The 72,089-nt window shown below is 48.7% G+C and overlaps 1 protein-coding gene and 1 long non-coding RNA gene across 9 annotated transcripts; both read left to right on the plus strand.

Annotated features, from left to right (window-relative positions):
- Nucleotides 1-353: 353 nt before the first annotated feature.
- OTUD3 (OTU deubiquitinase 3) lies at nt 354-27,655 on the plus strand. Of its 8 annotated transcripts, XM_078780217.1 has the most exons (9): nt 539-847; nt 3,407-3,514; nt 5,311-5,459; nt 5,585-5,697; nt 7,977-8,099; nt 9,587-9,698; nt 13,592-13,755; nt 21,679-21,708; nt 26,609-27,655. In XM_078780217.1, exons 1-9 carry the CDS (start codon nt 666-668, stop codon nt 26,780-26,782), a joined length of 1,155 nt encoding a protein of 384 aa, XP_078636343.1. In that variant the 5' UTR covers nt 539-665; the 3' UTR covers nt 26,783-27,655. The 8 variants fall into 8 exon arrangements, with proteins under 8 accessions (XP_078636348.1, XP_078636347.1, XP_067957783.2 ...); XM_078780222.1 differs by lacking the exons at nt 539-847; nt 3,407-3,514; nt 26,609-27,655 and adding exons at nt 354-454; nt 22,261-22,578; XM_078780221.1 differs by lacking the exons at nt 3,407-3,514; nt 26,609-27,655 and adding an exon at nt 22,261-22,578 and having other exon boundaries at nt 513-899.
- A 12,448-nt stretch (nt 27,656-40,103) lies between these two features.
- On the plus strand, nt 40,104-48,268 carry LOC137412561 (uncharacterized). Its single transcript, XR_010981508.2, has 3 exons — nt 40,104-40,410; nt 40,486-40,558; nt 47,769-48,268. It is a non-coding gene; the product is annotated as an uncharacterized LOC137412561 (long non-coding RNA).
- The last annotated feature ends 23,821 nt before the right edge of the window (nt 48,269-72,089 follow it).

Here is a 72,089-nt window from a genome sequence, read left to right on the forward strand (position 1 = left end):
AAAACTATACAAAGCAGGATATCTCAAAAAGTTGTGGACGGATGATTTTGATTAAATGTGATTCTGTATTGTGATTTTCTGGTCCACCCTGGGATACAAAACGAAAACTGTTCACCTGGCGGGGGTGAGGTCTCTGCTGAGTGCCGTTCTAGTTTAATTAATTATTTTAAAAGCTTTCTTCCAACATTTGCCTTCATTCCCACTACGGTGTGCTTTACTGGACCTTCGACAGCGAATGTAAATACATGTAATAATTAAAAAATCAGGGAGACAGAGTTACAAGAACTCGTGGATTCGAGCAAAGACTGCACAGAGTTTTGACGTGAAAACGCGTCCGGGCACATCCGGGTTCTCGAAGCTCGGTTTCCCGGAATGTTTCATGCGCGTCACCTTTCTAATGTGACAATCCGATTTGTACGCGCTGAATGAGGAGCGCACAGTCGTATTGGTGGATGTAAGTCTATGGTATTGGCGTATCTACAAAATAATAAATTAAATGAAAATAATAAATTAATGAGGGCGTCTTGGGTTTCCGGTTGGATCCGCGCGTGCAGGCCGGCTCGGCTCGGCTCGGCTTGGCTCGGCTCGGCTTGGCTCGGCTCGGCTTGGCTCGGCTTTAGCGGCGATCCAAATCGAGTCCTTCCTTTAAATTACTTATTACTCGTATGCCGCGACACAAATTTGGACGTTCCGCGAGACCTGAAAACGTGAGTCTTCGGGCAGTGCGGAAGCGCGGAGGTAGTCGTGATCGTCAGCAACAACAGAAGCAACAGCAGGAGGCGAATGATGCTTTGAAGCTCCAACTGAAGCGGCTGGGATTGACTTTACGGGAAGTTGCGGGCGATGGGTAAGGCCTGGCCTCAAAAGGAAATAAGTCCAGAGGTGCAACAATGGAGGAAGTGAGCGACCCTCCCTTCCCAGGAAGTACCTCCCGACCCCACTCCCATCTGATCGCAGGGAGCGACCACCTCCCCTACCCCTCCCCATCGCATGGAGCGCCCTCCCCTACCCCTCCCCATCGTTGGAAGCGCCACATCCTCTCCCAAGGGAGCATCCCCGACCCCCCATCGCAAAGAACATCCCTTTCTCCCCCCCCTGCCCCCAATCTCAGGGAACACCCCTCTCTCGCCTCCCCCATTACAGGGAGCACCCCTCTCTCCTCCCCCATCGTAGGGAGCGCCCCTCTCTCCTCCCACATCGCAGGGAGCACCCCTCTCTCCTCCCCCATCGCAGGGAGCACCCCTCTCTCCTCCCCCATTACAGGGAGCACCCCTCTCTCCCCCATCGCAGGGAGCACTCCTCTCTCCTCCCCCATCGCAGGGAGCACTCCTCTCTCCTCCCCCATCGCAGGGAGCGCCCCTCTCTCCTCCCCCATCGCAGGGAGCGCCCCTCTCTCCTCCCCCATCGCAGGGAGCGCCCCTCTCTCCTCCCCCATCGCAGGGAGCGCTCCTCTCTCTTCCCCCATCGCATGGAGCACTCCTCTCTCTTCCCCCATCGCAGGGAGCACCCCTCTCTCCTCCCCCATCGCAGGGAGCACCCCTCTCTCCTCCCCCATCGCAGGGAGCGCCCCTCTCTCCTCCCCAATCGCAGGGAGCGCCCCTCTCCTCCCCCATCGCAGGGAGCGCCCCTCTCTCCTCCCCCATCGCAGGGAGCAGCCCTCTCCTCCCCCATCGCAGGGAGCGCCCCTCTCTCCTCCCCCATCGCAGGGAGCGCTCCTCTCTCCTCCCCCATCGCAGGGACCGCCCTCTCTCCTCCCCCATCGCAGGGACCGCTCCTCTCGCCTCCCCCATCGCAGGGAGTGCCTCTCTCTCCTCCCCCATCGCCATCGCAGGGAGCGCCCCTCTCTCCTCCCCCATCGCAGGGAGCACCCCTCTCTCCTCCCCCATCGCAGGGAGCGCCCCTCTCTCCTTCCCCATCGCAGGGAGCGCCCCTCTCTCCTCCCCCATCGCAGGGAGCGCTCCTCTCTACTCCCCCATCGAAGGGAGCGCTCCTCTTTTCTCCCCCATTGCAAGGAGCGCTCCTCTTTCTTCCCCCATCGCAGGGAGCGCCCTCTCTTCTCCTCCATTGCAAGGAGCGCTCCTCTCTCTACTCCCCCATCGAAGGGGGCGCCCCTCTCTTCTCCCCCATCGCAGGGAGCGCCCCTCTCTCCTCCCCCATCGCAGGGAGCGCCCCTCTCTCCTCCCCCATCGCAGGGAGCGTTCCTCTCTCTTCCTCCATCGCAGGGAGCGTTCCTCTCTCTTCCTCCATCGCAGGGAGCGCTCCTCTCTCTTCCTCCATCGCAGAGAGCGCTCCTCTCTTCCTCCATCGCAGGGAGCGCCCCTCTCTCTACTCCCCAATCGAAGGGAGCGCCCCCTCTCTTCTCCCCCTTTGCAAGGAGCGCCCGCTCTCTCCTCCTCCATCGCAGGGGGCAATATTATGACAAGTTTGTGTTTGAAATCGTGATTTGAGAAAGCTTGGCATTGATTTTAATTGACTCGTACTTTTGCACCCCTCTGTAAGTGTTTGAATGGAGCTTAAAATTAAATATGGACGAAAATAGGTAATGAATGAGGAACGTGATCATGTTCAATCAAGTGCTATGACTTCCATAAATAATGTTGTATGCCACAAATTTAACAGTTATGTTGGGCAATCAGTACATCATTGTTCATGATCTTACAGCAGTGTAATATTATTCGAAGTGTGGAAACCATGATACATTAGATAACCATGATAAATAAAGTTAGTGCAAAGGGATTCCAAAATATTTGCTTTTTTATGGGAAGGCACTTGAGATGGGAAGTGTTGAACTGTTTCCCCTATAATTCAGATATGTCATCCTATAATTAACATTTTTTTCAGATGCTTTGGGTGGCCTTGAAAGTCAAAATAATAACGACTTTAAAGTAAACATTGTTCAAGATTATGTATTCAAGAGCTCTGGGGCTTTCCGTCTGATCTGTCCAATCGACCCGCTCATCGTGGTCGAGCGGCACGAACAGCCAAGTGCTTTTTCTTTATTTGTTGCTCAGTCACCAGCTCTGCCCAGTGGGACCTGCACACCGATTGGCAAGTCAGCCTTATTATGGAGACATGCACAAGCAAAGGAATAAACAAACGCCATGCACAATTTGCACATTATTCTGCCTTAACCACTTACAATGTAACTAACTGAAATTTTAAAAGGTAAAGAAATTGACAGGAAAATAAAGAAAATGGCAGAGAATATTGCAAGTTCAGGAAATGTGGATTCACTCTAGAATATGATGATTCATTTGCTGAAGGTGCAATGAGGCTGATAATGAGACGGACCAGCACTGGGGATCAACCTGAAAACCAGATGATGCACCTGTTGATCCGTAAATGATGCGATATGCTGGATCAACGCTAACAACATCTCCACTGCCCACCCCATTCTGCCTTAAAGTGATGAAAGCCAGCCAGTGCCAATATTGTCACAAGGATGGTGGTTTCATTGTGGTCGGAGGACGTCGCTCATGAAACAACATCCCCTTGAGAATATGAAAGTCATAAGGTCGATAATGATCATGAGTAATTCTAAGTTTTTGAAACTTCATCAGTACCCTCACTTTAACCTATGGTCGGAGACACTCCCGTATAGTTTGAATTAAGTGAAGTTGGGAGCACTTCAAGTTGTGCACATCATCTCTTACAGGGGGAAGAATGTTATTTTAAGTAGCAATTTTGGCAATAACTTGCTATGTTAATGAATTTTGTCCTTCAGTGAAGAAGGTTCATATTAAATGCTTTATATGCTTTTTGTTTAGTCTGCAGTTTGTTTTTTGGACAACTAGAGTAATCTCATAGCTATAAATACTATTCTCCAGCCATATTTTTGTTCATGATCTCTTCCTATTTGGTATTTGCTTAAAGTCTGTTTATAGTACTAGGTGAATTGATAATAAACTAACATTCACTTTTATTCAGACCACAAATGCATTTTTGCTAAATTGTCCTAAGACAATGTAATATGGCAGACGCTTCCCATGCTGCATTTGAAAAGCTCAACATTCACGTTTGAAATGATGGGAGAACAGGCATGAGTAATGTGGATGGCAAATTTTATTTTGAAAGCAGGATATTTTGCCCTCTTTTTTTTGTTTGTTTAGACAAATCCAACCTCCGCCACCCTATGTTGCACCACCATTTCACGCTGCATGGTACAAATAGCTCAGAGCTCTGGCTCTGAGTGAAACCAGGAGTGCAACACAATTAACCTTTACAAACTCCATGAAATCATTTAATAATAATAATAATAATTCATTTATTTTGTATAGCGCTTTTCCAGAAGCCCAAAGGCGCTTTGACAGAGTGGAAAACATAATGCATAACAATACATGAAAACAACAATTGCAAAAAGACAAGAATCAAGAAAACAAACAGCAGCGATATACGGCATATATATAAGACAAGAATCAAAAAGACAAGACAAGAATCAATAGGGAAATATTTAAAGCAAAAGGAGGGAGAAGGAGAAGAGATAGTCAGGGGTTAAATGCTGTGGGTTGAATGTTGAATGCAGCGTTGAACAGGTGGGTCTTTAGTGATGTTTTGAATGTGGTGAGTGAGGAGGAGTCTCTGATGGTGTGAGGTAGTGAGTTCCAGAGGGTGGGAGCAGCGATGGAGAAGGCCCTGTCCCCCCAGGATCTGAATTTGGTCCGGATGGAGGGGGTCAGGAGGTTGGTACCAGCAGAGCGGAGGTTGCGGGTGGGAGTGTGTCTGGAGAGGAGGTCAGCCAGGTAGGATGGGGCCAGGTTATGGAGGGCTTTGTATGTCAAGAGGAGGATTTTGTACTGGATTCTCTGGGGGATGGGGAGCCAGTGAAGCTTGTAAAGGACGGGGGTGATGTGGTCACGGGTCCGGGAATGAGTGAGTAGACGGGCAGCGGAGTTCTGAATGTATTGGAGTTTATTGGTGATTTTTGAGGGTGAACCATAGAGGAGGCTATTGCAGTAGTCCAGACGGGAGGTGATGAAGGCGTGGATTAACTTAAACTTTTCCCATCACTTGAGACGGGTACTTTTGCTAGTGGCTCACTTAATAAATCATATCGCAAGGTTATGAAAATTATTTCCATTCATCCAAATTTTGCAAAAATAAATCCACAAAATGAAATAGCAAAAAATAATTTTCATAAATAACACATCTCAAAATTCAAATGTGAAAAATCTTTAATGAAAAACACTCCTCTAGCTAACATGGAGGAAGTAGTGTATGGTAAGGTGGATGATTAGTAAAGACAGCCTACGCTGCTTGCAGCGAAGGAGAAGAAGTCCATAGCAACATGATGACCCCAAAACTGTTCCGTAGGAATTGCTTGTTTCGAGCACTTGGTGATCAGCTTGAAGGACATGAAGATGATCACCTTCTTCACCGATCCCAGACAATCAAATACATCCTTACACACCGCTTGGATTTTGAGCCCTTTGTGGAGGATGACATGCCTTTTGAGCGCCATGGTAATTTGATGCCGTTGTTTTGGAAATTTACACTGCTAGACAGAGTGCTTTGAAATATTGCCATTACAACTTCAGTGTGCATTAACTTCTCTTGTTTTCTCCATCTCTATGCCATCGTGAATTAGTAGGCAATCTTTCCAAGAATGGTACATTTGCCGGGAATGATGCTATTGTGGCATTTGCACGAAACCACCAGCTGACTGTGGTAATTCACCAGTTGGATTCTCCAATCTGGGAGGTAGGAAATTGATAATTCTCAACTTACCTGTCTTTATATGCAATTTGGTCGTTTATCAATGTTGGTTGCCTTGTCCTATACATTAGGATTTGTTTGCAGAAACTAGAACGGTACTCAATAGAGCATATACCTCTGCCAGGCTGAACGGTTTACGTTTTGTATCATACTGACAGGCCAGATGTACATGTACATATCACACTGATAGACCTCATCCAAAATCGAATCTATTTGTTTTTGTCAACTTCCCAACTCATCCACCAGGTTTTGTCGTAACCTGTCGCATAACGTTTTGAAATACCGTGCTATTTATTGCTTTTGGTTCCATCTCTCAATTATGAAGAATCATTTAAAGAACCACCTTTAGAGGCCATTGTTCCCTGCAGAGCAGGGGTTGGCCTTTTTCGGGCACTGTGGACCCCTTTTTGAAAAATGTTTTAGGGCCAGATGCCCTTCCTGCCGCCAACCCCGTTAGTCGCCTCTTACGACACACAGGGAATTACCAGTGAACTGGTACTCAATTTGCTGACCTCGGAAAGATGACAGGCTGAGTCAATCCCCCCTGGCGTTAATTCAGCAATCTTCCGGGATTCAAACCCAGGATCCTAGGATCCCAAGCCGGCACCCTAACCGCTAAGCCAACACCAGGCTATATGAAGAATCATTTAAAGGATGAAAAATTTATCGTATCTGGAACTGGATCCGGATCTTTACCAAAATCTAATGAATTCATCCTTGTCACACACCCAACCTGTCCACGAAATTTCTTCCAAATCTGTCCATAACTTTTTGAGATAACCCGCTCGCAGACAGACAGACAAACATGGGTGAAAACATAACCTCTTTCCACCTTCTGTGACAGAGGTAATTAAAGACTCCAAAATACCTTTATCAAAAAGTTGGCCGGTGTTTTGTGGTATCATAATATTTCAAATTTCTGCCTAATTTACTACACAAGCAATATCACCAAGTCTCAGTAGATATATATCCCATCAGATCGATTCATAAATTATATATCTTATGGAAAATATGCATGCACTTGAGAGATTGATTATCCTTTCAACAGCAATATCTCCAAGCTGGAATTTGAGGTTGTTATTTTGCCCAAATGCGAGGTTGACCTCAACGTTCCCATCTAAGTATAGCTCGTGATGCTGGAAACCCAACTGTTTCAAATCCTGTTAACTATGTATATAATGTTCATTGCCTGTTAATGTCGTTGTCATGAATAAATATGTACAAGCTCTTCCATTAAACCAGCTACACTCTGAAGGATTCATCTTTGAATCCCAGGTGATTTTTCAAGATTGGTTAACACATTCACATGATCATTGTGACACTGGGCTGACATTGGTGGAAATTCCAGATTTTTTTTTTTTTTTTTTTGTATACAGAATCGAGGCTCGTAAAAGAGCTGACATTTATTTCACAAACAAATCAAACAGACAAACAAAATATATAAAAAGAGGGAGCGGTAGACAAGATGGGGAGAGAAGGGGAAGCACACAAACACAACATTTGAGAGCAGGGAATGTTTGAGAGCAGGGATGTTTTCCAGGTGAATTTTAAAAGCATTGCCATGATATCCCTGAGTTTTGGAGTATTTTGTTTAAATCTGCTGTTAAAAATAAACTAGACTTCCTAAATTTTGGTAAAGATCTGGATCAGGATACTAGAATGTTTGAGTGATTCTTCATTGAGAGATAGGGCCAAAAATTATATATAGCATGATATCTCAAAATGTTATGGACTGAATATGACAAAACTTGATGGATGAGTTGGTTAGGTGATGAGAACAAGCTGATTACATTTTAAGGTCTGGATGCAGATCCAGCCTATCAGTGGAATGCAAAATGTAAACTGTTCAGCCTGGCGGAGGTATGCGCTCTGCCGAGTATCGTTCTGGTTTGTCATTTGACTTTTGGAAAATCCTTGTTGTATCCAACTGTGGCCCCACTGTCAGCACATTACAATTCTGCCATTTGTCCCCTTGCTTTTTTGTATTTAAAATTGTATTTTGATTTTGTATTTAAGAAAATTGCCAGGGAATCACTCGGGGAGTGGATACTTTCCTACTCAGCAATGAATATGTCGTGATATTTGGGTGAAATAAGCTATTTGCGGGTAAATCACATATTATTGTGAAGCAAACCCAAGGCGACTCTTATGTGAAGCACAATCAATATTGATCTGAATTGTCTGCGATTCTCTGGTGTTAATCATTTCTGTATGTGGTTAGAATAATCCCTGTATCATTGTAAAAATGAAAATAAACTGTCCAGGTGAAGGGCTTGGAGAAGGTTGGAGTAAGACAGCTGCATATTGCATACCAACATGGTGATCACTACGACAGTGTTCGACTTCTCAACGATGTGACTTGCCAGCCAACTCGTATCTGCCTGCAGGTAAGAGCGGTTACGGATGTGTGTGTATTCATGTGAAGGAAAGATGAGAGTCTCAGTTTAAATTCCAGATACGTTGACCCTTGACAATTTTTTCAATAAGTTGTATATGTCATGTGTGGCAAACAATGCTTTTGATCACAAATCATGCAACATGGCTGTAATTGGACACTATTTGTCATGTTCTTGCAATACAGAGTTAGGGGGTTTCACTATTTATAAACAACATTTATTTATATTTATATATACCATTATTTTACCGTTGGAGGAACTTCCTCCTGTTGATGGGTGGAGCTTGCTGCCCGAAACATTGATGCCTACTTTTCTTATTTTTATTTTGTTTTGGAGTTATTTTTAAAGTACTGTATAAAAAAAAAAGAAAAGAATGGCTCTTTTAAGAGCCAACACATGGTGCAAACCGCAAACCTTTTATTCTGTAAATACGCTTAGTTACAAGAATCACTAATTTCTTAAAATTTTCTGATTTCACTCCAGATGTGCTCCAAAGACAGATGTTATTATATACTTTAAAATAATCCTTAAATACAAAGACAGGTTTCGATTATATGTTTTAATTAATCCGTGAGGAGTGGAAAATTGCATCACATAATGCATGAAATAGCTCCAAGCTCTTAATTTTAAAACTATAGGATCTACAAAAGCAATGTATTCAGTAATCTGTAGGTATGAAGATCAGGCATTCGATGATGTGTGAGGAAACTGAAGGAAAAAATTTGAGCATTTTTATTGAACAGAAACTATTGCGGCCTGTTCCAAGTCTAGGCATTGTTGAGCAGACCAAAACAAAATGGTGGCTCAAGACCCCTGAAGGTAGCAGCGTGCTGACAAAAATGGTGCACCACCATCTTGGTAAGGCTTTTTAAAATGATGAGCACCCAGTTAATCTTCAATAGGGGTGTTTACATTTACCCAAATATCCAGTTTTCATTCATGCACCCCCTTGGAGTTCCCTTCGTATACATGCAAAGTTTCAGGCTGCTAGGTTTCATGGTTTTGGAGTTTTTTGTATACAAAGTCGAGGCTTGTGTTAAGAGCTAACACGTAAAACGCATAAAAACAAACAGAAACACACATGAAACATGTAATAAAGGGAGTGTGAAACAAGAGGTTTAGGATGAGGATGAGTTGCATTACCTAAAATGGAGGGGACTGAACATTAAAAAGTGCTATTGTTCTACAACGGTAAAACATATATGCATAGAAATACCCAGAAATAAAAGCTGACCTTCTGTATTCTTCCCTCAAATTAATATTTTAATCTCAAATACAAATTTATTGAGTATATAGCAAAAATAACCAATTTGACTTCACTGTTGCATTACTTATGGAGGGCACTGTATGCACTATATATATAAATTTAGAGGAAGCAATTTCCTCGTCCTTGAGTGATCCCTACATTAAATTCCAGAATTTCATGATATTTACAAGAAGATGAATGTCTAACCCTGGTTCAATGTTGTGTGAGGCAGGACATTGAGATGGTTGCCAAAGAATTTCGGAAGCACAATGGAGATACTGACTCTGGAATCTCTTCAATCCTGCAAATGATGGAAGTTATTGATTCATCTCTGATAACGCATGGTAAACCATGTCTTTTAATTGAGAACGTGTGGTTTTTCTGTAGTTGTGTGTTTGGCAAAACGGAGCTAAGATTTTGTTGGAGGACACTCATGATCCTTACAGTGCCGATAGAAAGTCTACACCCCCTTTCAAAATTTTGACCTTTTGTTGCCTTATAGCCTGGAATTAAATTGCATTAAATCAGACTTTTCCACCTTTGTTTACACATCGTAACCCACAACTTCCAAGTGAAAAACAAATTCTACAAATTTCAGAAAATTAATTTAAAATACACTGCATGGACAAAAGTATGTGGACACTCGAACATCACAACCATATGTGCTCGTCGAACATTTCATTCCAATATCATGGGAATTAACATGGAGTTGACCCCCTCTCCCCCCTTTGCTGCTACAACAGCCTCCACTCTTCTGGGAAGGCTTTCCACTCGATGTTGGAACATTGCTGTGGGGATTTGTTTCCATTCAGCCACAAGAGCATCAGTGAAGTCTGGCACTGATGTTGGGCGATTAGGCCTGGCTCACAGTCGGTGTTCCAATTAATCCCAAAGTTATTTGATGGGGTTGAGGTCAGGGCTCTGTGCAGGCCAGTCAAGTTCTTCCACACCGATCTCGACAAACCATTTCTCTATGGACCTCACTTTGTGCACGGGGGCATTGTCATGCTGAAACAGGAAAGGGCCTTCTCCAAACTGTTTCCACAATGTTGGAAGCACACAATCGTCTAGAACAGGGGTCGGCAACCGTAGGCACGCGTGCCGCCATTGGCAAGCGGCAGCGTAATCATTGGCACACTGGCGAAAGCAGTGCCCTCTCAGTTGCATGACAAATCAATCACTTCTTGAACAGCCATTGGCTGTTGCGCGGCCTGTCTTATTTAGTTTGATTGACGGTACGGCCTCCCGCTCACATTTCCCACAGGAATTGCAGTGAAGCGGTTCAGTTTCGGTAGATGATGGCAACCCCGCTAGCTAAGAAAGCTGAGGTAAAGGTTCGGGGATTCCAGCCCTCATGGACAGAGGAGTGGGGTTTTGTTTTTCAGAAGGACCATGCTGTGTTGTGTACTTTATGTTTTTAAAATGTTGTTTGTCGAACGTTGAGTGTTAAGCGCCATTTTGAGACAAAGCAAGAGAAAACTTGCCGTGTCCAGCAGACAAGGCAGACAAGGCAGAATCCATCAAACGTGCCGTGTCCAGCATGGGAAGCAAGCCAACACCCTCAAAATCTTTGCCACTGCTAAAAACCATGCGACTGAAGCAAACTATCGCATTGCTCATTGCATTGCGAAACGCGGAAAGCCATTCACTGATGGCGAATATATTAAGGAGGCTTTTCTATGTAGCTCAGAGGTTCTGCTTGAAGCCTTACCATCAGAGACAATCAAATCAAGAATAAAAGATATTCCCATGTCAGCTAGAAGTTGTTGAGCGACGCATCGAAGAAATGGCCTCCCGCAGTCGTTTGACAACCGACCACTCCGAAGCATGTTTGCAACTTAAAGTGACTAACTACAACCCCCAGATAATGGAGCTCAGCAAAGGAAAGCAGGGCCAGGGATCACACTGACTGGTAGGCATCTGTTTATTTGTAGTACACATGGGTTTGCATATCTAGCTGTTTGTCCATCTTTTTTTTCCAACTCAGATGTGGATGTTTTCATGAGGATGGCAGCATTCTTGTATAGTACTGGTATTTCTGTTTGATACACTTTATTCTCCCTTTTTGACATTTGTTCCCAATGCAATACTTTGTAAATGAGTTACTGAAAGCAGTGTTTTGAAATGGGGTATAATTTGTGCATATAATTTGCATATAATTTGTAACCTCATGGGGGACAAATTTTACAATGATAAAATGATCAATACAATGTCCTGATTATGAGAGATAAATGTTTCTTTAAAATGTTGTTTTCTATGCATGTAGCCTATGTGGATGGAATAAAATTCCATGTCTGTTGGAAGTATTTTTTTGATGTGGTGTCATAATTAAACTTAATGTTAAACTCAATGTTGATATGGCACACTAATTAACAAGAACATTTCAAACTGGCACTTAATGTCAAAAAGGTTGCCCACCCCTGGTCTAGAATGTCTTTATATGCTGTAGCATTAAGATTTCCCTCACTGGAACTAAGGGGCCGAGCCCGAACCATGAAAAACAGCCCCAGGCCATTATTCCTCCTGCACCAAACTTTGCAGTTTGCACTATGCATTCGGGCAGGTAGCGTTCTCCTGTCATCCACCAAACCCAGATTTGTCCGTTGGACTGCCAGATGGTGAAGCGTGATTCATCACTTCAGAGAACGCATTTCCACTGCTCCAGAGTCCAATGGCAACGAGCTTTACACCACTCCAGCCGACCCTTGGCATTGCGCATGGTGATCTTAGGCTTGCTTGTGTGCGGCTGCTCGGCCATGGAACCCCATTTCATGAAGCTCCCAACAAACAGTTGTTGTGCTGCCATTGCTTCTAGAGGCAGTCTGGAACTCGGTAGTGAGTGTTGCAACTGAGGACAGACGATTTTTACGCGCTATGCGCTTCACCCCTCGGCGGTCCCATTCTGTGAGCTTGTGTGGCCTACCACTTCGCGGCTGCGCTGTTGTTGCTCCTAGACGTTTCCACTTCACAATAACAGCACTTGCAGTTGACCGGGGCAGCTCTAGCAGGGCAGAAATTTGACGAACTGACTTGTTGGAAAGGTGGCATCCTATGACTGTGCCACGTTGAAAGTCACTGAGCTCTTCAGTACGGTCCATTCTACTGACAATGTTTGTCTCTGGAGATTGCATGTCCGTGTGCTTGATTATATATGCCCGCCAGCAATGGGTGTGGCTGAAACAGCCGAACCCACTAATTATGAAGGGATGTCCATACTTTTGGCCATGTCGTGTACAAAACTCGAATATCTTGGTTGGATAAGTGTACACCCCCCTGAGTTAATACTTGGTGGAAGTGCCTTTGACAACAATTACAGCTGTGAGTCTGTTGGGATAGGTCTCAACCAACTTTGCACACCTTGATTGGGCAATATTTGCCCATTCTTCTGAACATAACTCTTCAAGCTCAAGTCAAGTTGCGTGGGGAGCGTTGATGGACAGCAGTCTTCAAGTCATGCCACAGATTTTCAATTAGATTCAGAGCGGGGCTCTGACTGGACCACTCAAGGACATTTATCTTTTTGTTCCTTAGCCACTCCAGTGCAGCTTTGGCTGTGTGCTTCAGGTCATTGTGCTGCACAGTGAGAAGGGATGGTGTTCTTTGGGTGACATGCTGTGTTAGGTTTGTACCAAACGTAATGTTTTGCATTTAGGCCAAAAAGTTCCATCTTGGTTTCGTCAGACCACAAAACGTTTTGCCACATGGCTTCAGAATTTCCAGAGTAGTTTTTTTGCATACCTTAAATGGGACTCAAGGTCAGCTTTTTTGAGTAATGGCTTCCTACTTGCCACCCTACCATACATGCCAGACTTGTGGAGTGCTTGGGATAGTGCTGTCACATGCACACAGTGACCAGTCTTTGCTATAAATGCCTGTTGCTCTTTCAAAGTTGCCATTGGCCTCTTGGTGGCCTTTCTGATGAGTCTTCTCCTTGCTTGGTCATCCAGTTTGGATGGATGGCCTGATCTAGGCAGAGTCTTGTTGTTCCCATACGTGGTATGCCTTCCACTTAAGGATTGTCTTGGCTGTGCTCCAAGGGATATTCAAGGCCTTTGAAATATTTTTATACCCATCCCCTGATCTGTGCCTTTCCACAACTTTAAACCTTCTCATTTGAGAACTACATGTTATTATTAACTATTAACTTTACCAGACAGCTCTTACACCAGGTGTAACTTGGTGTTAAAAGTGTACATTTACTGATTAATTTACGAAACATTTAACCCCTTATCTCCAGGTGGATCATTATTGAAGGATACGGCAGAATCCTTGTCCAATGAACCGAATGAGAAAGATGGAATTGTCATGCATGATCAGAAAAGCTGTTCTTCCTGTGGAAGCAAGCCCAACCATACGACAACTGATAATGCTGCAGAAAAGATTGGCAGCACCAAAAACAAGGTACATCTGTTTTCTCTCTCCATAGTAAATGTGCATTGGTGTTGGGCACTCACACTTAGATCCCTTAAGCTCCTTTCTCATTGCCAAGGGCAGAGTCACCTCTGCGTTGTTGATCCCCAAGCACGGATGGATAGTCACCGTGTAAGGAATGATAATTTTGGTCTCAGAAACATTGTCAGGTTGAACAGGTTAATGTCACTGCAACACATTAATCGTTGAGCAGTGAGACCAGGGATCTAGGAGAATATCCCACGCCTGGGGTAAGGGTGGCTGGAGTGAGGGAGGCTATGGGGAGTATAAATGCGATGTGGTGTGCATAGAAAAAAAGGAGAATTAATGGAAAGAAAAGAATATGTGCTGATGTCTTGGCTGAAGAATAAATATTGTTGCGGTTCTCTCACCGGCCTTCTTCCCTTTGTAAGGGGGGGATTAATCCCCTTGTCTTTACTGGCCTGGCGCGAACCGAGACCTATTACGTCCCTTCCGGACAGCGCCAAATAGGGTTTCGGGACCAAATTCTCGCTCGTACCTAAGTACTCGCGCTGCCCTGGAAGCGAGGAAACGAGCCTCGCACGAACCACGTGAGGTTGGAATACGCCGAGCGGTTTGCGTACACGTGATCCGCGCAGTTATAATTAATGGCCCCGATTTAAGCGATCTTATTCGTGCCACGCTTGGTCAATTGGAGAAATCACAGGAACGATCGAATTCAGAAGAAAGGAAGAATAGAGTGGTTTAATGATTATCACACGTATATACAGTTCAGGACGAAGAGACACAGAGAAATCCTTGTACTAAAGTGCGGCGTTACGTGTGCTGCTTGCGAGCAAGGAGGAAGCGGACAAGCGGTAACTTACAAGCGTCTTTATTTCAGGAGCTCACTGTAACACTGGCGCGCTCCGGGCTGCGCGCCCGGTGTATATCATGAGGCCACGCCTACCCCTCGGGCGTGGCCACCGCCCACTTGGTGCGCGGAATGATGTCACCACGCCAGTGGGCTTTTGTGTCCGCCACACGCGCCCCCCCAGAATTCCCGCGCACCTGGAGGGCCAGTTTGCGGGGCAGACGAATGACCCGGCCAAAGCGCCCCCTGGCGATCGGCGGCGTCCGGGGTGCAGGGATGCCAGGTGGGATGCCCCTGGCTGCCCCTGGGATGGGTGCAGGACCGGGGGGCGGCGTGGCGGCGGGGCTGGGCGGTGCCGGGGGTCCGCCCGCAGGGGGGCGGCCCCGACGTGGGGGTCGGGCCACTGGCGGTGGATGGTCCATGTCGAGGTGGGCCGGCTTGAGGCGGTCTACCGAAACGCGGTCAGGAGTACCGCCGATGTCCAGGGTTAAGTGCTTCGCCCCGGTCTCCAGCACGCGGAAAGGCCCGTCGTACGGGGGCCGCAGTGGTGTCCGGTGGGCATCGTGGCGGACGAAGACGTACTCCGCAGTGCGAAGCTCCGGGGCGACGTGCGTCGGTGGGTGCCCGTGGCATGCCGTTGGCACCGGGGCGAACCTCTGGGCGGTCTCTTGCAGAGCAGAGCGCTGCTGTGCCGCGGACCATGGTGCTCGCCCGGCACCCGCAGCGGTTGCCCAAAGACCAACTCCGCCGCGGATGCGCGCAGGTCCTCCTTGGGCGCCGTCCGGAGGCCCAGCAGGACCCAGGGGAGCCTGTCGACCCAGCCGCCGTCGCGGAGGGTGGCCCGGAGCGCGGCCTTCAATGAGCGGTGAAATCGCTCACACAGGCCGTTAGCCTGGGGGTGGTAGGCCGTGGTTCGGTGCAGCCAGACCCCGAGCCCCTGCGCGACCACCCCCCAGAGCTGAACTGGGGGCCGCGGTCGGACGAGATGTCTGAGGGGGCGCCGAACCGGGCGACCCAGGTGGCGATGAAAGCCTGCGCGACATCGGCCGCCGTTGTCGACGCCAAGGGCACGGCCTCCGGCCACCGGGTGGTGCGGTCCACCATGGTGAGGACGTAGGTGAAACCCCGCGAGGGGGGCAGAGGTCCCACCAGGTCCACGTGGACGTGGTCAAACCGGCGTTCCGGCACCGTGAACGGGGCCAACGGGGCCTGGGTGTGCCGGTGCACCTTGGCGCGCTGGCACGCGAGACACGTCCTGGCCCAGCCGCGGACAGCCTTCCGGAGGCCATGCGACATGAACTTGTCGGCGATCAGCCTTTGGGAGGCCCTTGCGCCCGGGTGGGACAGGCCGTGGATGGCGTCAAACACCTGGCGCTGCCAGCCCGCGGGCACGATGGGGCGAGGACGCCCGAGGGAGACGTCGCACAAGAGGGCCGCGCCCGTGACGGCGGTCCGCAAGGCCTGGACGTCGGGGTCAGCGGCCTGGTCCGCTGCCATCTGGGCATAGTCGATGCTGAGGTGGACTGCGTGGGCGACGGCCCGGGAAAGGCAATCCGCCACCGGGTTGTCCTTCCCCGCGACGTGCTGGATGTCCGTCGTGTACTCGGACACGGCCGAGAGGTGACGCTGCTGCCGGGCCGACCACGGCTCGGTGACCTTGCCCATAGCGAAGATCAGCGGCTTGTGGTCGACGCAGGCAGTGAACGCACGGCCCTCGAGCAGATGGCGGAAGTGCCTGACCGCCAAGTGAAGCCCGAGCAACTCGCGGTCGAAGGTACTGTAACGGCGTTCGGGCGGGCGAAGCTGCCGGCTAAAGAACGCCAGCGGTTGCCAAGCTCCACGCACCCATTGCTCGTGCACTGTGCCCACCGCGTATTCCGAGGCATCGGTGGTGAGGGCGATCGGTGCATCGGGCGCCGGGTGCGCAAGCATGGTGGCGTTAGCCAAGGCGAGCTTCGCGCCCGTGAACGCCGTGTCCATCTGCTCGGTCCAGGTAACGTCGCCTTTGCCCGGCTTACCTCGGAGAGCTTCGTGCAGGGGGCGCAGGAGCTGGGCGATACGGGGCAGGAACCGATGGTAAAAGTTCACCATGCCCAGGAACTCCTGCAGCCCTCTGATCGTGCGGGGGCGCGGAAACCCCTTCACCGCCTCCACCTTGGCCGGCAGGGGGACGGCTCCGTGCCTGGTGACACGGTGCCCCAGAAAATCGATTATGGCGGCGCCGAACCGGCACTTTGCGGGGTTCACAATCAGGCCATGCTGGCCCAGGCATTCGAAGAGCGTGCGGAGGTGGCGTAGGTGCTCTTCGCGGGACGCGCTGGCGACGAGGATATCGTCCAGGTAGACGTAGACAAAATCCAAGTCACGCAGGACGCTGTCCATCAGTCGCTGGAACGCCTGAGCCACATTCTTCAGACCGAAGGGCATGCGCAGGAACTCGAAGAGTCCGAATGGCGTGATGACCGCCGTCTTCGGGACGTCCTCCGGCCTGACGGGGACCTGATGGTAGCCGCGTATGAGGTCCACCTTCAAGAAGAAGGACCTGCCCGCCAAACGGGCGGAAAAGTCCTGAATGTGGGGGACGGGGTAGCGGTCGGGAGTCGTGGCGTCATTGAGACGGCGATAGTCCCCGCACGGTCGCCATCCCCCGCCGGGCTTCGGCACGATGTGCAGCGGCGACGCCCGAGCGCTCTCTGAGCGCCGAACGATGCCGAGTCGCTCCAGGGTAGCGAACGCCGCTTTTACCACCGCCAGCTTCGTCGGCTCGAGGCGGCGTGCCCGGGCGTAGACCGGTGGCCCGACGGTGGGGATGTGATGGGCCACCCCGTGCTTGACGGCCCCCACCGAGAAGGTGGGCCGTGTGAGGGCCGGGAAGCCGGCGAGGAGGCGGGTGAATGCGTCCGCTGCCGGAAGCGTACAGACCAACGTGGCCGGAACCGAACCGTTCGGCAAGCCGCTTGGCAAGCCGCTCGTTGAGCTGGGCAACGCACAAGCGAGCAAGCTGAACGTCTCGGCCTGGACAAGACGTCTGCGCTTGACGTCGACCAGGAGCCCATTAGCGCACAGGAAGTCCGCGCCAAGCAGTGCCATGGGCACGTCGGCGGTGACGAACGTCCATCGGAAAACCTGCCCTCCGAACCGCAGAGAGAGGCAGCGTTTTCCATACGTACGGATAGGCGTCCCGTTCGCGGCAAGCAGCGCGGGGCCCCCACCCGCGGCGTGCTTGTCTGACGTGCCGGCGGGAACGACACTCACCTGCGCTCCCGTGTCGCACAGGTAACCCCGCCCGGAGAAGGTGTCCGTTATGAACAGCAGGCTGCTCGAACGGCCGGCGCTCATCGCCACTATTGAGCGCCGGCCCGGGCGTTTCCCGACCTGTTGAAGGAGCATGGCGGATGACACTGCCGAGCTTCGTGGCCGAACTTGGCGTGGAACCAACACCAGGTGGTGGAGCTGGAGGAGCGCGGCTGGCTCCGCCAGGCCGGTGGAATTGTCGGGTTTCCCCGCGGTGGCGGTTTTCGCCGCGGCGGTGGGCGGGGCGTGGCGGCGGTCATGAGGTGCGTATCAGCATGCTGCGTATGCTGTATAAGCTGATGCTGTGGAACAGCAGCATCAGCAGCATCAGCAGTATCAGCCTCGAGGGCCGTGACGGCCACGCCGACTCTCGCCCGCGTGTCCGAAGCGGCGAAGTACCTGTCCGCCTCGGCTGCCAATGCTCGGGGTTCCGTTAGCCCGGTCCCGGCCAACGCGAGGCGAACCTGCGCTGGAAGTTGGCGACGGAAAAGCGCCCGGAATAGAGAACCGGGGGCTTCGTCGCCCAACAGTGACAGCATATGGTCCATTCGGACCGACGGGCGCGTGTCACCGAGCTCGGGGAGATCCAGGAGGCGGTCGGCCCGTGCGTCGTCCGTGAGGCCGAACGTGGCTAGGAGTAGCCGCTTGAGTGCCTCGTACTTGTGGCCGTCCGGTGCGTGGCGAAGGACGGACACAACTTGAGCGGCCGTGCCGGGCCCGAGGGAGGCGACGACGTGGCAATAGCGCATGTCATCGCCGGTGAGGCGCCGAAGCTGAAATTGGGCTTCGGCCTGGACGAACCAGACTTCGGCCTGAGCCTCCCAAAATTCGGGAAGTTTGATGAAGTTGGCCATGGCAATGGCGTCGCGTGTGGAAGGATCGCTCCGGCAGATCCAACGTCGAGGGGGTCACCAGTAAAGCACGGCGTTACGCGCGCTGCTTGCGAGCAAGGAGGAAGCGGACAAGCGGTAACTTACAAGCGTCTTTATTTCAGGAGCTCACTGTAACACTGGCGCGCTCCGGGCTGCGCGCCCGGTGTATATCATGAGGCCACGCCTACCCCTCGGGCGTGGCCACCGCCCACTTGGTGCGCGGAATGATGTCACCACGCCAGTGGGCTTTTGTGTCCGCCACAATACAGTCTTAATTATCCAAGAGACAACGGGCCCGTCTCACACTCACACGGGGTATTGCAGATGGGCAGGTGTTCCCCAGCGCGTCCAAGGGTGGTCCTCGTCCAGCCCTCCATGGTCCCCGGCACGTCCGCGAAGATGGAGATCTGCGAAGGCAGGGCCACGTAGCGTGTCTCTCGAGCAACGGCGATATATCGGGGCGAACGGTAGGAGAGGGCTTTTATGGCAAAGGCGGGACGGTTTTTACGGCAAAGGGGCGGTTACGCAGCCTCGTTCACTTGCTTGGCTGAAATGCGCAAGTTTGTTATAACCGCGCGGCGCGCCTGTCTGCGCCCACGTATATCTAGCAACCAACTCTTCTTCCTCGAGGCTTTGGTGTTGGTTAGCGCACGCGTTCTTATGCAATAGTCAAGTTCATCAAGCGGTACAGTGCGAGTGATGCAAGTCCTCTCACGCAGCCAGTCCTCTCTCTCTCCTCTGCAAGTCCTCTTCCCCCGGCAAGTCCTGTTGAGGGCTTTGTACATCGGGTTATGTAGGCCCGCCCCGCGAACCTTCTGGAACTCACCAGACTCTTCTCACCACGCCCTCTGACGCAACCACCTCTGAGCTCTGATTGGTGGCTCATGCTTACCGTCATCGCCTCTGCCGCCCCCGACCTCAACGCCGCCCCCACCTTTTTAGGCCTACCTCATGTTAACTCGACTAGTGAATAAGCAAAGGGCAGCGAAATGGATCGTGCCTGTAGAGGTAGAATGGTTTGCAGAAGTGGGGCCTATTCTCCTGTCTTTACAGAACACAGAATTAACACTGGAAAGGGCCTACTCTCACACGTACTAAGAAATAACTATACTACAAATGAGGCTACATGTTGCTTGTGTGACTATCTATGGGGGGCAACCCTTTAACCTTTATTGAGCTCACTGTACAAACCTCAAAACCGTAGCAATATATTTAAGTAGTTGCAATACATTTTCTCCAAATGGAATGTTTCCAGCAGCAGTTAATGTGATGAAAACTTACAATAATTTTCACAACTGGCAGGCACCTCCGCCTTCCGGGTGGGAACACCCTTCTCAGTTAATCGGAGCTTGGGCTGGAGTACGTGCACTGGAGTAAGGTTAAAGTTCTTGCTCATCTGCTGGCCTTCGGTGGCCACTGTGAACACAAATCTGTGTATAGGCTAAGGAAGAAAAGAAGAAGAACCACTTGTTTCACATCTTCGTATGCATATAGGGCTGCTGAGAGTTTTTCCTTCGTTCGGGGGTCACAATCCTGGATGGGTTGCCACTCTGATGCAGGATATTCGAATGGCTCATTCTTCCCAGTAATATGGTACTCATTTTGCCGACCTCGGAAGGATGGCAGTCTGAGTCGACCCACCTGGTGTTATTTTAATGGCATGGCAGGGGTTCAAGCTCAGGACCCTAATATCTTAAGCCAGCCACCTTAACTGTTAAACCAACACCAGGCTTGGATAGGTGAACAGAACACAAATATTATGTGCAATTATATATTTAAAACTTGTAATTAGCACCAGGTACATACTTTGCATCCTTTGCTGAAGATGTACGTTGTATGCTCGTGACACAGGTGGCATCTAGCAACACAGGTGGCATTTTTTATAAACACAAGGGTACATATTTGCTAAAGATGTACGTATGTTATATGCTAGCAACACAGGTGGCATGTAATGCTGTTTCATTGCATATTGGTAGGTGCCTTATTCAATAAAATGTGATTGTGATGGAAGCAACGATTAACTTCGTATTGTTACGTTTGTGGGGGGTAGGCAATGATTACCGTAGTCCAGGTAGAAGTGTATAGATTACCATACTCCGTATGTAATGAAGAAGAAGAAACCTGTAACTTAAGTCAGCTCCGTGTGTTCGGATTAAGTGTGACGTGTGGCCATACGGAGGGTGGCTCTTGTGCTATGTAGCTTAGGGAATAGGAATAAATCCCCCTGCCCATCCTACCTCTTGTAATCTGACCTTTGTGGTTATATAATAAATCGCCTTGTGATAAGACAAGGGCTGTCAGGAAATGAACTCGGGCACATACAACACCGACAAGCCCGACAGATACCCAGCACATTCGCCGATCGGCAAAAGGAGGCCCTGCCCTGAAGGGAATGATTGGTCATGGTCATGGATTGAAGTGGTGGGGCGTGGGGATTGATTCGAGTGTGACGTTAGCGAAAAGAGGGGAGGGTGCGTCTCTCTCTCTCTCTCTCTCTCTCTCCTCTCTCTCCTCTCTCTCTCCTCTCTCTCCTCTCTCTCCTCTCTCTCCTCCCTCTCCTCTCTCTCCTCTCTCTCCTCTCTCTCCTCTCTGCTTGCCTCATGCCGGCTGGCTACGGGCGCAAATCTGCACCATCTTGTGTGCTTTCCCGCGCAGGGTGGTTATACCGCGGAAACGACCATCAAACTCCTAAAAGCCTCGGAGACTAGAGCTGAGTGCCGGCCGATACAAATACAAAGAACATAATTTTCTTTCTTTATCCTTCCCTTGTGTTGTATACGAGTCTGTGTGGGGGCATTCCATTTAGGTTAATTGCTTTTACCGTGCATTTTCTTGTTTGCTGGCATTTATTTTAATTAAACCTGTTTATTTGTTGCAATTTGAATTCCATGTCTGTTGAATTGATTATCACAGGGTCGAAGATGTCCAGTGGAGTCCGTGAAGGTAAGAGCTTCGTTCCCTTTCGCTGTCCTCATCCCCCACGCGTATTCACATCGACATTGGATTGATCGCCTTGGAGTAAAAGCTCGATCGGCTATCCGTCCCAGGGGTGTTCACCCCGGGAACAGGACAGGATTATTGGACTTTTGTTTTCATGAGAAACCCCAACCATGAACACTCTGCACCACATGCAAAACATCAACCATTGAAGTCTGTTTTTTGCATACAAAGTTGAATCTTGTGAAAGAATGAGAAGACAGAATGGAAAAGCTGGAATGCTTTATGGTTTCCATTGGAGGATTCCTCTTTTCCTGCTCCCTCGAAAGGTAGTGCCAGCAGAGAGTAAATAGTTTTAAATTGGAAATAGACATGCCTTGCTCAGCTTGATGCCATTGAAACCAAGGTCTTCAAGATCATTGGAATCTACCGTGATGAAGCCGAGTCCATGGGCCTCTTACTTTGCTATTATAGACAGGTCAGTGGTCTCTGTCCTCTGCCGTCTCCTTTCTAATCTTGCACCCTCTGCCCTGTCTGTGCTTTGCCCACTCCCTCTAGGTATCTGCAGGATGTACATGGTCCACCAACAACCCCTCATTGGGAAACTCCCAAAATCCAGAATCACTGCTTTCCTCCACTCATTCCTTCCTCTTTTTTCCCATCTGTGGAACCAACTTCCACATTCTCTTCAATCTCATTCTTCCATCCAGTTCTTCAAGACAGCCGTTCACCTTGGATCTTGGATCCCACCACCCCCATCCAAAACCATGATCTTTTCTACCCTTTAACCACCCCCTCCCTCAATTGCCACTTTTTCCTTCCTGAGAGTTTGCTCCTATGTCGTCCATCTTGTCCACCCCTGCATTCTCCCCTACCTCTCATCCTTGACCGCATCCCTTGTTACCCATATCCATATAATTTTTCCTTCGGCCCTGCTGTTGGAATTTCCCCTTTTTCTGCTGTTCCTTTTGTTCCGTTGCGTCCTGATCCCTACTGTGTTCTCGCTCTTCCACGAGCCTTGATTCTTTATACAAAAAAGACAAGTACCTAAATGCATTGGAGATAGAGAGGTACAGGGATAATGACAGGACTTGTATGTAGCTTGTGTGGGGCTGGGTGATGGTTTCTGGGATTGGTGTAGTGCAAGCATGATTGGCCAAATGGTCTGTCCTCCTCCTGCACAGAATTTCCTTGTATATCCTTATATCCTTGCTCTGAGTGACTCGTTTCCAAAGCTTTAGTATTCCTGATTTCTCTCTGTTGCCATATATTGTTTTCCACCTTTGTTCATATTGATTGTTGTCTGCCATGTGCTTACTGCCATGTCATCATGTGTGCCTGTGCAGTTATTTTGATAATGTGCACTCTGCCTCAAATGTTTTAGCTTACTCATTTAACCACTTACACACCTGATCATCGATTGTTCTTTCCATTGTCTTTTGTCTCTTACCATCCCCATTCCCACCCTCATTCTAATACTTCTTCTTGATACTGTCTTAAAAATGAGGGAGCCCTCATGTAATTGTCTGCTGCTTGATCATTTTGGCCACATACAAAATGTAACAATGTAATGTAAATGTTCAACAACTTATGTAACCTCATTGAACTTCTTCGCTACTTCTTTATTTTCTCACCATTCCTTTCCCTTTTCCTATTCATCCTTATTATACTTTTCACCCTCATTCTACTTGTTAAAAGTGAAAAGAAAAATATTTTCTTTGACAATTTTTCTTTCCATCTTTCTGCACCCTGCAGTCTTTCCGCACTACTAGGAACCATTGTAAATCTGTCCTACAAAGAGCCAGAGTCCCTCGCATCAGGAACACTTCCGATCCAAATTCTGCAGCCTCTCTTAATCCTTCAAAACTTGGTGGGAGGTCAGGTCTGTCTCGGGTACACATTTCCCTTTCTGTTGCTCCCTTCCTAAATGATGGAGTAATGTTGGACATTCCTTCAGAAAAAGCAGAGTTCTTGAATTTTGAAGGCATCGACATAGGCCCAATGTTATTCTAGATATATGTTGATGATCTGTCTGATTCTCTTGAAAACCAACCTTACAATTTTGCCGATTATTCAATGTGAAAGGTTGGCCGCTGCTTAATTATTTTCAGACCTGGGCAAGATAAGCGTCTGGGTATTCTCCATAGAGCTAAGGTATTCCTGAGCTACACTGAAGCTGATCATCGTGCACAAAGCTTTCATACAGGGCTCCTTGGAGTATGGCTTCTCACTGTTGGCTGGTGCTTCTGCTTCCTACCTTGCTGCTCTTAAGGCAGTCAAAAAGAAAGGCCTCCCACACCACTCGTATCTAAAGACAGGAGGATTCCCAAGGACTGTCGCTTGCTCTCCCACTGATAGCAAGTTGGTGGGACCTCTATTTTATACAAGTTTACATGTGGCCTTGCTCCTCCTGCCCTCTTCGACCTTTGCCTTTCCTAAGCCACTCCTTGTCTCATGCGTTCCTCAATAAGCCTTTGCCTGCTCACCCTCCCCAAGTTCAGGCAGGTTTCCCACCTGCATTAATTTATCCTCTTATTACTCCCACTAGGGAGTAATGCATTCGATCGTGTGTGTGTGTGTGTGTGTGTGTGTGTGTGTGTGTGTGTGTGTGTGTGTGTGTGTGTGTGTGTGTGTGTGTGTGTGTGTGTGTGTGTGTTTATCCTGTCCACCAAATTTCGTCCGAATGTCCAAAACTTTTTGAGATATCCTGCTCACAGACAAAAATAGACAAACAAACAAGAAAGATGTCATGCAGAGTTCCAAAAACAAATTTGACCTTAACCTATGTTGACCTTAAACATAATTGGTGGTTGAATTCACTGACCTGATAAGCCTGGTGTTGGCTTCATGGTTAGGGTGCTGGCTTGGGATCCTAGGATCCTGAGTTCGAATCCCGGTCGATCGCTGAATTAACGCCGGGGGGCTGACTCCGCCTGTCAGCCTTCCGAGGTCGGCAAATTCTTCCGAGGTCTGTCTTCTACCGACTCCTCTCTGGCCTAGCTCCCCCAGCTCTGTCTGTGCTCTGTCCCCCAAATATTCCTACAGGTCGCACAGGATCTGCCAGCAACCCACTTATGGTGAAACTGCCAAAATCAAGACTCTCTGCTCACCTACAGTCTTTCATTCCTCTTTTCTCCCGCCTCTGGAACAAACTCCTCACTCTCTTCAATCCCACTCCTCCCTCCAGGTCTTTAAAAAAGCTGTTCACCACCATCTCTTATCTTCCCCCATCCGAAACCTTCATCTTTTCTACCCCCGTTAATTCATCCCAGATCCACTTTTTTGAAATACCGACTTCTTTCCTGGAAGTCCTAGCAGTGTCCGTGTGTTTTATACCTCTCCCACCCTCCCCCCTCCCCCCACTTCCCATGCCCCACCCCAAGCCCTCTGCCTCCCACAGATCTCCTGATGTCCCTGTTCTCTACCGTTGTACTTCTTTGCTTTCCTCTCTCTCCCCATCTTGTCTCCCACTCCCATTAGCATATGTTTTATGTGTCGGTTTGTTTTTATGTGATTTAATGTTAGCTCTTACACGAGCCTCGATCTTGTATGCAAAAAAAAAAAAAATTAGTACCAGCTCGCTGGTAATTGGGGCACTGCATCAATGGCACAACCACGCTTCCAGAGAAATGATTCAACCAGCAGCCACAGGCTGCATACGAACGACAACAACAACAACAACTGACCTGATATGCAAATACTCTTCAAATTTCAAGTCAATCGGATGAAAATTGATGATTTTAGAAATGTGACAAAGTTGTTGACCTTCAGACCATGCAGACCTTTTGACAAAATCAATAGGCTTCTTATGACCATTGTGACCAACTCCAACCTTTTGGTGAAGTTTTGTGAACATTGGTTTGAAATTGTGACTTGTAGGCGATTGACATACAAACAGACAGACAAACAGACAAACAAGAAAGACCGTGCAGAGTATGAAACTTGGGAAATGTCTAAAACGATTTTGACCTTAAAAATAATTGGTGGTTTAATTAAGTGACCAGATATGCAAATCCTCTTAAATTTTCAAGTCAATCAGATGAAAATTGAGGATTTTAGACATCTGACCTAAGTTGTTGACCTTTGGCCAATGTTTACCTTTTTGACCTTTTGAACTCCAAATCAATGGGCTTCATGCATATGACGAACTCTACCATTTGGTGAAGTTTTGTGAAGATCGGTTTAAAGTTGTGATCAGTAGATTGACATAGATGCAGACAGAATAACATACGTGACCAATCAATATACTTGAAAAATCTTTGATTTTCGCAAGTAATAAACGGGTAATCACAGACCAGACCAGACCAGCCAATACACTTGCAAATGTTCGATTTCGCTAGTAACATACAGTATGACGGGTGAAACCATGACCTCCGCCCACCTTAGTTTGTGGAGGTAAAAAGATGTAAAGCAGTGATGAAGATGTATTTGCAGATAACACTAAGGGCTTCAAAGGAACACCATATTTATCGATCTTGGGAAGGCCATATATTGTTTGTTTGGACTACTTCATTGTAGTAAATTGCCTCATCCAATCTTCCTGCTGATCTTAACATTACCAACCTCAAGTTGATTACCTTTTGTGATTGGTTTCTGGGTTGATTCTCACTGCAACCTTTCATAGATGTTGCAATCATCAACGAGCCTCACGACCTTATCGGTGTAACCGTCTCAGATCGTTACGAACACCACTCAGCCATTGTCAGCAGATGCAAAACATTGTACAGCTTGTTTACCTGTCTAAGCAGTGCTAATTTGAATGATTCAGAAGAGTAGAGTGAATTGTCACATTGAGGTGTACTCCTGCACTAGTCTCGAGTAAACATTGTGGTGAGGATGTCTTTGAGGAAGTGCAGTCAAATATATCTTGACTGGTAAGGATTGTCCATCCCCACTTTCCCCACAGTTCACTGGGAGGATAAAGAAGCAACAGAAGAGGCTGCAGAAGAAGCGGCAGTCGGAAGAGCGACACCGACAGAAGGCTGCAAAACGTGCGGAAGCCGCTGCTTTGAAGGAGAACTGCAATGGCGAGGACGCGTCATCCTCTGTTGTTCACACTATGGCTACCCTGCGGATATAAATACCAAACCATGCAACACAAGGATATTTCAAACATTGGGCTGTTAGATCTCGAGTTCATTGGTGCCACAAGCTGCACTTGCTTCCCAGTGAGCACTACTTTCACTTGAAAGCTCTTTCATATACACCACGTTGCACTTCTGCTGATTAAATCAGAGGCTTAGGATTACCTTTTTAGTCATGCCAGGATTTTCCCAAGTGCTTAGTTTGGAAGGAATGATTTTTTTTTGCACTTTATGACCGATTTTTGGCTTTATCTTGATACCATAGCTGTACTGAAGATGACATTTTGCACTACAGTCAAATAGTTCCCTTGTTTTCCTCTGCTGGCTGTCCCATCCCATTTCCAGTTTTCCTTTAGATGTATATGACTCTCGCACTGCGTTCATCGTGATCAGCGGTCTGCATACATCGTAGCTTTGCGTTGTTTGTCTTCCCAGTATGTTCTAATTACTTGGTCAAAGGGAGACGATACTCGGTTTTCAAAAACTGAAAATAATAATTCGTCATCATCAAACATCTTCATGGAAATAGAAAAAGTTCATTCATTCCTTAAAAGACACTTTTTTAATTCGTTGTTTCCCTTTGAGGGTTTGCTCTATTCCCTGCCAGTGGTATTTTTTCAACAGTCATTCATTTTGAAAGAAATGGCTTCAATAACTCGGTGCTGTTTCTGGCTGTATAATTCTTCAGGTAACTTTTTCAAACGAACATTTTCTTCTTTTTGGTGTTTTATGCAAAAAAAGCACTTTCTCCTTTAAGAAGTTGTCACTGGTAGCAATATTTAAAATATCTTCAAGTGTGCTTTAATGTCAGACGCGCATAAGACAGGATATTGGTGATGTGCAATAAATGTTAACAGGATGAGCTACAACTGTTGTTTGTGCAGCAAGTTATAGTCCATATTCCAGAAGTGTCTTGTATTTATAGATTAATGTGTGAACTCTTTCTTAAATGTTGAACGGCAAGAGTTTTGGGGAATGTTCTACGAATGAGATCCTCATATTGCAAGACACACCGACGTTATTTAATATTATTTCATCGAGGTCTCTTGACCTCAATGAACTTGCTGCGTTTGTCCGTCAGCCTGTTTACGCCAGTAAAATGGACGCTTTTGGACTGCTCCATCAGCCAGGTCACGGGTAGTACAGTTAGTCGCTTGTTTGCGAATCAGCAGGCATGCAGGTGCGATTTCAAATGTTGAAACAGGAAATGGTCATTGGGGACCAGGTGCAGGTTGTACTTCGGATGATCTCGCTGCTTGGAGTCATGGTCACAAATGAGGCTGTTTTGCACAGATATAGATATTTTGTCATGGAGGAGCACATCTTTGGTCAACATCTCTTGGCATTTGTTCTTCAATAAAAATTTTTTTGAGAATGACATAATATTCCCATGTAATTGTAGTTTGGTGAGGCAATCAGCAGGATACCCTCGGCATCAATTAAAATCGAGGTCATGATCTTGTTAATAAATGGAATCAACAGAAAGTTTATCAAAGAATGCTAACCGCCATGGGAAGCAAGGAAAAGCTGACATTTTGAGCATTCGCGCTTCATCACAGCACAATCTTGCTATGGTGAAGGTTGATTGCAAAACTCCTTGTGCTTCCATTTCATGGATTCCAATTAGGTGTTTTGATCCTAGTGGTGAAACAGCATCATCCGTTACTAAATAGGTAAGGTTGGCCGACTGTGTTGAACAGTGCAAGAAGCTTGGGACATGATACTAGTCATTGCTGTCAATCTTAATATATCTAACTCAGGGACCCATCTTGCAGAGACCGTAGTTAGGCCGAAGCACTCCTGGATGCTGGTGAAAACGCTACCTTGAGGAATTCCATATTCTGTGGATATTTTGATAACCTTAAGACCCCTGATTGTAACGGTTTGTGGTTTGACCACCTCTGCCGGACACCCTGATCTGGGGTCATCTGTCTTTTAAGAAATCCCAGTGCAACAATCCCATGCCTGTGCAACACCGGGATGACAGTTTGTAGTTGGGCTGAGATTCGAACTCAGGGTAGATAGCTTAGAGGTGAACGTGTGTACCTCTAGGCCATCCTGGCAGCCGAGTGTAAGCTAGTGTGACATAAAAAGTACATCTTTTGCTGGTGCTGTTTTTAACTTGACAGGTGAAATGTCATTGGAAGATTTTTGTGCTGCCCAGTTTTCTCAATAAAAACAAATTGTTTAAATGGAGCATTGAGACAGTTAGATCACATGCACAAAGAACACATACTTGCAGTTACCAAACTAAGCTTTAAAATATCCCCGTGGGGGACTGACTGATGGTTATTTCCCAACAGTTTGTGGGAATATTTTTAAATAAATTACCTGAATTTGAGGCGAAACACCTATATTCAGCCTCCAATGGGAGCAGATCTGGATGTGGAACTTAACCCTATGAGACCTTAATATTCTGATGTATTGTACCAAATTTGGTCCATATTGGTCATGCAGTTTGCGAGAAAATTTGTTTTAGTGAATATGAGGGATTAGGGGAGGGAGCCCGTGGCCCCCTTTCCATGGGAGATACGGCCATGGGGAGCACAACTTATGGTTAGGGCATTGTCACAATGCCGCATGACCAATTTGGTCTGTATCCGTTTATCGGTTTCTGAGAAGATTTTTGAATGAAAAATACCAATATTTGGGGAAAAGCCCTCCTTCTACCCTCTATATAGGGGGCGCATCCAGATGGGGAGCACAACCCCATGAGATCTTGCCGTCCTGATGCATCGTGCCAAATTTGGTCCATATCGGTCAGGTAGTTTGTGAGATGTACTCGACTGTTAATGGACAGCCAGACACCGGGACTCACTATCAGGTTATTTCGGAGAAATAACCTAAAAAGTGTTTGCAAAACACCACGTGAGGAAAATAATTTCTATTTCAAAAACATGACAAACAGAAACTGTGAAAGTGACACAAGGTGGCGCTACTCACCAAAGCTGCACCAGAACGCCTTTGATTACAATGGAAAGTTTGACCTTGTATTTTTCACTACTTCTCAGGTCGAAAATCCAATAAAGACCTGGAGAACATGTCTATGGGTCTCTTGGATATCACGGTTTGTATTGGTTTCCAAAGGAACCAGTCGAGTTTCCAGTAGAAATCGAATCAGATTCGGCTGAATCCGATAGAAACCATTAGATGCAACAGGTCTGAAACCCATAGAATCCTCCTCACCCTTCCCTTTCTCCTAACTCTTCTGCAATCTCTGACACACTATCAACAGCTCTCCCTACCTCCCCTTCTCAACCCTCATCTTACCCCACACCTCCCCTCCCCTCCCCTGTCCTGTAACCGATGCTCCCCCTCTCTCCTCATTAACGGTATGGACCTCAAACATCCGGGGCCTACGCTCAAACCTGATTGATCTCTCCATTCAGGTTGCTTCTGACAAACCAGACTTGATCTGCTTAACAGAAACTTTCCTCCTTCAAGATGTCTCTGATTCCTTAATATCTCTTCCTGGTTACTCTACTCCCTCCTCCAGTATGATAGACCTGGGCCTCGTCCTGGTGGTGGGGTTTTAGTCAGGTTCACTATGTTAACAAATATAATTTCGTTCAAAATTTTGGGAGATTAGCAAACCTGTACATTTTTGGAATCACCAGAGCATGGAGAATCCGAAAATCAATGTTTATATTTGCACAGACACCTGCATGGCCGCCATTTTGGATTTTCAAAATGGCCACCATAAAATACATATTTTGCACTATCTCGGCTTCAGGTCAACCGAGAAACTTAATTAAATATGCTAATCCTATGTTTTCTGGGTCAAGGAATCCAATAAAGGCCTCAAAATAGTGCTCAGGATTATAGAAAAGCAACAAACAAAGGTAATTGAAAACCATTGTCTTTATATTTGTGATATAACTGTATTACATATTACTGTATTGTTAAAGTGGACATCTCTGACCATTCTCAGGGAGCCTCCTCAGCGTCGACGAGTCTGGCATTTCACTCAGGCCAACTGGCACGGTCTTCAAGCAGCCATCAACCATCTGGACTGGTCTCCCATCTCTACCACCTCTGACATCAACTCATCCTGCGAATTTCTTCCAAAGTAAATTGCTCTCTCATGCACAGATTTATCCCATCTCGTCTTCAGTTGTCATACCCTTCCTCCCGTCCATGGTACACAGAATCTTGTGGTGAGGCTGTTGCGCAGAAACAACTTGCCTTTGTCTCCTGCAAAGCAAATCCAACGGAAGGAAATCTCATTTCCTTTCACAAAGCCCGAAACAAGTGTGTGTCCACCCTCAGGAGAGCCAGGAAACAATATCTCTCGGTTCTCAAGACCGAACTCTCTTATCTGTCTCCCTCTTCCAAATCCTGGTGGCGTCTGGTCAAATCTGTTTCTGGTGTTTGTTCCCCCTCCATCCCCTCCCTTACCTCAAACGGCTACACAGCTGACTCCGCACGTGAAAAAGCTGAATGCCTCAACTCTGTCTTTGCCTCTAAATCTTGTGTCCCAAACCCATCCCTCTCTGTACCCACCGTACCCGGTCGTACCCAGCTGCTCCTGGACTCTGTGTCCTTTTCTCCTAACAAGGTGGAAAAGTTTCTGTCAACCCTCGACTCTGATTCTGCAACTGGACCTGACGGCATCAGCCCACAGGCCCTAAAATCCTGTTCTTCCGCTCTTTCACTCCCTCTCTCTGTTCTCTTCACCCTCTCTTTTGCTCAAGGTCAACTGCCATCTGCTTGGAAATCAGCCAACATCACCGCTTTACACAAAAAAGGTGCAAAAACAGATCGTAGCAACTACAGACCAATCAGCCTTCTCCCAATTATCAGCAAAGTCATGGAATCCATCATTGCTTCGGATATGAAATCTTTCCTCTTCTCCAATGGCTTGATCTCTGATCATCAATTTGGTTTCAGACCAGGTCACTCTACTCTGGACATGCTGCTTCTGCTGTCTCAACAATGGATGGAGGTCCTCAATGCCAAAAAGGAAATTAGAGCTGTCTCCCACGACATATCACGTGCCTTCGATACGGTCTGGCACCCCGCTATGCTCACCAAACTCTCCTCCTTTGGTATCCATGGAAATCTCCACGCATGGCTGGTGGACTTCCTCTCTAGTCGTAGTCAACGTGTGGCCCTGAATGGGTTTCTCTCATCTCCTCTTCCTGTTCAGGCTGGCGTTCCCCAAGGCAGTGTTCTGGGCCCTGTGCTTTTTCTGGTCTTCATCAATGATCTCTCCGATTCTCTTGAAAATCCTCTCTATCTCTTTGCCGATGACTCCACTCTCTGCCGCTCCATTCCTCATCCCTCAGATCGGCAGTCTGCAGCCTCCTCACTCTCTGCAGACCTGGACAAAATCACTGACTGGGCAAACAAGTGGAACATGTCTTTCAATCCTGTCAAATCTCACACTCTTACGATGTCTCTCCGAAACGAACGACTGGACAACCCTCCCATCCACTTTTTGAATAAGCCTCTCCAAGAAGTTCTGTCACTCAAGCTTTTGGGTCTCACTATCTGCCATGATCTTTCCTGGGAAAACCACATTTCAAATCTGGCCTCCAAAGCCAGTCGCCGACTGGGCATCCTCCGTCGTGCGAAGTCCTTCCTTGGCACACCTGAGCTCCTCACCACATACAAGGCTTTCATCTGCAGCTCAATGGAATACTGCTCTCCCCTCTGGGTTGCTGCTCCTGCCTCACACCTAGCTCGTCTTCATGCTGTTGAAACCAAAGTGTTCAGAATCATTGGAATCTCACGTGATGAAGATACCTCCGGGGGCCTTTCACTTACTCACCGCAGGCAGGTTGGTGGTCTTTCTGTCTTCTACCGACTCCTCTCCGGCCTTGCTCCTCCAGCTCTCTCTGGGCTCTGTCCCCCAAATATTCCTCAAGGTCGCACAAGATCTGCCTGCAACCCTCTTATGGTTAAACTGCCAAAATCAAGACCTCTGCTCACCTTCACTCTTTCATTCCTCTTTTCTCCCGCCTCTGGAACAAACTCTCCCACTCCCTTCAATCCCACTCCTCCCTCCAGGTCTTTAAAACAGCTGTTCATCACCATCCCTTATCTTCCCCCATCCAAAACCTTGATCTTTTCTACCCCCGCTAATTTCACCCCAAATCCTCTTTTTTGAAATACCAACTTATTTCCTGGAAGTCCTTGGTGTCCTTGTGTTTATACTTCTCCCACCCCCCCCCCCCCCACCCCCTTTCCCACGCCGCCTCCCCCCAAGCCCTCTCCTTCCCACACATTCCTGATGTCCCTCACAAATGTTGTGTTTATGTGCTTCCCCTTCTCTCCCCATCTTGTCTACCGCTCCCCTTTTTATATACTTTGGTTCTTTTTCTGTTTGATTTGTTTGTGTGATAAATGTTAGCTCTTTCACGAGCCTCGATTATGTATACAAATTTTTTTTTTTTTTTGTTACATAATACATGATATTGCAAGTCCGTTGAAGTTATAGGTATGGGTTTATAAAGCAAGAAAGCAGCCTTGTTAGTATCAGATTGAACTATAAGTCCTATACGCAGGAGCTACTAGGTCTATACCGTTCAGGAATATGCTGAATATGCGGAATATTTTTTGTATCACTAACATCTGGAAAGTCCTAAAAGTGAAGCAAGTGTTAGGATTAGAAGTCTAATGATCCCACCAATGGTTTTCTTGACCATTTTATTGACCAAATATTCCTGTTTGTTTGTTTGTCATTAATGTTAGCTATTACACGAGCCTCGATCTTGTATACAAAAAAAAGAAGAGGTGTTTCCATCCAGGAGCCAGATAGTTCAGATGGCAGAGCACTGGTACAGTTCACCAGAGGACTTGGGGTTCAATTCCCAGCATAAGCGTGTAATTTCCCACATGTGTTGATTGATTAATTTAGAATCCTGTTTGTTTATATATTGGTATTCTATTGGACTCCTACTAGTCCCATTGACCTACTGGTTATTTTTGGGGTATTTTCTACTGGTCCAGTATTTCACTTTCCTTATTGAAACCAGTAGATCCTACTGGTCCAATTTCTTATGGGATTTTACTGGGATTTGTCCTATTTGTTTTCTGTGGGATTTTTGACCTGGGTTGGGCCATCATCTCCTTAATTAGTCACCCAGCTCATGCAGGAATCAGGACCGGTACATTTTAATACATTTTTTCCGACTAATATCAGATGAGAATGATCAGCTGGTCTTAAGCTTTGTCTCAGAAGCTCGTGTCAAACTGCATTTGAAGACGGTTACAACTAGAACGGAACTCGGCAAAACGCATGCCTCCACCATGTTGAACAGTTTACGTTTTGTAACCCACTGATAGGTCAGATCTTGATTTGGAGCTGAACCAAAATCGAATCTCTTCGTCTGTGTCACACACAACCTTTCCACCACGTTTCGTCTGAATCCGTCCACCACTTTTTCAGGTATCCTGCTCACACAGACACATAAATGGGTGAAAACATAACCTGCATCCATCTTCGGTGGCGGAGGTAACAATAATTTTTTCCATTCAGTATCCCTGATGTTAGTTCACAGGTGCTGATCTTTGCTGGACTTGACATGTTCACGTACGAGTCAGGTTCATTATGTTTTTTCGTTCAAAAATTTTGGAGATTAGCAAAACTATACATTTTTAGAATATGCAGAGCATGAGGAATCCAAAAATTAATGTTGGCATTTGCGCAGACACCTTTGCGAAAATGACACTCAGGACAGTGATGAAGATCTGTAAAAGCATAATTCCTGAACGGTATAGACCTAGTAGATCCTGTGTATAGGACTTATAGTTCAATCTGATACTAAGAAGGCTGCTTTCTTGGTTTATAAACCCATACCTATAACTTCAAAGGACTTGCAATATCATGTATTATGTAATAAGGTTATATTGTGGAACTATGCTCGCACGACAAAGCCGGACAAAATGGACGACACCAGGAACGAAGTTTCACTGAGCTATTTATTCTAGCTCAACTCGAAAGAACTCAAAAGCACTGAATAGCCCGTTAACACGGGCGGAAATTTATATCAAAAGTTCACCACACAAAAGCCACGCCTCTCAGGCGGGGCGTGGTATGTAAATAAGTCAGCCACGCCTCTCAACGGGGCGTGGTATGCAAATCGAGAGTCCGCCCAGGCAGGGCAAGTCCGGGCAAGTAACCGCCCGCCGGTTACGTCATCGGCCGGTGCAAGGTGATTGTGTCATGCTTCTGGTAACCGCTACAATATCACAAATATAAAGACAATGGTTTTCAATTACCTTTGTTTGTTGTTTTGCTATAATCCTAAGCACTATTTTGAGGCCTTTATTGGATTCCTTGACCCAGAAAACATAGGATTAGCATATTTAATTAAGTTTCTAGGTTGACTAGAAGCCGAGATAGCGCAAAATATGTATTTTAGGGCGGCCAGTTTGAAAATACAAAATGGCCGCCATGCAGGTGTCTGCAAATACCAATATTGATTTTCGGATTCTCCATGCTCTGATGATTCCAAAAATGTATAGGTTTGCTCATCTCCAAAAAATTTGAACGAAATTATATTTGTTAACATAGTGAACCTGTGCGGCGGACACGATGACTCGCTGATGCAGGGACATAATTCCGAGCACCAGTGGGTGTCGGCCACGCCCCAGGTGAGGCGTGGCCTCCGGATATACACGCGGGCTCGCAGTCCAGAGCACCAGAGCACCTAACCCAAAGCGTTGTGGCCTACCTTTATTTAACGTGCGTGCCCAGCACCGCACTACACTGGTGACCTCCGACTGGTTCAGCCGTTGCTGTTCCCCGAACGCGCTATGGCCATCAACGCTGCCGTGATCAAGCTACCGGAGTTCTGGGAAGCGCAGGCCGACACCTGGTTTCTACAGGCCGAAGCCCAATTCCAGCTCCGGGGCGTCACGGCGGACGACACAAGGTACTTTTACGTGGTCGCGGCCCTTGGATCCGGCACGGCCGCCCGAGTCGTGTCTTTCCTCCGGCACCCGCCAGACGAGAGCAAGTACGCGGCGCTCAAGCGGCTTCTCCTCGACACGTTTGGCCTCACAGAGGCCGATCGTGCTGAACGTCTTTTGGACCTTCCCATACTCGGTGACACACGACCGTCCGCCCGCATGGATTACATGCTGTCCCTGCTCGGCGACGGCCACGCGGATTTCCTCTTCCGTGCTCTCTTCCTCTGCCAGCTGCCTGTACCGGTACGGCTCACGCTGGCCGGTACGACCATTACGGAACCGCGCGCCCTGGCCAGGGAGGCGGACAGGTTTTTCGCAGCCCACGACGCACGGCCGGCATATAGCACGGCCGTTGTGGATCCCGGCGCCGCGCACAGTGCAGGTTGGGCGGATCCGCGTTTGCGTTCGGATCCTCCCGAACACGGCGCAGGTTGGGCGGATCCGCGTTTGCGTTCGGATCCTCCCGAACACGGCGCAGGTTTGGCGGATCCGCGTTTGCGTTCGGATCCTCCCGAACACGGCGCAGGTTGGGCGGATCCGCGCGTGGCCCCCGCCACGCCCTGCCCACCACCGTCGTCACGACCGGCGCGACAACCACCACCGGGCCAGATCTGGTGCCACTTCCATACCAGGTTCGGCCACAAGGCCAGGTCCTGCTGCCCGCCCTGTACTTTTGGCAGGTCGGGAAACGGCCAGACCGGCGCTCGCTTCCTGCCATGAGCGTCGGCCATACTGGCAGCCTGCTGTTCATAACGGACACCTCCTCGGGTCGTCGCTTCCTGTGCGACATGGGAGCGCAGGTGAGCGTCCTCCCTGCCTCCGCGTCCGACAAGCAAGCTGAGGGCCGGGGCCCCGCTTTGCTTGCCGCCAACGGCACGCTCAACCGCACGTTCGGAAAGCATTGTCTCTCGCTGCGGTTCGGGGGGCAGCGCTTTCAGTGGTCATTCGTTACCGCTAGTGTCCCCATGGGCCTACTCGGAGCGGACTTCCTCTGTGCGCATAGGCTGCTGGTGGACGTGGGGCACAGACGCCTTGTCCAGGCCGAAACCTTCAGCTCGCTTGCTTGCGCGCTGAGCAGTTCGTTGAGCAGTGCCCTGGGCGGCTCACCGAGCGGCTCGCCAAGCGGCTTGCTGAGCGGTTCGGTCCCGGCGCGGTTGGTCTGCACGCTTCCGGCAGCGGACGAGTTCACCCGCCTCCTCGCCAGTTTCCCGGCCCTCACGCGGCCCACTTTCTCGGCGGTGGCCATCAAGCACGGGGTGGAGCATCACATCCCCACCGTCGGGCCACCGGTCTACGCCCGGGTGCGCCGCCTCGACCTGGCGAAGCTCGCCGTGGCGCAGGGGGAGTTCGCCATGCTGGAGCGACTGGGCATCGTCCGGCGCTCCAACAGCGCATGGGCATTGCCGCTGCACATTGTGCCCAAGCCCGGCGGCGGGTGGCGGCCATGCGGAGACTACCGCCGCCTCAACGATGCTACCACCCCCGACTGCTACCCGGTCCCTCACATCCAGGACTTTTCCGCCCGGTTGGCGAAAATGTCCCTCTTCTCCAAGGTGGACCTCATCCGCGGATACCACCAGGTCCCCGTCAGGCCGGAGGACATACCGAAGACGGCCGTCATCACACCATTCGGCCTCTTCGAGTTTCTGCGGATGCCCTTCGGGTTGAAGAATGCGGCCCAGGCGTTCCAGCGGCTTATGGACAGCGTCTTGCGCGACTTGGACTTTGTGTACGTCTACCTGGACGACATCCTCGTCGCAAGCGCGTCCCGTGAGGAGCACCTCCGCCATCTCCGCACGCTCTTCGAACGCCTGGGCCGACATGGCCTGATCATCAACCCCGCCAAGTGCCGGTTCGGCGCCACCGAAATCGACTTTTTGGGGCACCGCGTCACCAGGCACGGGGCCATCCCCTTACCGGCCAAGGTGGAGGCGGTCAGGGGTTTTCCGCGCCCCCGCACGATCAAGGGGCTCCAGGAGTTCCTGGGCATGGTGAACTTTTATCACCGTTTCCTGCCCCGCATCGCCCAGCTCCTGCGCCCCCTGCACGAGGCCCTCCGGGGGAAGCCGGGCAAAGGCGACGTTGACTGGACCGAGCCGATGGACGCGGCATTCGCGGGCGCGAAGCTGGCCTTGGCTAACGCCACCATGCTCGCGCACCCGGCGCCCGATGCTCTGATCGCCCTCACCACCGACGCGTCGGACTACGCGGTGCGCGCGGTGCACGAGCAATGGGTGAAGGGAGCTTGGCAGCCACTGGCGTTTTTTAGCCGGCAGCTCCGCCCGCACGAACGGCGGTACAGTACCTTCGACCGCGAGCTGCTCGGGCTCCACCTGGCGGTCCGGCACTTCCGCCATCTGCTCGAGGGCCGCCCGTTCGCGGCCTTCGTCGACCACAAGCCCCTGGTTTTCGCGATGGCCAAGGTCGCCGAGCCGTGGTCGGCCCGGCAGCAGCGTCACCTTTCGGCCGTGTCCGAGTACACGACGGACATCCGGCACGTCACGGGGAAGGACAACCCAGTGGCGGATTGCCTTTCCCAGTCCGCCGACCCCGCCGTCCAGGCTTTTCGGACCGCCGTCACGGGCCTCCGTGTCACTGAGGTACCGTTCGACGGCGCGGGCGCGGCCCTCTTGTGCGACGTCTCCCTCGGCCGGCTTCGCCCCATCATGCCCGCAGGCTGGCAGAGCCGGGTTTTTGACGCCATCCACGGCCTGTCCCACCCGGGCACGAAGGCCTCCCAAAAGCTGGTCGCCGACAAGTTTGTCTGGCATGGCCTCCGGAAGGCCGTCCGCGAATGGGCCAGGACGTGCCTCGCCTGCCAACGCGCGAAGGTTCACCGCCACACCCAGGCCCCGCTGGCCCCGTTTACGGTGCCCGAACGTCGGTTCGACCACGTTCACGTGGACCTGGTGCGACCTCTGCCCCCCTCGCGGGGTTTCACCCACGTCCTCACCATGGTGGACCGCACCACCCGGTGGCCGGAGGCCGTGCCTTTGGCAGCAACGACAGCGGCGGACGTCGCACAGGCGTTCATCGCCACTTGGGGTGCCCGGTTCGGCGCCCCCTCGGACATCCCGTCCGACCGCGGCCCCCAGTTCACCTCGGGGCTCTGGGGGTGGTAGCGCGGGGGCTTGGCATCCAGCTGCACCGCACCACGGCCTACCACCCCCAGGCCAATGGCCTGTGCGAGCGCTTCCATCGCGCCATGAAGGCTACACTCCGGGCCAGCCTCCGCGACGGCGGCTGGGTCGACAGGCTCCCCTGGGTCCTGCTGGGCCTCAGGACGGCGCCCAAGGATGACCTGCGTGCATCCGTGGCGGGGTTGGTCTTCGGACAACCGCTGCGGTTGCCGGGCGAGTTCCTCCCCGACTCCACGGCACCATGGTCCGCGGCGCCGCAGCGCTCCGCCCTGCAGGAGACCGCCCGGAAGTTCGCCCCGTTGCCGACGACGCACCACGGTTGCCCGCCAACGCACGTCGCCCCAGAGGTTCGCACGGCGGAGTACGTGTTCGTCCGCCACGACGCCCACCGGACACCGCTGCGGCCCCCGTACGACGGGCCCTTCCGCGTGCTGAAGACCGGGGCGAAGCATTTCACCCTGGACATCGGCAGTACTCCTGACCGCGTCTCCGTGGACCGCCTCAAGCCGGCCCACCTCGACTTGGACCACCCCCCGCCAGCGGCTCTGCCCCCGCGTCGGGGCCGCCCCCCGGCGGGCGGACCCCCGGCACCGCCCAACCCCGCCGTCACGCCACCCCCTTGCCCAGCACCCATCCCAGATGCCGCCAGAGGCATCCCAGATGGCATCCCGGCATCCCAGACGCCGCCAGCCGCCAGAGGGCGCTTCGGCCGGGTCATCCGTTTGCCCCGCAAACTGACCCTTCAGGTGCGCCGGAATTCTGGGGGGGCGCGTGTGGCAGACACGATGACTCGCTGGCGCAGGGACATAATTCCGAGCACCAGTGGGTGTCGGCCACGCCCCAGGTGAGGCGTGGCCTCCGGATATACACGCGGGCTCGCAGTCCAGAGCACTGTCGTGCTGACGAGTGAGCATGCAATAAAGAGCTCTACCTAACCCAAAGCGTTGTGGCCTACCTTTATTTGACGTGCGTGCCCAGCACCGCACTACACCTGACTATACCCTTCGGTAGGCCTAAACCTTCCTAAACATATATATTCCATATTGTAATTTTAATTATCTACTCTTAAGTAATTTGAAAGTCACAGAAACGCTGTTTATTTACTATATATTTCGAGGATTGCGAGTATAAACCCAGCTAACACAACACCGTTGGGCCAACGTTGGCCCAACGGTGTTGTGTTAGCTGGGAAGTCTCACTTTCGATGGCAGACGACTGGTCAGAAGGCTTGATGACGTCACTCATTCCCGTTGCCTCTGGAGGGTGTTCACGAGAGCATGGACGACAAACCACGTGATCACGCTTGTACTTTGGTGTCCCTCGTTCGGCCCACGATGCTTTTGCACTAAAGGCCTCGGTTTCACCTGTCGTGTTATCCGTCGGTCGTCGGTGCGTGACCAGTACGTGCCTGCACCCTGCGGCACCGATCTCAGGCGATACCAGCACGTGTCACACGAACCTCGATGTCCACAAGCAACATGGCGACCCCGTCCTCCTGTGTTGTCGTCTTGCCCTTATTCCTCCCACTGCACCACTTTGACTATGACGGCGATGACAACCTGCAGGTATGTGGGACGCACGTTCTCAACGTTCCTTTCGTCTGTGCCTCGGCCGAGTGCTCACCGAGTGCCAAACCGCAGATTTCATAACGCCACTCGCATTCCGATGGAGCAGCAGATTGGGTGGACGTGACGGAGAGCAAGAAACGGCAAGGTAAAACAGGTGAAGGACAGGTCGCATGGATGCGAGGGATGTCGGACCGTGACCCTGGAGTGTCCTGTCCCTCTTTGTGACGTACGTGCCCGTGATGGTGACAAAGTGCCACCTGTAGTGGCGGGTTCTCGGGGCCAGGTACACTCATCGATTGGCTCTTTCTACAATTGAATCACGATCATAACCAACAGCTTTAAATCAAATTTATCAGAATCCCCCCTAATTGATCGATTTATCGAATTACCTCCGATTGATCCGACATTAACATGGCGGTCTGAGCAAAACGTAAAAATGAAAGAAACACAGATTTATTTTTCAAATGAAAATGTGAACATTACCTGAGCAATGAGATCCGCATATAAGGGAAGCTAATGAAGATGGGTTTGAAATCTACACAAAGCGAAACTAGAACGGCACTCAGTTGAGAGCATACCTCCACCTGGTGAACAGTTTACGTTTTGTATCTCAGAGTAGACCAGAAAATCACAATACAGAATCACATTTAATCAAAATCAATCACAGGAATCACCATCGGTCCAGTCTTTCATACCCGTATGTACTCCTCGTTTTGGCCGTATCACTCAATGGTGAAGAATCACTTTTAAAAATTCTACTAGCCGGATCCGGATCTTCACCAAAATTGAATCGATTCGTCCTTGTCACACACAACCGGTCCACCAAGTTTCGTCCAAATCCATCGATAACTTCTTGAGATATTCTGCTGTATGTTGGTTTTAGCCCCATCTTTCAATGGTGAAGAATGACTTTAAAAATTAAATAATTCTCATATCCGAATCCAAATTCAGATCTTCACCAAAATCGAATCTATTTGTCCTTGTCAGACACCCAACATCTCCACCAAGTTTAGTCCAAATCCGTCCACAACTTTTTGAGATATCTTGCTATGTATTGTTTTTGGCCCTATCTCCCAATGGTGAAGAATCACTTTTAAAAGTCTAGTAGCCGGATCCGAATTCGGATCTTCACCCAAATCTAATAATTTCGTCCTTGTCACATTCGCTACATCTCCACCAAGTTTCGTCCAAATCCATCCACAACTTTTTGAGATATCCTGCTATGTATTGTTTGGGCCCCATCTCCCAATGGTGAAGAATCACTTTTAAAAGTCTAGTAGCCGGATCCGAATTCGGATCTTCACCCAAATCTAATAATTTCGTCCTTGTCACATTCGCTACATCTCTGCCAAGTTTCGTCCAAATCCATCCACAACTTTTTGAGATATCTTGTTATGTATTGTTTGGGCCCCATCTCCCAATGGTGAAGAATCACTTTTAAAAGTCTAGTAGCCGGATCCGAATTCGGATCTTCACCCAAATCTAATAATTTCGTCCTTGTCACATTCGCTACATCTCTGCCAAATTTCGTCCGAATCCGTCCACAACTCTTTGAGATATTTTGTTCACAAACGGACAGACAGACGGGTGAAAACACAACCTCCATCCACCTTTGGTGGCGGAGGTAACCATTATCGAATAGCAGAATGACACTCGGTAGAGTATACCTCGGCCAGGTGAACAGTTTACGTCTTGTATCCACCGGTATGTCAGATCTGGATTCGTACCTGAACTAAAATCTAATCTTCTTGTTGTTGTTACCTAACCAACTCATCCACCTTGTTTTGTCATAAATAAAGTCGTCCACAAGCTTATGAAATACCGTGATATTATCGTTTTGGCACTATACTATACCTATCGCTCATTGGTGAAGAATCACTTTATATTAAAAAAAAAATTCTCCAAACCGGATCGGGATTCGAATCTTCACCAAAATCGAATCAATAAGTCCTGATCACACACAACCTGTCCAAGTTTTGTCATAACTCGTCCATAACTTTTTGAGATATCCTGCTATATATGGGTTTTCACCCTATTACTCAATGGTGAAGAATCACTAAAAATTCTCTGATCCGGATTCAGATTGGAATCTTCACCAAAATCGAATCAATTCGTCCTGATCACACACCCAACCTGTCCAAGTTTTGTCATAGCTCGTCCATACCTATCTTTATCTTTATCTTTATCTTTCTTGGTAATCTTTATCTTTATCTTTATCTTTATCTTTATTATCTTTCTTGGGAAAACTTTTCTTGGGAAATCTTTCTTGGGAAAACCACATTTCCAAGCTGGCCTCCAAAGCCAGTCGCCGACTGGGCATCCTCTGTCGTGCGAAGTCCTTCCTCGGCACACCTGAGCTCCTCACCACATACAAGGCTTTCATCCGCAGCTCAATGGAATACTGTTCTCCCCCTATGGGCCGGTGCTCCTGCCTCACACCTAGCTCGGCTTCACGCTGTTGAAACCAAAGCTTTCAGAATCATTGGAATCTCCCGCGATGAAGCTATCTCCGAGGGCCTTTCACTCACTCAGCGCAGACAGGTAGGTGGTCTTTTTGTCTTCTACCGACTCCTCTCGGGCCTTGCTCCCCCAGCTCTCTCTATGCTTTGTCCCCCAAATATTCCTACAGGTCGCACAAGATCTGCCAGCAACCCTCTGATGGTTAAACTGCCGAAATCTCGGCTCTCTGCTCACCTTCACTCTTTCATTCCTCTTTTCTCCCGCCTCTGGAACAAACTCCCACACTCCCTTCAATCCCACCCCTCCCTCCAGGTCTTTAAAACAGCTGTTCACCACCATCTCTTATCTTTCCCCATCTAAAACCTTGATCTTTTCTACCCCCACTAATTCACCCCAGATCCACCTTGTTTAAAATTCCAACTTCTTTCCTGGAAGTCCCGGCAGTGTCCATATGTTTTATACCTCTCCCACCCCCCATTCCCATGCCTCCCCCCCCCCCCAAAGCCCACTCCCTCCCACAGATCTCTCGATGTCCCTGCTCTCAGATGTTGTGTTTGTGTTCCTCCCACTCTCGCCCCATCTTGTCTACCGCTCCCCATGTTATATGTTTTTTGTGTCGGTTTGTCTTTCTGTGTGATTAATGTTAGCTCTTTCACGAGCCTCGATCTTGTATACAAAAAAAAAAAAGAAAAAAAAAAAAGCTTTTTGAGATATCCTGCTGTATATGGGTTTTAGCCCTATCACTCAATGGTGAAGAATCACCAAAAATTCTCTGATCCGGATCCAGATTGGAATCTTCACAAAAATCGAATCAATTCGTCCTGATCACACACACAACCTGTCCAAGTTTTGTCATAACTCGTCCATAACTTTTTGAGATATTCTGCTATATATGGGTTTTAGCCCTATCACTCAATGGTGAAGAATCACCAAAAATTCTCTGATCCGGATCCAGATTGGAATCTTCACAAAAATCGAATCAATTCGTCCTGATCACACACACAACCTGTCCAAGTTTTGTCATAACTCGTCCATAACTTTTTGAGATATTCTGCTATATATGGGTTTTAGCCCTATCACTCAATGGTGAAGAATCACCAAAAATTCTCTGATCCGGATCCAGATTGGAATCTTCACAAAAATCGAATCAATTCGTCCTGATCACACACACAACCTGTCCAAGTTTTGTCATAGCTCGTCCATAGCTTTTTGAGATATATACCCCTGATATGGGTTTTAGCCCTATCACCCAATGGTGAAGAATCACCAAAAATTCTCTGATCCGGATCCAGATTGGAATCTTCACAAAAATCGAATCAATTCGTCCTGATCACACACACAACCTGTCCAAGTTTTGTCATAGCTCGTCCATAACTTTTTGAGATATCCTGCTGTATATGGGTTTTAGCCCTATCACTCAATGGTGAAGAATCACCAAAAATTCTCTGATCCGGATCCAGATTGGAATCTTCACAAAAATCGAATCAATTCGTCCTGATCACACACACAACCTGTCCAAGTTTTGTCATAGCTCGTCCATAGCTTTTTGAGATATCCTGCTATATATGGGTTTTAGCCCTATCACTCAATGGTGAAGAATCACCAAAAATTCTCTGATCCGGATCCAGATTGGAATCTTCACAAAAATCGAATCAATTCGTCCTGATCACACACACAACCTGTCCAAGTTTTGTCATAGCTCGTCCATAACTTTTTGAGATATCCTGCTGTATATGGGTTTTAGCCTTATCACTCAATGGTGAAGAATCACCAAAAATTCTCTGATCCGGATCCAGATTGGAATCTTCACAAAAATCGAATCAATTCTTCCTTGTCACACACATACAACCTGTCCACTAAGTTTTGTCCAAATCCGTCCATAACCTACAGGGGTGAAAAAAACAACCTCCATCCACCTTGGTTGGCGGTGGTAATAAGAACAGCATGGCCATAATATCAGAGTACTCCAGCGCTCTGTACATACGGATGGCACGGAAAAAATGTCGGTCCCATCCGCTACATACCAAACTAAAGTAGGAGTATCTACTCTAAAAAGTTGTTTACATTTCATATGAGAACCTACCTGGTCCGTTCAGCTGATTGTCGAGGCAGGGATCACTTCTCAGTGCTCCAGACCATGAAAAAAGGGGGAAAAGGCCAAAAAAAAAAAAAAATCGCTCAAACCCGGGAAATAATGTTATTGTTAATAATAATAACAATAATCTTATTACAGCAGAACAAACGTGTATGGTTTTGTTTGTTTTTTGCGACCAAAACGTCTTCTTCTTCTTCAAATATAATTAACACCCAAAACCGTCTGTGAACTCTTAATTACGTTTAGACTGCTGAGACCCCTCAGACCTTTGACGACCCTTTAAGTCCCACAAGATCCTTATGAACACCAAGACCTCTGAAGACCCAAAATACCCTGAGGACACAAAACACCCCGAATACCCAAAAGATTCTTGAAGACTCAGAGGAACCAAAATACCCTTAAAACCCAAAAGCCCATGAAGACCCAAAAGACACCAAAGCCCCTGAAGACCCAAAACACCCCAAAGACCCAAAATACCCTTAAAGGCGCGGAGGCTCCAAAATACCCCACATACCCAAAACACCCCGAAGACCCAAAAGACCCCGAAGACCCAAAACACCCCGAAGACCCAAAACACCACAAAGACCCAAAACTCCCTGAAGATCCAAAAGACCCCGAAGACCAAAAACACCCCGAAGACCCAAAACACCCCGAAGACCCAAAACACCCCGAAGACCCAAAACACCCCGAAGACACAAAACACCCCGAATACACAAAACACCCCGAAGACCCAAAACACCCCGAAGACCCAAAACACCCCGAAGACCCAAAACACCCCGAAGACCCAAAACACCCTGAAGACCCAAAACACCCCGAAGACCCAAAACACCCTGAAGACCCTGAAGACCAAAAAGACCAAAAATACCCTGAAGACCCTTAAGACCCAAAAGCCTCTGAAGACACCAAAGACCCTGAAGACCCAAAACACCCCAAAGACCCAAAACACCCTTAAAGGCCCAGAGGATCCAAAAGACCATGAAGATCCAAATGGCCCTGAAGCCCCAAAAGACACCGAAATGGTCAAAGATGCCTACCCCTCTGAAACGATGTGTGGTGAGGCGCATGGAGCGCGCCGAGCCACGCTCGTAGAAACAATTGAGACATGGCTCATTCTAAAGTACTCTCCATGGGGGATAAAATATGTTAATGATGACATCATATGACATATTATGATACATATGACATAGGTGCCTCCATTATGACGTCATAATTCGACAAGTACAAAACTTCATCCGATCAAGATGAAATTTCTTCAGCATCATCGAGGGATAAATTGGTGGAGATAAAATAATAATGATGACGTCATCGGGCACGTGGTTCGACCGCCATATTTGTTTTAACACAAAAGCCTTAAAAAACCACTGAAAACACCTCCTGGCGGCGGTCTGCAATCTGATTGCTTTTTTGTAGTTATATATTGTTTTTGAAAGAATTGTTGAAATGGAGGAAAACCTATTAAATGCCAGTTACACGTGATAGAATCGCATCCCGTGTGTTAAAATGAAATACTTCATAGTACAGCCCTATTTGGATATAGTACACTGTGATTGTCATGGTTGTCATGCCAGTAATCAGAAAGGGCCACACCTCCAAAATAATTATAAAAGTATAGGTGGTGATATCTTCGTCACGTGATATAAATGTGTGGTGAATATAATCTGGCTCCTGGGAAGGAAATGTCACATGACAAGCATATAATATAACAAGTCAGGAGACGACGATGGTTCACGAGCGAGCGGTATTCAATGACAAAGGACGGATATAACCAAAACAGGCCCGGACAGGCCAGGCCCGGAAATGTCAAAACGAAGGTTACTGACCTTGAAATGAGATTTAAAAAATAATGTATAATCAGTTATGAGGTTAGTTAGCTACACAATACCGAAAATTCGGTGAAAAATGAAATGAAAAAAAAAATGAAAAAAAAATTGAAAAATGAAAAATCGAGCTCCGTGGGACTCGACACATGACATTGGCCAAACCAAATATCGAAACCTCTGTCAGATTCCACCAAACCCCTCGGAGAAGATGTAGCTTGAACTCGATTACCCCCTAAAAAGACATCTTTTTCGGGCGTGGCTCCGCCCACAATGGGCGCAATACGCCCACTCTAGGCAGGACACAACTAGATCATGGTGTCAACCTCCCACCCAAGTTTCATCAAGATCGGATGATATCATCGGGTAGTTATGCTGCGGACAGACAGACAGACAGACGTACACACATGACGAATATAGTGGTCACTTGATAACTCGTGAACCAACAGATTAGTCTCAGCTTGTGTTCGCTACTCCATGCAGTGGATTGCAGCTCTATGGAAGACTGAGGATGTGATGCGAAATTGGTTTTGTTGATAATGTAATCTGTTGAGAAAAAAAGCCCAAAATTTCCAAAAGTGTTGGTAGGTATATACATCTGAGTATGTTCTCTATGTGATGGACGGTGATCCAGTCGAGATATTGTGAATGGTTACTTAGACTCAGTGGTGTAAATGGTTAGAGTTACCGGTTCTCAGTCTGGGATGTCGTTGCTTCGATTCCTGGACCAAGTTGTTCCAAAAATGGTATGTGCTGCTCTCTTGCTTGATGCTCAGCTTTGATATGTCTAATGGCCTCTTCGTGCATTGAAGTTCCGTGTAAGGGAACTCATGTTAATGAGCTCGCTGAGAGCAATGGTTTTCACATTTATTCAAGAACAGGAAGATGCACATTATTGCAAAGTGATCTCGATTGAGGTGTATCTTCCAGAAAATGTTTGCTGACTTTGCCTCTCTTCATGTATGTATTTTAATGTCTTTCAGCCCGAACATACAGAGCGCATCGCATCAGCGGAAGGCAATGATGCTACCCACAGCGTTGTGCTGCATACGAAAGGAGAAGACTCATTACTTTTACGAGCTAAAGTGCAGGCCATGAAACCTGAATAACGACAAGGCTGTGTTACCTGAGATGAAATGTCTTTGGAAGCAGACATGGTTTACGATAATCTTACTATAATTCACCAAATGTCTGTCTGTCCGTCTGTTCCCAGGGACCGCAAAAACGGCTCAACCGATCGCAACGAAATTTTGGGTGGGTAATCCTGGGACCCCCTGGAGTAAAATAAGCTATATTGTTTTTCCAAATTTTCCAATTTCCAATTTCCAGTTTTTCCAAACACGATGGAATAATATTTACCGATATGAACAGTGACGTGGTTTTTATTGAAATTCTACAAATACTGTTTAGATTTTGATGATTTGCGTGTGATATTTAAGGGATGTTTACATAAATCGTTAAAAATATAAAAAAAAGCCTTCAATTTCTGATATTTTGCCTTTTCATTTGGGCCTCCCAATTGAAGCCCCGCCCATAGGGCTGGTACCGTTGCTAGCGGTAATAATGCTCTTTTTGATGATTTAACTTTTCCTGATAAGGAATTGGACTAGTGACTCGTGTTGGTGTTGGTGTTCATATTGGTAGCCATTAACCACCAGATTGATTGTTTTTGCAAATTATTTCAAAGCCAAAGAAATTGGCCTTCATAAATTGACAATTACCAGTGAGTTGAGAAGTGCAGGACAAGCTATGTTGAGATGTTTTGGTGTTGCTCTTATTTTTATTGTTTCATAAAATGAGGCGCCATTGCTGCCATCCATGACAGAGAAAGCGACGTGGTGGGTAATACATTTGTTTCTGGTTAATAATTGTAGATGTGGCAGTTTAATCCAACACAACAAACAGTGCTTTACATGTGACATGTGACGACACAAGCCAAATTGGAATTGATCTCTATCAATTGTCTTGTCCGTATTTTTCCCCATCACTCCAATGCAGCGTGTGGTTTTAAATTATCTTATTGCATCTTGGCATGACGAGACTGTGAACAGCAAATTTGCAGATGACACCAAAGCACCACACGAGGAATCAGAATTCAAAACTTAAAACAAGACATGAACCTGCTCCAGTGATATTCAACTTAAACAAGCGCAGAGTAATGCACGTAGGGAAGCGACAACCCACACCACATCCACGAGATGGGAAAATCTCAGCTCAAGAAGACTGAAGAGGAAGAAGGTCTGGGAGTATTAATTCACAAGTCTCCTAAAACATCCTCTCGATGTGCCTCGGCGGCCAAAAAAGCCAATAAAGTCCTTGGTATGATATTACTACAGGTTCGGGGTGGCATGGACCCACTACTCGACCACCGGCCCTAAAGCCGACAAGGCCCGGATAACTCCGACCTCCGACCCTGAAGCCGGCAAGGCCCGGATAACTCCAAGACCCAATGAATTGCGGAGCAAGCACCCAATTATCATCCATCATCCTTCTGACAAACAAGGAGAAGCCTGGTTCCTCTCCTCAGACCTTGACAAAATCACAATCTGGACAAACACTTCAAATGCAGCGTGTTTCAAAAAATGTGGACTATTTCAACGTTTTATTGTAGAAAAATTACAAAAGGTACCAAGTTCAGTGATACATTGATGGAAAGCATCCACCATTCCATTTTGAAATCAGTCATTATACTGCCAGTGATTGACATTTTCAATGTGTGCTCCTCCTCTGTTCAAACAGGCTTTGATCCTGACTCCAAAATTCTCCACAACTCGTCTGAAAGTGGCTGTAGTAGTAGCCCGACGGTAATCTTCCACCTCCTGCTTCATGACAGCTGGGGTTAAAGGTTTGTTGGCAAAAACTTGACCTTTGGCAGCACAACAAAGGAAAAAAAAAATCCAATGGATTTAAATCCGGGCTGTGGAGTGCCCACTCATGCACTGTGCCCAGGTTGATGACACAATTTTCAAACAGATGATGAGCAAGTCGATGGTTTCACCTGCAGTGTGTGGTGGGGCATCGTCCTGCATGAACTACGCAAGTCCGACATGGTCTGGAAACAGTAGTTGAGCGAGATCAGTGATGACAGCGGTACCGCTCGGCATTGGCTGTCACCGTCTTACCATTGGCGTCCTCGTACCAATACGGTCCCAGCCTTACCCCTTCTGCCATTCAATGCACAGCAGCAAGTGGACTTTGGGCCCATGAGAGACATCTGAGACACCTCCTCAGGAGGCTCAGCACCCCAAAAGATGTTGTGATTGTTGATAGCTCCATTAAAACGGAAGTGTGCTTGATCACTAAACCACAAGGAGTTTATCCAATTTGGGTACCTTTCCATTCGGTCACTGAACCAATCACATATTATTACTCGTCTTGCCATGTCATTCAGAGTTAGTTTTTGCCTTACATATAAGATGTTGAGGTAGAGCTTGAGCTCAAAAGTGAGAATGCAGCACACATATGAGGATGAGATCGCAAGTTTTCAGCAATGCCGACGGTGGGACTTCTTCGGACTTTTGATAGCAGAAACTCCCCTCCCTGTTCAGGCTGGAGTTCCCCAAGGAAGTGTTCTGGGCCCTGTGCTATTTCTCGTCTTCATCAATGATCTCTCCGACTCTCTTGAAAATCCTCTCTATCTCTTTGCTGATGACTCCACTCTCTGCTGCTCCATTCCTCATCCCTCAGATCGGCAGTCTGCAGCCTCCTCACTCTCTGCAGTCCTGGACAAAATCACAGACTGGTCAAACAAGTGGAACATGTCTTTCAATCCTGACAAATCTCACACTCTCACCATGCCTCTCTGAAAAGACCGACAGGACAACCCTCCCATCTACTTTCTCAACAATCCTCTTGAAGAGGTTCTGTCACTCAAGCTTTTGGGTCTCGCTATCTGCTATGATCTTTCCTGGGAAAACCACATTTCCATGCTGGCCTCCAAAGCCAGTTGCCGACTGGGCATCCTCGGTCGTGCGAAGTCTTTCCTTGGCACACCTGAGCTCCTCACCACAAACAAGGCTTTCATCCGCAGCTCAATGTAATACTGCTCTCCTCTCTGGGCCGGTGCTCCTGTCTCACACCTAGCTCGGCTTCACACTGTTGAAACCAAAGCTTTCAGAATCATTGGAATCTCCTGTGATGAAGCTAACTCCGAGGGCCTTTCACTCACTCACCGCAGGCAGGTTGGTGGTCTTTCTGTCTTCTACCGACTCCTCTCCAGCCTTGCTCCCCCAGCTCTGTCTGTGCTCTGTCCCCAAAATATTCCTACAGGTCACAAAAGATCTTCCAGCAACCCTCTTCTGGTTAAACTGCCAAAATCAAGACCCTCTGCCCACCTTCACTCCTTCATTCCTCTTTTCTCCTGCCTCTGGAACAAACTCCCTCACTCTCTTCAATCCCACTCCTCCCTCCAGGTCTTTAAAACAGCTGTTCACCACCATCTCTTATCTTCCCCCATCCAAAACCTTGATCTTTTCTACCCCCCATTAATTCACCCCAGATCCACTTTTTTGAAATACCGACTTCTTTCCTGCAAGTCCTAGCAGTGTCCATATGTTGTAAACCTCTCCCACTCCCCCCCCCCCCCCCCTTCCCATGCCTCCTCCCCCCAAGCCCTCTCCCTCCCACAGATCTTCCGATGTCCCTGTTCTCTACTGTTGTACTTGTGTGCTTCCCTCTCTCTCCCCACCCTCTCTCCACATTTTGTCTCCCGCTCCCTTTATTATATGTTCTATGTGTCAGTTTGTTTTTTTGTGATTAATGTTAGCACTTACACGAGCCTCGATCTTGTATTAAAAAAAAGAAAAAGACCTCACATGATCAATGTTCCCTTGGTCCTTCATAACACTTGGTGGGCAGCCACCGTTGCCTTTATTTTGATTTTTCACACTTCCATGTGCTTGGAAGTGCTCCACAAACCGCTGAATGCTCCCATAGGAAGGTCCATTACAGGTGTGAACATTGTACTACTGACAGTATCGTTGGCGCACCTGCACGTAGGATTTTCTCAAGCCACAAAGTCATGATTTTCAATTTTTGTTCCACTGTGAATACGATAGTTGACGTAGGGTCCGACAGACTACTTGTTCGAAATGGCATACCACCACCACCATCATAACCTGCAAAAGAGAAAGGTAAGGCATTATAAATGACAGAATATCAGGCTGCTCAAATAGTCCACTTTTTGGAAACTCTCTGTATGTCTTTCAATCCTGAGAAATCCCACACACTCAATCTCTCTCTGAAAGGACCATACGGCAAACCTTCCATATCCTTTCTCAACAAACCTATCGAAGAGGTTCAGTCACTAAAACTCTTTGGTCTCACCATCAGCCGTGATCTTTCTTGGGCAAGCCTCATTTAATCATTGCCCTCCAAAGCCAGACACCGACTGGGCATCCTCCGTCATGCAAAGTCCTTCCTTGGTACACCTGAACTATCCACCTACAAGGCCTTCATCCACAGCTTGATGGAGTACTGCTCTCCCCTCTGGGCTGGCTCCCCTGCCTCACATGTTGCTCAGCTTGCCGCCATGAAAACCAAGGCTTTCAAGATCATTGGAATCCATGATGAAGCCGGGTCTATGGGCCTATCACTTCACAACCGCTGACAGGTCGGTGGTCTCTTTGTCTTCGTCCGCCTCATTTCTGGTCTTGCACCCTCTGCCCTCTCTGTGTTCTGTCCCACCAGGTATCTGCAGGACGCACACGGTCCACCAGCAACCCCGAACGAGTGAAACTGCATAAAGAACCCCTGCTTACCTCCACCCATTTATTCCTCTTTTTTCCTGCCTGTGGAACTGCCTTCACACTCTCTAATCTCACTCTCCCTTCTAGGTCTGCAAGACAGCTGTACGCCACCATCTGAAGTCTCCCCCCCCCCCCCCCGATCCAAACCAAGTTGTTTTTTTTCTACACCCACTAAACTACACCCCACCCCTCCCATAACTTTACTGACATATCCATCTTGTTCATCCCTTGATTTGTCCCTCCGACCACTCATCGTTACCTGCATCCCCTGGTTGTCTGTCTCAGTTGACTTTCTCCTTCTGCCCTGCTGTTGCTGTTTCCCCTTCCTCCTGCTGTTCCTTTTGTTATGCTGTGTCCTGATCTGATCTGTGTCCTTGCTCTTCCATGAGCCTAGACCTTGTATATAAATAAATCCATACACTTCGGTACACGTGCCAAATAATAGACAAAATCTAAAAAGCTATTCTCTGGCACATCGGCCATATCAGGCTGCACTGCTTGCTATCTTAGAGTGTGGTTGCTGTTTGTTCATCAGCTTCTGTATTGTAAACAAATCAAACAGGTGGTTCACATGTTTTATGTGAATGGCCTTCTTGGTATGCAAAGGAAGGGCAACACAAACCCACACACTGAAAACACAACGCTTGGTCCATGAATCATGATCTCTTACTGAAACGGAGGTGGATACTTCGAGACCTGGAAGGGCTCCGTTCCACATTCTGAAACCCACATTTGGAGATAACAACCAACGACACACATAAGATTTTCAGGCTTTACATTCTATGGAAAAGGGCGAGAAGAGTTTTCAGGAATTATGAGAAATTCTTTTTGTAGCTGGCGGTCGTGCCCTTGAGCTTACTGTTCTTTCACAAAACTCACAAATACATTTTAAAGCCAAGGCTCCGAAACGAACCTTCGAATGTGCAATCGTAAAAAAGAAGACCCTTTGAGGAACCACGCATAGAGCAGATAAACCATACTCTCAGTTGTGTTTCTCGCCAAGAACTCTTCGCTCGATTCAATGAAAAAAAAACAACAACCCTGTTCCAGCTCAGTCGTAGGTTCAAGAGAGTTAGGAGGGAAAAGCGACAGAGAGACCGGTATTGTGGCCACTGAGTTGGTGACCCTGTAAATCCTGAGCAGCCTTGTGTAGGGCTGAAAGGCGATGGCGTCATGCTTGGGGGTCTGCGAGTTAAACCGGCCTACCCGAAACAGCCGATAAATCTAGGCCTTCGCTGCTCGCGGGCCCGTGAATCAAGCTGTGATATTTTCTCTCCATGGCGCAAATATTTGTGGATCTCGTCGGCTCCATGTCATTCCAGAGGCCCGCTTCGCAACTAGTTTTTCTGTGAAACTAGCGGTCTGGCTGGGGCTGAATTCTCTTGAAAATGATCTTGCGCTTTGGACATTGATGTACCTTGGAGAGGCATTTGACGTTGCTTTCATTACACTGAGATTTCAATATACCGCTTTCGACCCTCGAACGGTACCATTGCTGTGCCTAATCATGTCCAATACGCTCTCACAAATCGTTTTCATGGAAATAATAGTGTGGGCGCCCCAAACCCAAATTACCGGTGTTCTTTTTCCGAGTTAGAGCAAACTCCGCCACCTAATAAAATCAAGATCGAAGACTTCGGATGCAGATGGTCATGGACATGGAGGAGCATTATCATACATATACTACGTATACACACTTACATACATCCTTCTCCGCCAAGTCAAACTGAGTTGTTTTTCTTTATTTGCTACAGTCTACAAGACAATTATGGGCAAGGCTTAGTCTTTCAAAGTTGATATTTTACACATTTCATCAACATGAGTCACGGGAAGCCATATTACACTTTGCTGTATTTTATAGTATTAGTACACCCACTTCCTCCGGGAGCGACAGTACGGTTCATGTTATTATCCTTTCTGGGGTATAAAGTTTACAGTAGATCTCGGCTCGGGTCCGTTATTATGTGGTGCACGAGATAAGCAAAGAATGCCTCAAGGATGTCGTGATGTCTTCAGATTTCTTTCAGTTTAGTGTTAAACAGCAGTAGCAACTGTTTAAAAAGGGAATCATAGGTGTTTGTGGTTTATAATTTTTTTTTTTTACTTCTAGTCGGCTATCAAACGGCACGATAAACTATTTATACACAATGTTAACAGAGTGTTTGTCCAAGGTGGAAAAAACTCTTGGGGAGAGGGGATATAATTTTTTTTTTTTTTTTTTTGGATACAAGATCGAGGCTCGTGAAAGAGCTAACATTAATCACACAAAAAGTTAAACCGACACATAAAACACAAAATAAGGGGAGCGGTAGACAAGATGGGGAGAGAGGGGGAAGGACACAAACACAATATTTGAGAGCAGGGACATCGAGAGACCTGTGGGAGGGAGAGGGCTTGGGGGGAGGTGGGAGAGGGATAAAACATATGGACACTGCAAGGACTTCCAGGAAAGAAGTTGGAATTTCAAAAAAGTGTATCTGGGGTGAATTAGCGGGGGTAGAAAAGATCAAGGTTTTGGATGGGGGAAGATAAGAGATGGTGGTGAACAGATGTTTTAAAGACCTGGAGGGAGGACTGGGATTCAAGGGAGTGGGGGAGTTTGTTCCAGAGGCGGGAGAAAAGGGGAATGAAAGTGAAGGTGAGCAGAGAGTCTAGATTTTGGCAGTTTAACCATAAGAGGGTTGCTGGCAGATCTTGTGCAACCTGTAGGAATATTTGCGGGACAGAGCACAGAGAGAGCTAGGGGAGCAAGGCTGGAGAGGAGTCGGTAGAAGACAGAAAGACCACCAACCTGCCTGCGGTGGGTGAGTGAAAGGCCCTCGGAGTTAACTTCATCGCAGGAGATTCCAATGATTCTGAAAGCTTTGGTTTCAACAGCGTGAAGCCGAGCTAGGTGTGAGGCAGGAGCACCGGCCCAGAGGGTGGAACAGTATTCCATTGAGCTGCGGATGAAAGCCTTGTATGTGGTGAGGAGCTCAGGTGTGCCAAGGAAGGACTTCGCACGATGGAGGATGCCCAGTGGGCGACTGGCTTTGGAGGCCAGATTTGAAATGTGGTTTTCCCAGGAAAGATCATGGCAGATAGTGAGACCCAAAAGCTTGAGCGACAGAACTCCTTGGAGAGGATTGTTGAGAAAGTAGATGGGAGGGTTTTCCAGTCGGTCTTTTCGGAGAGACATAGAAAGAGTGTGAGATTTGTCAGGATTGAAAGACATGTTCCACTTGTTTGACCAGTCTGTGATTTTGTCCAGGTCTGCAGAGAGTGAGGAGGCTGCAGACTGCCGATCTGAGGGATGAGGAATGGAGCGGCAGAGAGTGGAGTCATCAGCAAAGAGATAAAGAGGATTTTCCAGAGAGTCTGAGAGATCATTGATGAAGACCAGAAAAAGCACAGGGCCCAGAACACTACCCTGGGGAACTCCAGCCAGAACAGGAAGGGAAGATGAGAGAAATCCATTCAGGGCCACACGTTGACTACATCCAGAGAGGAAGTCCGCAAGCCATGCATGGAGATTTCCATAGATACCATGAGAGGAGAGTTTGGTGAGGAGATCTGGGTGCCAGACCGTATTGAAGGCATGTGATATGTCAAGGGAGACAGCTCTGATTTCCTGTTTGGCATTGAGGACCTCCATCCATTGTTGAGACAGCAGAAGCAACATGTCCAGAGTAGAATGACCTGGTCTGAATCCAATTTAATGATCGGAGATCAAGCCATTGGAGAAGAGGAAGGATTTGATATCCGAAGCAATGATGGATTCCATGACTGCTGATAATTGGGAGCAGGCTTATTGGTCTGTCGTTGCAAGGATCTGTTTAATTTAATTTGATTAATATTGTTTTGTAATAACATTAATATTATGCTATTATCATAAGTGTTGTTATTACCCTCGCCAGAGGAGAGGGTATTGCATTTGAGTCCATTTGTTTATCTGTCTGTCTGTTTGTCCGCCCAGAATAAATATGATTTTCTCTGCAACCGTTGGTCTGATTGACAGGATCAATGTTTGTGTGACAACCTGACTCAATAATAAGAACACTCCATGGGGAATAACATATGTTAATGATTATGTCATAGGTGCCTCCATGGTGACGTCATAATTCGACAAGTACAAAACTTCATCCGATCAAGATGAAATTTCTTGAGCATCATCTAGGGATAAATTGGCAGAGAAAGAAAAAATGATGACGTCATCGGTCACGTGGTTCGGCCGCCATATTTGTTTCAACACAAGAGCCTTTGAAACCACTAAAAACATGTCCTGGTGAGGGTCTGCAATCTCTGATTGCTCTTTCCTGCTACTTTTGTAATTAGAAGTGCCCTCGGAAAAACGCCATGATTAGCTATATGTTAATGCGGATATATACTCGAACACGTATTTTGCCCAAGGCGGAAAACCACTTGGGGATGGGGGGGGGGGGGGGGGGGGATTGAAGTCGCTACAACCTTCATCGTGTGACCCTCAATCTTCGTGAAGTTTGTTGGAGATTGGATAAGTAACGACCGAATGTATCGTGGTCAGAAATACAGACAAACAGACACCACATTGCGTATTTTGGTATGATGGTATGCTCGAGGTCTCGATTTCGATTGTGAAGTTTTTTTTCTACCTCGTACATTGATTTTAGTGATGGTTACAGGATCCAGTATGCAGTTGTAACTCAAAGGAAAAGGAGGTTAAATCTTGTACATGACGTCAGCATTACCGACGACAGAGCTGCTTAAACTGGGTTAATCTATACAAGGGGTTATTGAAAGTTCTCGTTCAGAATTCATTTGAGAAGCCTCATTAATCAGTCTTTCACTGCTACTTTCATGTGTTCTCTAGCTGTCATATCCAGTGATGCCTTGCTGGCACTGAGACAAAAATCTTGATTCGGGGTATTTGATAGAACCTGTTTTTCAGAACGACATGGATATGTATGCAGGTATACAGCAGAGAAAGTGAGGACATGTTGTTAACTTTTGATGCACCCGTAGGTACAAAAGCGCATTGGTGCATAGTGCAGAGAAACAGGTATTGCTGGCATGACAATAACTAACTGCACATTTCAATGTAAGTCCAGTTGATGCAAACCTGATGAAATGTACGCCATTGGTTCATTCAATACTGATTGTAGAATTGACTGCAAAGTTCCTACCCTCGTGCTGAATGAGGGTGAGCAAGTACAAGGTCATAGCTCAATGAAATGGGCAAGCAGATATGGGCACGTGCGTCCTCAAACACAACTGCCTTTGATATCGGGCTCAACCCAACCGCTGGTGGAAGCTCCTAATTTAGGAGGAAGTCTGCCCGAAGTCTTCTTGTTTTTTCTTTGGCTTTAAGGGATTAATTTCGAGTTCTTTTGTGCGTGCCACAAGTTATTTATGACAAAACTCAGGTTTTGCTCATTAATGTAGGATTTATCTGGAGATCTTTGGATTGTCTGAGTGTCTTTGTACATAGTGCTGGCGCCGTGGGGCAGCGTGGAGCCAGAGGACAGATGTCTCGACGTGCCACATTTCCGGAATAGCTGCATTTCCAGCTCGGCCCTGTGTCCTGAGGTCTCGCTTCTGACTTCTGACCCGCAGTGTCACGTGACTCCGGTGTTGCGCGCGACCTGTGCCATCCTCCTAAGAAGGCACAAACTTGATTACAGGAACGCCCGTCTGTAGGTTACTTTACTCTTCGTTAGTCACCGTTGGAGGCAAGGATTTCCTACGTGCTCCAAAGCATTTGCCGGTTCCAGGTTCGTGTTCCAGCTGTGACCCCAGACCGCCCCACCTTCTTCTCATGTTTACCGTGGATTACACTTGGGCATCGCCGGTGCCCCAATAGATGTTATCAACAAAGGGGTGACAATGCTATAACATTTACTCAAATCAACACATTATTTCTTAAACCCATCACTCGCGTTTGTCATAAACCCACTGATTTATGGTGCAGGTTTCTTCGTTAATATTTGCTAACACTTCTTGTGATCCACAATTATGTGGAATAACAACGGTGGAAAATTTGAAGTTTATGGGGAAAGGACGAGGTGGGAGTTTCTCGCATGGCGCATGAGAAGTTGCAAGACACCAAAAAAGGTAAAGAACCACCTTTGGAGGCCATATTTTCCCCGCAGAGCAGGGGTTGGCCTTTTTCAGGCACTGTGGTCCCCTTTTTGAAGCAATGTTTTATGGCCGGATGCCAACCTTGTTGGTCGCTTTTTGCAACAAACAGGGAATTACCAGTGAACTGGTACTCAATTTGCCAACCTTGGAGGGATGACAGGCTGAGTCAATCCCCATGGTGTTAATTCAGCGATCGACCGGGATTACGAACCCAGGATCCTAGGATCCCAAGCCGCACCCTAACCGCGAAGCCAACACCAGGCTCACCAAAAAAAAAGTATAATGCACAAAAAAAATAACATTTTCTTACGAATTACATAGACTACATATCTATTGAAAAATAAAGTTCACAAGATTCAACTATTGTACTTCGTCAGTTGAACAATCTGAACGCGTATCGTACACGCAAGAAAAGGCTGCTGCAGAAGTTCGAGCTGTTTCACCAATAAGCATTTTTTGGTATTGATAATATTTTTTGGGGAAATTCATCAAATCAAAAGAAGCTTGTTATTAAGGTGTGGTGCAAAAGCAGTAATGTTGAAGGAAGGGAGGAACAAAGAAGAAAAGAAACCATTTTTAGAGGCCATTTTTTGTCGCAGAGCAGGGGTTGGCCTTTTTTGGGCACCATGGTCCCCTTTTTGAAGCGATGTTTTATGGCCGGATGCCCTTCCTGCCGCCAACCCTGTTGGTCACCTCTTGCGACACACAGGGAATTGCCAGTGAACTGGTACTCAATTTGCCGACCCCTGGAGGATGGTGCAGGCTGAGTCAACCCCCCGTGGCGTTAATTCGGTGATCGACCGGGATTTGAGGATCCCAAGCCGGCACCCTAACCGCCAAGCCAACACCAGGCACCTTGAAGGAAGGGAGGGATAATGAGATTTTTCCTTTTGTGATGGAACTTCCTTCACAGGCAGGGAGTTGTATCAGAGTGCGCTATCGCTCCGGTGACCTTTAAAGTAGGGACTAGTCTGCTCGCATTAGTTGGAGTACTAGAAAGGGAAAAGGTACCTGAAAGATCCCTGTTGACAGAGTCGGCGAGTTACCGTTAGCACTCTGGACGACTTCTAAATCCCTGCCATATGCTGCAGTGGGCACTGCATCAGTAACACAACAGCGGCCCTTAGAAAATGGTGCACACCTGCGGGTTGAACTTGAAACTGACTCCAAGTGAATATGCATACAAATGAATGAAACGTGTTTGAACAAGCAGCACCAATTCAGAGCTCAATTGTGAGACACCGGGTTCAAGGTGTTCATCGCCCACGGCTCTTTTATAGTTTCCATGTGCCCCGGCGCCTAGGGGATGCCACCAGCCCCACGGTGAATTGACGTAATTTTGCGTATAATATTTTGCAGCATCGTGATACTGTGGGGAAGAAAATACTCCATGTCGACCAAAATTATGCCCTGAAAGCACAAGGTAAGAAGAGCTGATGAAATAGTCCTCATGAATCGGTTACAGAGGTTGACGTACCTGCTTATGGTGGAGCCATGGTTTTGTAACATGAATCAAGAATCCAAGATGAAATCGTTCACTGGCAGAAGATGTTGCGACACAGGAATCAACTGCAGTTTATTTGTGGGATCTCAACGCCAAAGTCATTGGAACATAAAGCTCATTGCAAGTTGATCACAAAGCCAGTCTTTTTTATTGCATCTATATGTCTTTTATCCTCTCCATGTCGGTCAGGAATGGTAGAAGGAGAGCATTTTCTTTAACCAATAAACTTTCCATCTAAATAAAGTCGAACTCATGACTATCATAATGTTTTATATTAGAGGCCCATCGCATTAACCTGAATGGAATTCCCAGTAGAGGAAATTGATCGAGAGGGGGAAGAAAGGCAGCAGTGTGGAAGGGGTGCTGGCACACATTGATATGGAAGGGTTGCAGGCAGACAGCGGTCTGGAGAGGGTGCATGCAGGCGGTGATCTGGAGGGGGTGCATGCAGGCGGTGATCTGGAGGGGGTGCATGCAGGCGGTGATCTGGAGGGGGTGCATGCAGGCGGTGATCTGGAGGGGGTGCATGCAGGCGGTGATCTGGAGGGGGTGCATGCAGGCAGTGATCTGGAGGGGGTGCATGCAGGCGGTGATCTGGAGGGGGTGCATGCAGGCGGTGATCTGGAGGGGGTGCATGCAGGCGGTGATCCGGAGGGGGTGCATGCAGGCAGTGATCTGGAGAGGTTGCATGCAGGCGGTGATCTGGAGAGAGTGCATGCAGGCGGTGATCTGGAGAGGGTGCATGCAGGCGGTGATCTGGAGGGGGTGCAGGCAGGCGGTGGTCTGGAGGTGGTGCATACAGGCAGTGGTCTGGAGGGGGTGCAGGCAGGCGGTGGTCTGGAGGGGGTGCATACAGGCGGTGATCTGGAGGGGGTGCATACAGGCGGTGATCTGGAGGGGGTGCATGCAGGCGGTGATCTGGAGGGGGTGCATGCAGGCGGTGATCTGGAGGGAGTGCATGCAGGCGGTGATCTGGAGGGGGTGCAGGCAGGCGGTGATCTGGAGGGGGTGCAGGCAGGCGGTGATCTGGAAGGGGTGCAGGCAGGCGGTGATCTGGAGGGGATGCAAGCAGGCGGTGATCTGGAAGGGGTGCAGGCAGGCGGTGATCTGGAGGGGGTGCATGCAGGCGGTGATCTGGAGGGGGTGCATGCAGGCGGTGATCTGGAGGGAGTGCATGCAGGCGGTGATCTGGAGGGGGTGCAGGCAGGTGGTAGTCTGGAGGGGGTGCATACAGGCAGTGGTCTGGAGGGGGTGCAGGCAGGCGGTGGTCTGGAGGGGATGCATACAGGCAGTGGTCTGGAGGCTACATGCAGACATGCAGGCAGGCAGCAATGTGGAGGGGGTGCAGGTGGGCAAAGGTGACGATGGGCTGCGTGATTGCAAGAACAACTAAATATTATTGGTTGGAGGTGAAATTATTGGATATATAGATTCAGCTTTTTGCAGGAAAGATTGCAAAAAATGATTGGTATGCTGCCTCGAGGGAGCTGGAGAAATTGATACTGTATAAAGGGTCAAAGCATAAAGGGTGGATAATATTGTAATTAATTTTCCGAAACAGGATTGAAAAAGTGTAAATTTACCTCCATGGGAAATAAGTTGAGGGAGATAAATCGATGCAGGTTATTATTCATCCAGTTAAATTAAAACATTAAAAGTTTATTATTGAAAACAGCTGGACTTACTAGTCGGGAAAGCCGACGTTTGGGCGAGATCCACTCGACTTGTTCACGGCAGATGTTGGAGTGAAGAAGCTTGAGCATCACCTTGTGATCTGCACCATTCCTACCACCAGTGGAGGTCACATGGCAATTCTCAAGTTGAGGTTGATGTTTCGGACATTACCCTTTGTCGGGAGCTAAATAATGAAGTGCGCGTCAAGGGAGGATTGGAAAGGAAGGGAGAGATGACACCAATAAACGTCAGACATCATGGATCGGGAGGCAGAATGATTAAGGGAGGGTGACGTCATTGAATATCGGAGGTTGAATACACAATATTTCAGGTGGGGATTAATGTCAAGGATCACAGGGGGTTTGCACTGTCCTACTATATTAAATAGGGCAATTATATGTATGTATGTGTGCAGGTGTGTATGTGTGTATGTATGTACTGTGTATATATGTATGTATGTGTGTACTGTGTATATATGTATGTATGTGTGTATGTGTGTATGTATGTATGTATGTATGTATGTGTGTGTGTGTATGTATGTATGTGTGTATTGTGTGTACTGTGTGTACTGTGTATATATGTATGTATGTATGTATGTGTGTATATTTGTATGTGTGTATGTGTGTATGTATGTATGTGTGTATGTGTGTATGTGTGTACTGTGTATATATGTATGTATGTATGTATGTATGTGTGTATGTGTGTATGTGTATATATGTATGTATGTATGTATTTTGTATGTATGTATGTATGTGTGTATGTGTATATGTGTGTACTGTGTATATATGTATGTATGTATGTATGTATGTATGTCTGTGTGTGTGTACTGTGTATATATGTATGTATGTATGTATGTATGTATGTGTGTATGTGTGTATGTGTGTACTGTGTATATATGTATGTATGTATGTATATATGTATGCATGTATGTATGTATGTATGTATGTGTGTACTGTGTATGTATGTATGTATGTATGTATGTATGTATGTATGTATGTATGTATGTATGTGTGTATGTGTGTATGTGTGTATGTGTGTACTGTGTATGTATGTATGTATGTATGTATGTATGTATGTGTGTACTGTGTATGTATGTGTGTATGTGTCTATGTATGTATGTGCAGTATGTATGTATGTATGTACACTACCGGTCAAAAGTTTTAGAACACCTCAATTTTTCCAGTTTTTATTGAAATGTACACAGTTTAATGTCTCAATGTACTCTGAAATTAAGCATAGAACAAATAAACAATTGGAGATAAAAAGAAATCATAGAATCATTTTGTTCAACACAATTTAATTTAAATTTTTGACGAAGCAAAGTAGCCACCTTTTGCAGATATAACCGCCGAACACACTCGTGGCATTCTTTCTACAATGGAAATCAAATATTGTTCGGGAAGTTCTTCCCAACACTGTTGCAGAAGTTCCCATAAATGTGTTGCACTTGTAGGTTGCTTTGCTTTCACCCTTCTGTCCAGTTCAACCAAACCAGCTTGATGGGGTTTAAGTCTGGAGACTGTGGTGGCCATTCCATGATTTGAAGCCTACCATCTTGTTCTTTTCCTCGAATGTAGTTTTGACATAGCCTGGAGGTGTGTTTAGGGTCATTATCTTGCTGTAGGATGAACCTCTGACCAACGAGGCGCATACCAGAGGGTATTGCATGGTGCTGCAAAATGCTGTGGTAGCCCTTTTGGTTCAGGGTGCCAGTCACTCTGTGCAAGTCGCCGACTCTGGATCCAGCAAAAGACCCCCAGATCATCACACTTCCTCCTCCATGTTTGACAGTTGGTGTCACACACTGAGGAACCATCCTTTCACCTGGCATACAAAAACCCTGCGTGATGAACCAAAGATTTCAAAGTTTGATTCATCGGTCCATAAGACCTTCTTCCAGTCTTCAGTAGTCCACTGGCGGTGCTTCATGGCCCAGGCAAGCCTCTTTTTCTTATTTTGCCATCTTGGCAATGGCTTTCTTACTGCCACTCGACCTGTCAAACCTGCAGCTCGACGTCTTCTCTTCACAGTTGAAACTGAGACTTGCTTACTTCGACCAGTGTTAAGCTGTGCTTGAAGCTGTTGTCCTGTGAGCCGCCTATCACTCAAGCTGTTGACTCACAGAAACTTGTCTTCTGATTCTGTTGTGGCTTTGGGTCTGCCAGACCTCTTCCTGTCAGAGTTTCCTCCAGTTTCCAATATACTACTTCCTGCAGTGAAATATTGTCCAAATAATGCTTCAGAGGTGTAATAACAGTCTGTTCCAATACTGCTTTTATACAGACAAGGGGTTTGTAATCAAGTAATCAGCAGAGGTTGGGATACCTGTAGGAATTGTTTGCATCAACTTTCAAGGCTTCATTTACTTACATTGCTGCAGAACAGCTGTAAGTTGTTAACCCATTACTTGTTCCCTGAAGAAGGCCTTTTTTACAATATAACTGTGCAATTTACATTATTTTCCTGTTTTTGTTAACCTAAACTTTTTTTTTTTAACCTCGAGCAGTTTACTGCTTACTTTTGTACCATTTCAGGTTATTCACTGGACTTGAATTGCTTAAATTTCAATAAAAACTGGAAAAATTGAGGTGTTCTAAAACTTTTGACCAGTAGTGTATATATATATGTATGTTCATCTGAAAATCATAGAAAAAAACAGGGCTGGGCAGATCTCCACCAATTAATTTTTGCATACATGTTGGTAGTTCCCAGGGCCAGGTAATGGGCACAAAAAAAATTCATCAGAGGGGGAAGGAGGGAGAAGACACGATTTTCATCTGCACACATGCCACAGTGTAAAACTAGAACGCCACTCAGTAGAGCGCATACTCCCGCCGTGGGTTTAGTTGGAATAATACGTTTTGTTTAACATCCCCTCTCCCCAAAACAATAAATGAAAAAGAAAGTAAGCCCTAACTGTCAGATAATTTATTTTGATATATCTCGGAATTAGAGGAGAAAAACATCATTTAAGAATAAAAATAAAAGCTTTAATGCAGTAAAACAGAAAAAATCTTTCCCAAAATAAATTCCTGGATCCAGAATAATATCCTGAGCTTCACCAAAAACTAATCAATTCTTCCTTATCCCAAGGGCAATCATCCCACCAACTTTCATCCAAATCCGTTCAGAACTTTTCCAGATATGTTATTCACAAACACACGAACACACGAACATACGAACACACACACACACGGACGGACACGATCGAATGCGTTACTCCCTGGCGGGAGTAATAAACCTGAAAATCGCAGAGCCAGAACCAGAATTATTTATTTTGTCTGGGAAGCCCATGCGAGGTTTCTTCTTCTTCAGCCTTCCACAACCCTGGGTGAACATGCGATCTTTAAAAAAAAAGTTGGAATTTTGCCAAATCTGTTTTATTCGTTTGTTAATATACCTCAGCCATTGACAAATCTGGAACTAAGTCTTTATAAGTTCATCAAATACTGACACCGCGAATGACATTCGCTGAGCTAAATGTTGATATTGTAGCGGCTACCGCTGGGTTTTCACAATCGCCTTGCACCTATCAAGGACGCGGAGCGATCACCATGCCGGGCTCGTCCAGGACGCCCGGGCAGGCTCGCCCTCAACTTGCCAGGCCGCAGCCAGGACGCTGGGCCACGCCCCCTCTCGCCTTTCCTGGGCAAACGCTCCGGGATAATATGTATATATATTGCTGCCCGATAAACGGGCTTTTCAGAGTGCCTGAGTGTTTGGTTTGATTAAAGCAACTCGGATGAATTCCAGCTTTTTGTCGCGTCCATTCTTCCGATCGACGTGGGAGCCCCAGCTCCTTCATTGGTGACCTACCGACATGGACACGGCAGTCGCCCTTAAACTGCCTACCTTCTGGGAGGCTCACGCGGCGGTTTGGTTCGCACAGGCGGATTCCCTGTTCGCCCTGCGAGGCATCACGGCCGACGACACCCGCTTCCACCATGTGGTAGCAGCGCTCGGTTCGGCCACCGCGGCCCGCGCCCTGAGCCTCCTCGAGAGCCCGCCAGCCGCTGACAAATACGGCGCGATTAAGAAGCTTCTCCTCGTCGCTTTCGCCCTCCCATCGGCGGAACGCGCACGGCGCCTGCTCGACCTGCCCGAGCTCGGCGACACGCGCCCTTCTGAGCGAATGGACTACATGCTTTCACTGCTCGGCGAGCACTCTCCGGCATTCCTGTTCCGGGAGCTGTTCCTCCGTCAGCTGCCTAACCCGGTACGCCTCGCCCTGGCAAGCACGACGATCACAGATCCCCGGGCCCTTGCCAGAGAAGCCGACAAGATCTCCGCCGCAGGTCAGCGCATCGCAGCGGCGACATGGGACCCACCGCCGTCCGACGCAACACCCATGGCGCCCGAGCACCCAGCACGGTCGACGACCGAACTGCCGACGCAATTGGCGGCCGCTACACCGAGCCGACCACCTCCAGCACGACGACCGGGGCCTCCACCTGACCAAGCGTGGTGTTACTATCATGCCAGGTTCGGACAGAAGGCCTGGACATGCCGACCCCCGTGCACCTTCGGCAGACCGGGAAACGGCCGGGCCGGCGTTCATTACCAGCCATGAGCGCCGGCCACACAGGCAACTTACTGTTCATCACGGATAAAGCGTCCGGACGGCGCTTCCTGTGCGACACCGGCGCCCAACTGAGCGTCATACCCGCCTCTGACCAGGACAGGCAGTCCGCGGTTTGCGGCCCCTCCTTGGTTGCGGCCAACGGATCGACCATCCGCACCTTCGGCCCGCGCAGCGTCACCCTCTGCTTCGGCGGCCAATGCTTTGCTTGGACGTTTGTAACCGCAAACGTGCCCATGGCTCTGCTAGGCGCCGACTTCCTCTGCGCACACCGACTGCTGGTGGACGTCCAACGACGTCGTTTAATCAACGCCGAAACCTTCAGCTCCCTGGTATGCACATTGAGCAGCTCCGCGCCGACCGAGCTGGCATGCGCCGTCCCGGTGGCGAATGAGTTTGCTCGCCTGCTCACGGAGTTCCCGGCCCTCATGCGGCCGACGTTTTCGGCCTTCGCAGTACGGCATGGGATCGAGCACCACATACCAACCACGGGCCCGCCGGTCTATGCCATGGCCCGCCGCCTCGACCCAGCCAAGCTCGCCGTGGCGAAGGCCGAATTCGACGCGTTGGAGCACCTCGGCATCGTGCGGCACTCCGATAGCACGTGGGCCTCGCCACTGCACATCGTGCCAAAGCCGGGGGGTGGATGGCGCCCGTGTGGCGACTACCGCCGTCTCAATGACGCTACCACCCCCGACAGGTACCCGATCCCGCATATCCAAGACTTCTCCGCCCGTCTGGCGGGACGGGTCATTTTTTCGAAAATTGATCTCATACGGGGATATCACCAGGTACCTGTCAGGGCAGCCGACGTCCCTAAAACGGCAGTCATCACGCCGTTCGGCTTATTCGAATTCTTGCGGATGCCGTTTGGTCTCAAGAACGCGGCTCAGGCGTTCCAGCGCTTGATGGACGGCGTGCTGCGTGACCTGCCATTCCTTTTCGTTTACCTGGACGACATCCTCGTCGCAAGCACGTCCCGGGCCGAGCACCTCCTCCACCTCCGAACACTGTTCGGGCGCCTCAGCCAGCACGGCCTCATCGTCAACCCGGCCAAATGCCACTTCGGCACGATGGCCGTTGATTTTTTGGGCCACCACATCACCAAGAACGGGGCCGTGCTGCTGCCAACCAAGGTCGAGGCCATCACCACGTTCCCGCGTCCCCGCACCATAAAGGCCCTGCAGGAATTCCTGGGAATGGTGAATTTTTATCACCGCTTCGTGCCCCGCGCTGCTCAACTCATGCGGCCCCTCTACGAAGCCCTCCGGGGCAAGCCGGCCAAGCACGACATCGCCTGGTCCGCAGCAATGGATGCGGCCTTCCAAAGCTCAAAGCGGGCCCTCGCCGACGCAACACTGCTCGCTCACCCGGTGCTCAACGCTCCCATCGCCCTCACCACGGACGCCTCCGACTACGCGGTGGGCGCCGTACATGAGCAATGGGTGAACAGGGTTTGGCAGCCACTCGCTTTTTTCAGCCGGCAGCTCCGGCCGAACGAGCTCAAATACAGCACGTTTGACCGGGAGCTCCTCGGTCTACACCTGGCCGTCCGCCATTTCCACCACCTCCTGGAGGGCCGACCTTTCACGGCGTTCGTCGACCACAAGCCGTTGGTTTACGCCATGGCCAAGGTCACGGAGCCGTGGTCGGCCCGCCAACAGCGCCACCTCTACGCCGTGTCGGAGTTTACCACGGACATCCGGCACGTCGCCGGCAAAAACAACGCCGTGGCCGACTGTCTTTCCCGGGCCAGCGCGAACGCGGTCCACCTGGGCGTGGACTTTGCGCTTATGGCGGCGGACCAAACCACCGACACCACGGTGCAAGCCCTCTGGGTGGCGGACACGGGCCTCCGCCTGGCCGACATCCCCTTCGCGGACACTGTCCTGCTCTGCGACGTCTCCCAAGGCCAGCCTCGCCCCATCGTGCCCGTCACCTGGCAACGCCGCATCTTCGCCTCCCTCCCCGGCCATTCCCACCCGGGCCGGAAAGCTTCCCAGAAGCTGGTGTCGGCGCGATTCGTCTGGCACGGCCTTCGTCGGGACGTCCGCGATTGGACCAGCACCTGCACGGCCTGCCAACGGGCCAAGGTCCACCGACACACCCAGGGCCCGCTGGCACCTTTCACCGTGCCCGAACGACGTTTCGACCACGTCAACGTGGATCTGGTGGGCCCCCTCCCCCCGTCACGGGGGTTCACACACCTGCTCACCATGGTGGACAGGACCACCAGGTGGCCGGAGGCCGTTCCCCTCGTCTCCACCACCACCGCTGACGTGGCGCAGGCTTTCATCGCCACCTGGGTCACCCGCTTCGGCGCACCGGCGGACATCTCGTCAGACCGCGGACCACAGTTCACCTCCGAGCTGTAGGGCGCGGTCGCCCGCAACCTGGGGGTCAAGCTCCACCGTACTACGGCCTACCACCCCCAAGCAAACGGGTTGTGCGAGCGATTCCACCGCTCCATGAAGGCCGCGCTCATGGCCGGCCTTCAAGACGGCGGTTGGGCCGACCGGCTGCCGTGGGTCCTTTTGGGCCTCCGCACGGCCCCCAAGGAGGACCTCCAGGCATCCACCGCCGAGCTGGTCTATGGCCAGGCGCTACGCGTCCCGGGCGAATTCGTGCCCGACGCTACCAGTCCCTGGTCCGCAGCTCACCAGCGCTCGGACCTCCAGGAGGCCGCCCGACGGTTTGCCCCCGTGCCAACATCCCACCACGGTGACCCCCAGTCCTACGTCCCCCCAGCACTTCGCACAGCGGAGTATGTTTTTGTGCGTCACGACGCACATCGGGGGCCACTCCGGCCGCCGTACGACGGGCCCTTCCGGGTGCTGCGACGGGACGACAAGTCGTTCGTCATCGACATCGGCGGCAGGTCGGACCGGATTGCGGTGGACCGCCTCAAGCCGGCACACGTGGACGTCGACCACCCACCACGGGTGGCCCTTCCGCCGCGGCGAGGCCGCCCCCCGTCCACGGTGCCCCCCACTCGACCACCCACCACCACACCGGACCCCCTCCCACGACCCGCCAGGGGTCGCTTCGGCCGGGTCATCAGGACCCCCCTCAAATTGACCCTGCCGGTGCAAGTCGATTCTGGGGGGACGTGTGTAGCGGCTACCACTGGGTTTTCACAATCGCCTTGCGGCATGGTGGGCCAAATCGCCTTTCACAACCTATCAAGGACGCGGAGCGATCACCATGCCGGGCTCGTCCAGGACACCCGGGCAGGCTCGCCCTCAACTTGCCAGGCCGCAGCCAGGACGCTGGGCCACGCCCCCTCTCGCCTTTCCTGGGCAAACGCTCCGGGATAATATGTATATATATTGCTGCCCGATAAACGGGCTTTTCAGAGTGCCTGAGTGTTTGGTTTGATTAAAGCAACTCGGATGAATTCCAGCTTTTTGTCGCGTCCATTCTTCCGATCGACGTGGGAGCCCCAGCTCCTTCAATATCTCTTCTGAGGTAAAAAAAAACAAAAAACAGTTTTAAAGCATTATACGCATCAAACGATACATTTTATTAAACGGGGAAACCTAATACACACTTTGGTGGTTTTAAAATGACAGAATATGTCTTTCTTAGAAAGAAAAAAATGAACATTGAAGACGGCGCTGCTAAAAAAATACACCGCTCTAACGCATAACCATGAGTTTAAGCTACATTTACAACAAATATGAAAACTATTTTCATATCACAATGTTAAATATAGAATATATAGAAGATAATGTTTAAAAAAATGAGCCTATGGTCTACTGAACCCTTGCTGCAAACAGGGGGGGTGTGAGGTGCGGGGAGGGGGGAGGAGGTTGGGGTTGCGGCTAATAGCCATGGAACAAAATATATTTGCTCCACCTTTTATAATATCAGAAGAAGTGCATTGAAAGTGATCGGCGACTTTAAAGGAAGCTTTAGGCCCTAAAATAGAGTTAATCTTCATGAAAGAGTAAGTGTTGCAGCACTTTTTGTACACACAGTAAAGACTAGTTGAAGAACGAGAACACAGAACGGACCAGGACACATGCATTTACCACTTATGTTGCACAACACATGCATTTGAAGTTCCTGGATACCAGGACATACAAGAAACTTCGAGACATGTGGAGGCCATTTGGCCCACCATGCCGCACTCTATCAAACCCACATAGATTCAATCCATTGTTTAATGCCTTCATTAAGGCTGGTGTTGGCTTAACGATTAAGGTGGCTGGCTTAAGATATTATAAATACTATATACATATGTATATAAAGATGAGTTCCCTTACGTCTTTACGAGGAATTTTAATGTATGACGAGCCAAAAGGCGAAGTGTAAAGCAAGGAAGCAGCAGCAACCATTTGTAAAGTCTTTGGCATGGCTTGGTCAGGGTTGGAACTGCCCATCTCCCAGATACTCTGTCCTCGTATCCACCGTGTGTGCTGCAACGTTCCTCATTGTACAACATGGCGATTGTATGATGTACTGCCCGTGACCGTGCCCGATGGAGCCGTGATGAGTGCATCATAGTCGCCATCAGCCGACAATACACCCTTGGAGACGCTTCCTCGCCCGTCCGGTGCCCCCGGCAACCGAGGAGGCCAAGAGCCCATGGGACCGCTGTAAAACACGGCAAAGCAAATGCCAGTCAGAGGCACAATGAGGGTGGCGGAGGGAGGGCGACATAATTTTTACCTTTGTCAGTAGCGATCCGAGCATCTGGGGAAAGGGCGCGGAATGCTTAAAGAGCCGCAAGGCGAGGGTTTGGTTTAAATCACCAGTAAAGGAGCAGGCTCCTTGTGGCCCTGATACATCGAGAAGTCAGTCGGAAAAGATTAACCGCTCGGCCTTTTTGGATAAATCCCTCGCCGACGACTTTTATTCATCGTTTACTGCCTTTCTGGAAGCAACTGAGTGTGTTGACTTTTAGCCGAACGTGTCGCACCTCCGAGGCTCATGGAGTGTATAATGGAGGTAGAGGCCTTGCATGAGCCGGTTGGAGTGGTGCTCACTGGATAGTGGAGCTGGAGGCCTTGCATGAGCGGGTTGGAGTGGTGCTTACTGGATAGTGGAGCTAGAGGCCTTGCATGAGCGGGTTGGAGTGGTGCTCACTGGATAGTGGAGCTAGAGGCCTTGCATGAGCGGGTTGGAGTGGTGCTCACTGGATAGTGGAGCTAGAGGCCTTGCATGAGCAGGTTGGAGTGGTGCTCACTGGATAGTGGAGCTAGAGGCCTTGCATGAGCGGGTTGGAGTGGTGCTCACTGGATAGTGGAGCTAGAGGCCTTGCATGAGCGGGTTGGAGTGGTGCTCACTGGATAGTGGAGCTAGAGGCCTTGCATGAGCAGGTTGGAGTGGTGCTCACTGGATAGTGGAGCTAGAGGCCTTGCATGAGCGGGTTGGAGTGGTGCTCACTGGATAGTGGAGCTAGAGGCCTTGCATGAGCGGGTTGGAGTGGTGCTCACTGGATAGTGGAGCTAGAGGCCTTGCATGAGTGGGTTGGAGTGGTGCTCACTGGATAGTGGAGCTAGATGCCTTGCATGAGCGGGTTGGAGTGGTGCTCACTGGATAGTGGAGCTGGAGGCCTTGCATGAGCGGGTTGGAGTGGTGCTCACTGGATAGTGGAGCTGGAGGCCTTGCATGAGCCGGTTGGAGTAGTGCTCACTGGATAGTGGAGCTAGAGACCTTGCATGAGCCGGTTGGAGTGGTGCTCACTGGATAGTGGAGC

The sequence above is a fragment of the Myxine glutinosa genome, chromosome 6 (assembly GCF_964187855.1).
Source record: "Myxine glutinosa chromosome 6, kmMyxGlut1.1, whole genome shotgun sequence".
Classification (NCBI taxonomy): Eukaryota; Metazoa; Chordata; class Myxini; order Myxiniformes; family Myxinidae; genus Myxine; species Myxine glutinosa.

Excerpts from the sequence above, each read along its gene's own strand:
- OTUD3 (XM_078780217.1), top strand. The coding sequence starts at position 666 with ATGCCGCGACACAAATTTGGACGTTCCGCGAGACCTGAAAACGTGAGT. Across the intron at positions 848-3,406 it reads CGGGAAGTTGCGGGCGATGG|TGATGAAAGCCAGCCAGTGC; the intron begins GTAAGGCCTGGC and ends TCTGCCTTAAAG. Across the intron at positions 13,756-21,678 it reads TTGGCAGCACCAAAAACAAG|GGTCGAAGATGTCCAGTGGA; the intron begins GTACATCTGTTT and ends TGATTATCACAG.